Source organism: Cinclus cinclus, chromosome 4 (assembly GCF_963662255.1).
Source record: "Cinclus cinclus chromosome 4, bCinCin1.1, whole genome shotgun sequence".
Lineage (NCBI taxonomy): Eukaryota > Metazoa > Chordata > Aves > Passeriformes > Cinclidae > Cinclus > Cinclus cinclus.
Window position 1 is genome coordinate 20,004,643 of NC_085049.1, and position 72,089 is coordinate 20,076,731.

Genomic DNA, 72,089 nt, shown 5'->3' on the forward strand with positions numbered 1-72,089 from the left:
TACTGTTTATATCCTCCCAGTGGTACTGATACCACTGCAGTGCTCACCTGTTATTGCAGTAGCAGAGTGGTGTAGTCTAAAACATGTTAACCTATAGCAGTCACAGCTTTATTGTGAATTTCATATATTGTGAATTTCTTAATGTTTCCCATTACAAACATTACTTTTTGCTTCTTTTCCCTCGCTTGTCATGGTCAAAAAGAAACTTGTAAGTAGACAGTACAATTAAACTGTGAAAATTGACATAACATTAGGTAAATAAAATGTATGGGTTTTTTTGTGGTTTTTTTTTTCCAGCAAATCTCATCTTTTTGAAACCAAGTGTATGCTTGGGGAGGACTGCCTGGATTTTTTTTTCTAGGCACAGCCACGCAGTCTTTAAACCACAGGTCCCAGCAAGACTGTTGCAGACAACTGACGTATCAGGAGGTAACTGTGGAGTAACCCTTGTGATTTTGAAAGCAGTGTTTTATACGAGGTCCTGGATCTATATGTTAACATGGTTTTCTAGTGAAAGCATAAATCCTCTTGAACTTCCAGCCTGTATTTATCTAGCTACATAATGTTTTAGGCCTTGAAATAGAAATGAAGTCCAGGTAAGCAGAAATTCCCCTGTGACTCTGGCGGCTCTGGGACTTGCTGCGCAGTCACTTGAAGGATGTGGGCCCCACAGATCAAAGCTTTCTTTCTAGTAGAGACAGGCCTGTTTTTACAAGGAGAAATGTTGGAGGGGAAGAGAAGGAGCTAGGGCTGGCTGTGCCTTCCTCACTGAGGTGGTTGCATGGCTCTGATTAAACTACTTAACCTTTGAGCTGCAGGTTTTGTGTGAGCTAAGTAGTGCTGTTAGTACCATGTACAGCATACTGGATTTAAATGAATTAACCTACTGGTACTTTACAGTCTCAGCTCTGTGCTTGTGCTGAGTACAGTTGTTCTGTTTAAGAAGCTTGTAGTGGTCCTGACTGAGCCTTCGGGAGGTCTCCTCCCAGCCCCCAGTCCTCCCCTCCCTTCCAGTAAGTCCGACAGTGCTCTCATCCCTCTCCATGGCCAGTGGTGAGCAGTCTGTGCTGCTGAGCTGCTCTGGAAGCAGCTTCCATGGACAACTCTTCACCAGGGGCTGCAGAAGCACAGACACAGCACAAGCCCTTCTGAGTTCTGTCTCCTGCATTGCTCTCCGGCCACCTGGGCCCCAGAAGTCCCCAGCTACCTATCCCCTGCAGCATCCACTTGTTCCTCTGCTGGAATGGCAAACAGAGGTCCAGCATCTCCAGTGGTCCATCTCCAGTGTCTCTGCCACTTGCCTATGGGGTGGCCTGGGCAACTCACACCACCTCTCTCTTCTTCACTTGTAATGCTGTAATGCAGATTTTATCTTCTCCCTTCAAACCCAAGAGCTGCTTAGGTCAAGTTAATGAATGACATGAAGTCAAGCATGTCCATTGACTCACAACATGGCATAAATATGAAGTATTATTACTCTGCAATTAGGGGTAGATGTAGCCCTTCTTGAAAATTATTTCTTTTATCATAAATCAACGTTTGGTCAGGTGTAATCATAGAAAGGAAAAATGAGTGTAGAGAAAGCCTGTCTTCTGTTACAAATTTTTCAGGAGATTGGAATGCTGGCTCACCTGTGGTTTTGGTGCATGTGTTGACTCTGAGTCTAGTACTGGTTGCTGAAATTGATGGGGTGGCATATAAATAGAATGACTTCTACAGGTGTAGTATTTCACCATACAGATGGAATCAGAGTTAAAAAAATCCAAGGATTTAATCCAGTATAATAACATTTTGCAAAACCTATCAAATTCACAGCAAGTGAGAAGCAGAAAAGCAACTGAGCTAGGCAGAACATGAAATTAGAGGGAATTATATTGCCACTTATCTAGTTGTTTCACTGAACAAAGCAGACAAATATTTTATCTGAGCCCTTAGCAGAAGCTTAGGCTGAGTTGTGTTCCGCTGCTCCTTCCAGCCATATTGTCCACAGAAATGGAGTGCCCTTCATTTTATTTGGATAAAGTAGTGTGCTGCTGGAGCTGTGTTAGCTCCCTCATTGGTATGCTGTAGAAGACATTTAATTCCTTAAAACATGCATTTGTTGTATTTGTTTTCCTTTTGCTGCCATATACATAATGGATTGTTGTTTATTTGAAGGATTTAAACATCTGGAAGAGACTGAGGATAGTAATGTCTTTGCCCATAAGTTAAATGTGGGGCTGCAAGTCCCTTCCAAAGGAAAATGTTATATGCCATCTATTGTGATGTTCGTTTCTATACTTGAGAATTTTGGTGTGGGAAGAGCAATTAATACAATGCTAATTCAAGCAACTGGTTAAAACCACTATGGCTAAAACTGGCACAAGGTAAAAATAGATTTATTTCTCTAAGTAGTTTTCTGCAATTGGTTCCCATGGAGCTAACACCAAATACAAATTTTGGAAGTAAATATTTCTGTGGAATAATCTTATCTGACCTCAGTTGAATAGTGAGAGGAACTGTTTTTTTACTAAAACATGTCAGCATATGATGCACATAGGGCAGAGCTCTCTGTGACAAATTGAGTTTGCCTGTAATGTAAGTTTTGCCATGTTATTTGGACACCAACACATCTGGTTATAGCCTGAATCTAGGCACCAGACTATCAGAGATGAAAAGAGTAAGTATAAAACAGAAAGAAAAGAAAACAAAAACAAGAAATGGTAAGTTTTTCTATTGCAGCCTCTTTGCAGTGAGTGTGAGGTTACGCTGCGAGGAGCCTTTGTGGCTTTTGCCAGACTATTTGCAGATCAGTGCTGTAGCAACAGAAGAGCTGTTCTTACATTCTGGCTCAGTCTGGTGCAAACTATCCCAGAAGATTAGCCAGGCAGTCCCGGATTTAAAACAGAACTGCAAGTGAGTGACAGCGAACTAAGCATGGGGTGGAGCCTTGTAGCAGCATATCCTTCAGCTCCACCGCTGCAGTCAGAGTGGAAGATTTTTCCTTTGAAGATAAGACACCTGGAGCTTTTGTAGAAACTTGGTATGCCCCAAGTTTTGCAGCTGTTACTGCAATTTAAAGATAAAACTAATAAATGCAGAGAAAGGCAAAGCATCTGGCTTTTCTGTGTGCCACCAAAAATTCCTCCAAATGCTAAACCCCAGACCATCACTTTTCATTCCGCAGTTATATTGCTTGCCAATCCTTTGTGTGAGGCTTTGAGGCAGAGCAGCCTCTGAGGGTGTGGATGTGGATGTATGATTGAGAGTGTTCAGTGGCGTAAGGTGGCAGGGCACAGGCGATTACGAAACTTCCCAGTAAAGCCTCAGCGCGTCAGTATTGGTTACTTGGGTTTGGTTGTTTTTTTCCCCCTGTCTGTTGCCTTCCAGTTTCGTTTCCATTTATGAGTGCAGGAAGAGGGGGGAGAGGTTGGGAAATGCTTCAAGACCCCTCCAGGCTGCTGGAGGAGCCAAGCGGTTCCCATGACAGGTGGAGCACCGCAGTGCTGAGCGAGATTCCCGGGACGTGGTGCCTGGGGCCACGGGGAAGGGAAGCCTTCACACTTGGGGCAGCTGTGCTTACAAAGGGTCCCTTCAATGTGCTGTAGCAGCAGCCAGAAGTTCAACTTATTTTTTGAAAGGACTGGAGAAATTATTAACCACTGTTGATGACGTCAGAGTTGATCTGATTAAAGGTTTGTTTTCTTGCTGGCAGAGGTGTGCTCCGTAGAGACTGGTTCTCTCTTCTTTTTTTTTTAAGTTTCTTTTTTGAACAGCAAACGGAGGGAACTGCTCGCACTGCTGCTGCTGCCGCTGCTCCAGCTGCGTGTGTATGTGTGTAAACAGGATGGTGTATCTGTAGCTGCCACACGCAAACACACATTTGACCATGAGGACTCTTCGCAGGTTGAAGTTCATGAGTTCGCCCAGCCTCAGTGATCTGGGCAAGAGAGAGCAGGCAGCCTTGGATGAGCGGGGGACCCAGCAGCGCCGGGCCTGCTCCAACGCTACCTGGAACAGGTAAGGTCGCACGGCGTGCTGGCTCCTGGCAGTGTCCCCGTGCTTCTGCAGTGGGATTGACGGCTGCTCCGTGGGCTGCAGGCTGGGCTGCCTGGCTCCTGCCTCGGCAGGCTCACAGGCTGCCTTAGTACATGCGCTGGAGCTCCCACTCAGATAAACACAGGTGTGCCTTTTTTAACCTTGCTCTTAGTCTTTCTCTGAAGGCTGATAACAAAGGGACGTCCCTGCCTTCACTTCAGCCTTTGTGACAGACTACTTGTTTCACAAGGTCCAGCTACAAATATATCTTTGTGTTGATCTAGATATTCTCATTCAAAGTTTGTTTGGCTTAGGTTATTTTTTTCTTAAATTACATGTGCACAACTATTAAATATATACTATTATCTGCATATCTATGGCTTTTGCTGGTAGTTGACATAGTTATGATAAAGCCTACTAAGTTTACTCATGTTAGTACAAATAGATCTGTGCATGTGTGTATGTACACATGCAAGCACCTGTACTTTGGACAGGGAAAATATGTCCTGGTTGTTTTCTTTGTTGTGTTTATATATTTTGATTCTGTGGCTGTTTTACAAGAAAACCTGTGCAAACATTATGTTGTGACTGTATCAATTAGCTCAGCTATTCAGAAAGCATCTTAATGTCCATTTTAGTGACAATCTTAAAATATTAAACTAAGTCTCTAAACTGTTAGGAATTAAATTCTTTGGTCATTTTTGAAAATGAAATGTCACTTCCTGGATCACAGCTTGGAAAGTCATCTGTAGAATTTTATAATTGTGTGGTGGTACAACTGTACCATAAACTGTAAAACTGTACCATGAAAGAACTACAGACACATTTTCTAAAATTCTGCAAAAAATGAAAAATATAAAATACCTTATCTTCTGTCCTTCTCACTACTTGATATGTGGTTTCCTGTCTGTATGAAGAATTAGTTGTCGAATGCCAGCAATGCACTGAACTCTGAAACTGTGCTGATAACAAGAGAGACTGAGTTTCTTCTCAAATATCATTCTGTTTGCATGACCTTGAGTTGTACCTGATGCACGGATGGATGGTGATAGTAGTTTAAGGATAGACTGGGCTACCTTGAGTGCCAGTTGGGACTTAATTTGGCCAGTAGTCCTAAGGAAAGCAGCAGGGAGTAAGAGACATCCTGGGTGGGGATCAAGGTGACAGAATGGAGTCCCCAAAGCCTTTTTGTGATGGTGTGCTGAAGCTTTTGTTGGCAGGGGTTAACTTTTCCAGGTCTTGCATGTGGAGAGGGAGCTGTGGAGGCAGATGCAAATGGAGATCATCCACTCGGCTTGCTGGGAGGCAGAGAGTTCCAGGCTTGGAGCTGCTGATATTCAAACTAGAGGATTTTCCTAGTTGAGATGAAGCAAGTGTTTGTTACTTTTAATTTTGACAGGACAGGTACAGCTCTGACCAGAAGTGCTTGCCACTCAATGAGCTGGACATCTGCACATTCCATCCAATTACACAACTGTCCCTTTGCCTGTTCCTTGAATAGGTGTCCATGAGTTGTCCTATCACTACTTTGCATGAACTCAGACCTAATTGTGCTTTCCACCCCTGGGTTGCCTTTCCCCCGTGTGTGGATTGCCAGGCTGTCCTTTTTGGTGGCATGTTCCCCTGAAGTACCTGAGAGCACTAGTGGGGTTGTCATGTGGGTGCAATTCAAGTGGGCATCATGTGCCTGCATTAACAGCTTCTCAGAGCTGTGGCAGGTATTGCAGATAGGAGCTGGTTGCACTGCATGGACAAAGGGAAGGCTTTTATTTCTTACTTAACAGTGCAAGGCTTTCTCCTGAGTGAAAGAGTGAGTGGGGGTAATTCTTATTTCAGGCTCAGAAGAACTTGTATCATCTGTTGCTTTTAGGAAACTTAGATATTCTACTGTAAAATTGGGTCTTTATCCTGAGGAAGGTCAGGTCTTAAATGATACTGAATTGGATGGATTAAAAAATTATCCACTGTTGCTTCTGCCTGTCATCACTGCATGCCCATTTTGACATATATATCATGTCTTGAGGGAATCTGTTCATCTCTCCTGGGGAGACTGTAACGTTGCTGGACATCTGAAGTTTGACTCACCAGAAATCTGGTCTGGGTTTTTAAAATCTTGGGCAGTGGAATTTCTTTTATTTTTCTGCTGCGAAATTGAAGCAACCCGACAACGGACACTTTGCATACTTTAGTTTACAGGAATATTTTTCCTTCCAAATGAAATGATTGCTTGTTTTGTTTCATTCTGCGTAAGCGTAAGAGCTGGCTGATCAAGGAAGTCAAGATGCACCAGCAGAGCTCTCCTCTCTCACCAAGCCTGGCTGTTCTAAATTTAAATGTCTGCTGTTTTCTTGCTTAATGTTAGCAGCTGTGCCTGGGTGTGGCATGTGTGTATCTGCTTTTCAAAGAAGCTTTGAATCGGGTTCATGAGGGCTGAAGTGGGGAGAGTTGAAGCACAGCACACAGCAGGTTCAGCCCTGCACAAACTGGACAAAAGGCAGATCTTTGGGGCAGAACATGGCTGCTGGCCATACCAGGGATTGAAAAGCTGAAGTGTTGCTAGTGAGGTGTTTTGCAGGACAGCAGCTCCGTCACTGCAGGTGTTTTCAGAGGAGGGGCGGATGCATGGCTGCCCTTCTGCACTTGTTCTGTGCGTGGTCACCATGGTACAGTGATGTCCCCTCCACCATCTCTGCCCCCTTCACACCAGTCTCAGCTCAGGCTGTTCACACTTGAGAGTTTGCATTTTGACACCAGGGGAGGACAACCTGAAGGAGCCTAACTCAGCTAACTGGGGGAGCATCACTCTGGCAGCAAAGAAGGTCACTTCTTCCCTGATGACTTCCCTTCACGTCCGAACTAAAACGCAGTGAAACTTCGCAGCACTATTACATCAAAGGGAAATTGGTGCCAAGCTGCTGTTTGCTATTAGGCAAATGAGACTTTATATCATGGCTTTTTCAGAGCTTGCTTTCCCATGAACCCTAGATCTGTGCAGCAAAACACGGTGCAGTTCTAGCAACCAACAGCAGCACAACAGAACAATACACGTCATTGCAGCTCACAGAATTTGCATTGGATTAAAATAGTTGAGATTTTTTTCACCAGCAAGCACTGTCTTCAGTTCTTGTCATCGTCCCCCGTACTCCCCCCCCCAACCCCCATTTCTGCTTCAGGAAAAAAATGAGGGCTGAATGCTGACTAGACCAGTTGGACTGAGAAACCCGGGGGTTTTAATCTTGAGCTCACACACCAGGGGGCCCACTCAGGCCAAATAAAATCCATGGCAGAGTTTTCATGCTGAAAGAGCTAGCACTGACTGCCTAATCAGGAGCTGATACTGTCGGAGTTGTGCTCCGGGAAAGCCTCTAGTCAAAAGCTCTTGGATCCTCTTTGATGTAAGAAAATATGGAACGTTCACAGAGACGTGAAGGAGTAGGAGATAGCAAAGAAAAGGTGGAGAAAACAGCTTAGCTGCTTGTGACATTAGTGAGATCAGCAGTAAATTTGAGGAGACATACCAAATCTGAAAGGATTTTATGGTCTGGGCTGATTTTTTCTGGAGTTGTAATAAGCACAACAGCTTGCTGTAAAATAACTTTTGCATCCATGAAAACCATATTTCATCTCCTATTTTAAAATGAATGTTTATTCAGATCACAGGAAGGCTTTTCCAGTGGAGAAAATATTCCAGACCAGCATATTTTCCTCTTTCTTCTGTTATTCAGTTTTTATTTAGAAATATTTTTGAATACCCCTTTTTGAATCACCCTTTTTTCCCTGACCCCTTATTTGAAGCCTTCCGTGGAGTGTTTGGTGCTCTGTCTGCATGGGGGACAGACAGAATCTCACTGTCGGGTCAGAGGGAGAACAGGGCTGGTGAAGGAGACTTCCCACAGGCCCAGCCACCACTGCTCTCCATGGAGCATTTTCCAGCCATGACTACAGTAACAGAAAGTGGTGGTGGTGGTAGTGGGAAATTGCTGCTCCCCAGAGCCCTCCAGAATAACTTTACCTTGAATGCAGGAAACCAGTCTTCTTTGTCCCATAGTCCGCAGAGATATTAACCCTTAGTAACACCTCCAGAAGTCCCCTCAGCTCTCTGTCTCAATTTCTTGGTGTGTTAGAGCAGTGGTTATAGTTGGTGAAGTGAGTGAACTAATACTTCCCAAACTCTTTGAAGAGGGGAGTTTTCCAGACCAGCTTATTTTCACTTGTATGACCAAGTGCTTAATTGCAGCCTATCCCTCTTAAGATGTTGCTTTACCTTGGGTAAAAATTCCAGGAAGATAAGAGAACTAGCACCTGCAAGCTTATTTTGGAAGGGTCAAGGCCTCATGGGAAGCTGGTAGAGTTGCAGCTGGACTGAAACTGTGCTGAAAATGGGCTCTTCCCAATTGGATTAAGCTAATTCAGAAAAATCATGTTTTACTTTGCAGCAAGGGTGTCTTCAAGAAGGTTTTGATAGTACTATATCAGGTTAATTATTAATTAGCTGATCATGTAACTGTGCAGAGAAAATTTGCCTGAACTAATTTTGTCCCTTTTGAAATTAAAATGTTGTCTTTAACTGCCTGGTAGATAGTCAGAGTGTGATTATTCACACAGCATTGTTTTTTCTTCTGGACTTCACCTCGAGCTGTGAGCAGGGGAGAATTTGCAGACACTACATAGAAGTCACAGTGATATTTTCACCTGTGTTGTTTGCACACAAAGGCAGTGACTGCTTTAGAGGGCTAAAATTATCTGTGTGATGTTTGTGGAATGTCGACGTCCTGCTGCTTTGCCAGAAAAAAATTCTCTGCCAGAAATTGGCAGTAGCCAATAATAGATTGATACTATGCAAAAATCAGAATAATCCACCCCACCCTGCCCACCTTGACCATGTCCCTGTTGGGCTGGTTGGGAGTGCCATCAACAAGCATTCAGCTCTGTGCTGCAGGGATTTACACCTTCTATATCCCTTCATGGTGAAGCTAATGGTGGGGGAAGTCTATTCTGTGTGTGCTGGAGCTGCCATTCCCCATGTTTTGGTCAGCCGGAGTCACCTCCTCCTCTGGAGGCTCAGTCAAATGTGGAATGAGTTGTCTTTCGAAAGAGATGAAGTTTCTTAGGCTGCTGAGTTGATTTCTGTGGCTGTGAGTGCTGCCTTGGTTGTAGCCAGTTTTCTCTGGCAATCTGTAGCTCCCATGGGATAGATAAGTACAATACATTGCTGGAGCTATCTGACATTTTATTGTCATTCTAAAGCCAATCCCCCCAAAAACATGGTCTCTTCAGGTTTTATATCCTGATTTCCCCTCCTCCAGCAAGCCTGCTCAGTAGAGTTTTTTGGGGTCTGTTGGACTCTATTTTGTTTCCTGGAGTACCATGCTCCTGTGCACACACTTACACACAAAACAACTACAGAGAAGGTGTTCACAGTAATAAGTGCTCCCATTATTAACTTTCATGTTGTAAAAGAGGTACAGAAGGGAGCTTAAAAGGCATTTTCAGTTCAGGTTAACTGTTGCAATATAAGTTTAATTATGTACATTACTAACTTAAGCCTCAATGAAAGCTGGTTGCAGGCACAGGTGAAGTGATACACCCCACCTCAAGCATCTTGCAGGACTTCTGTGTGTAAGCAACAGCTCAGATTTTCTTTACACCAAAAGGCTGAACCATTCTGACCAAATCTTTTTAAACAATCACTTGTTATAAAAACCCATTGATTTAAGCAAGGACTCGGTTTGTTTTTTTCATTAGCTTAAGGTAACTTAGAAGATTTAAGCAAACTTTTCATTATCCTGATACCAACTGAGGCCACCAACAGCATGCCAGTTATTCTGACTCCTCTGTGTCTGCTCTTAAGCAAGTGTGGAGGACCAGTTCCAGTGCCATTCCCACATAACCTGCAGTCAGGGGCTGTATCCTGCACCCTCCATGCAAGCACTGCTGTCTGTGATGGGAAGGAAAGGCAGGTGGTCAACTTAATGAGGCCAAGACTTGTTTTCCAGACAAGGATATTTTCCCTCACTACAAGGGAGATTCCAGGCAGATTATAAGTTCTCTGCTATTTATGTAGACGCTGTTCGACTATACAAACAATAAGTTAAATGCTCACAAACTGTCCCCTTTAATTCTGGATAAAAAAGCTTGCTCTCCCTTATTTTTTTGAGGAATAATGATGAAGACCTGTTAATCTGGAGAGAGAAGACCTCTCCCGTATTTAGAAAAGGGTGCCAGAGAGAAAGAGAGCATGTTGTCTTTTAGGACAGATATTTAGTCATTCTTCTCTGCAGAAGTTTGGCAGGGAACATTGCAAAGTTCTTTTCTGAATCAGAAGAGCGTGAAAAGACTGCTTGTTTTATTCACTACATTAATCTTACTTCCCATATTACTCATAAGATTAAAATACCCAAGTCACTTCACTGTATACCAGAGACATTTATCTGCTGATTTTCAAATAATAATAAATGGAGTGTGTCTGTATGAGCCAGCCAAAATAATCTGGGTTGGATCGTGAATGTAAGTCTGTGCTTGCGGATGTAGGGGGGAAAGAGGGACTGCTGTGGAAGCAGTCGTGTGTAAGGCCTCAGAAACATCTTCAAAGGAACAAAAGAGAGAAGAGGATAATGGTTCTTATTTCTGTCTGCATCTATATTTCTCCACAGCAGGTCAGACCTTTCACCTGCCACTTCTAGTTTTCCTTAGATGAAGGTGGCTGAGCTTTTCTGGTAGTGCCTCTCTTTGCTATTGTGTGCCTGCATGAATCTCTCAGTGAAAAGTTTTGAGTTTACCTTCCAGCCAGTCCTCTGCTCCCAGCTGGCATTGAAAGGAGCTGTCTTATCATGGGCCTGGGAAAGTTTAACATGAACACTGGCATTCCCAAGGCACTTTGCTGCTGCCTGGCATGGCTCCTGCAGTGATATCCCCTTGCAGTGGGAGCAGCCCAATGCACCTGGATCTGGCCCTGGATCATGCCAGGGCTGACCAAGTCTTCCAGCACCTGAAGGGAGCCTACAGGAAAGAAGGAGAGAGACTTTTTACGGAGACATGTGCCTGACAGGGAAAGGCATGTCTTCAAACTGACAGAGAGTAGGTTTAGGTTGGATATTAGGAAGAAATTCCTCCCTGTGAACGTGGTGAGGCCCTGGCACAGGGTGCCCAGACAAGCTGTGGCTGCCCCTGGATCCCTGGAAGCCTTCAAAGCCACATTGGATGGGGCTTGGAGCAATCTGCTCTAATGGAAGGTGTCCCTGCCCATGGAAGGTGGTGGAACAGGATGATCTTTAGGTCCTTTCCAATCCAGGACATCCTGTGATTCCATGTTAAGCTCTTTCACCTGCAGGAATGACGCTTACTCACCCTGGAGACCTTATGAACAGATGCCAACCACCTTTAGCTCTTCTTGAAAAGACACAGCTACCCCACACCCTCATACCTCCAGGATGGGCAGAACTGGTCCTTGTCCTGCTTTCCAGAGTTCTAAACCTGATCTCTGCTGCCTTGCACAGACTCCAGTGCAGTGAAAGCTGTTAACTGTCTGTGCAGTGAGCCATAGAGATAAAAATGATACTTTCAAATAATACAAATATATTTAATATGTGAATGTATTAAAAGCTATAGTTGACATACTTAAAGCACTTAAAAATATTGGCCTAAGTTTTTGAAATTACTGATTTCAGGTGCGCAGTTGTTGAAATCACTGAGTTCAAACAGTGGACAAACTGATTTTGAACAAATCAAAAATAACTGATTTTCATTTTCTGTTTTCTAGGCAGCAATTTCCTTTTAGGCATCTGGGATGGGTGGAGTACTGAAAGTCATCTATGACTTTTAAAAAGTCCTGAAGTGTCTAGACAGAAATGCTAGGATAGTTGTGGAGGTGATACACTTCTCAAATCTTACTGGGCACTAATGACTCATCATGTCCTCTTTCAGTATCCACAATGGAGTGATAGCGGTATTCCAGCGTAAGGGTCTCCCAGACCATGAACTTTACAACCTCAATGAAGGAGTCAGGTAAGAGACTCGGCTGTGCAAGGTGTTCTCAGCCAGATGCTCAGTACTCTTTGCCAGCCCTCGCACTCCACAGCTTCTGCAGAGCATCAAGGTTTTCTCCCAGTGGCAGTTTTGACCAGCACAGTCCATTTTCTCTCAGTAATCACTGCTGCAGGTGTGTTTGCCAACATCACACTGCATGAGAGAGCTGATCCCTCCTTCTGTGGGAGGAATTCAGCCCTGAGCAGTAGGATTTATTTCAGAGTCTCTCTTGATGTGCTGGTTTAAAACTAAAGAAGGGAAAACTTGGACCCCTCTAATAATTCAGCCCTATTGCACGGCAGTGATACTGCCAGTTTCCAGAGGTGCCATTCTGGGGTGCTTCCCTTGCATCCATGGAGGAGCTAAAGCCTCCAAGCACTCAGTGAGATGTGGCAAGGAAAGATGTCCTGCTTGGTGGTCCCTTAGATCTACTGCTCCTTCCACACAGCATGAACGTATGGGAAGTGACAAAGCTGTCCTGTCAAACACCATAGTCTGAGTAAAACTGTTTATGCTTCCAACTTTTTTTCCCATATTCTGATGATACTGTCTGGAACAGCCTAACTGTAGGCCAGTGAGATGTATAATGGAAACTTTCTTCCCTTAAGAAAAAAGTCAAAATCCTACCATTTGAGTTAAATTACAGTTGAAAAGAAAATTTACAAGATATAAGCTGTGATACCTGGATTTTCCTTCATATTTTACTACTTTTTCAGCACTTATTATTTACCAAACCTTCTCACTGACAAGGGCAAGGTAGCAGAATTCCTTATAGAAATTGTCCAATGCTTTATAAAATAAATGGTGGAAAAGAATCTGCAGTTAAAAAAGGCAGACAGCTTATTACATTCCCTAGCTATATTCAGGTGTGATCCTTAGTTATTCCCTTTTCCCTGCTGCTTATTGCTCCTCTGGCTGGACACTAGAGTCTAACTCTCCAGTATATTCTGCAGAATACCTAGATATTCTGGGTTTATCTGCCCCTGTCTGATTGCCAGTCTGGGATAGTTGGCCCAGTCTGGTTCCTTTAATTGTGAAAATATCTTCAGAAAAGTCCAGCCAGATAATATTTGGCCTGTGTTTGCTCTTTTTGAAATTAAAATAAACTTACTCTTCAGTTATTTCTTCCTTTGCTAGTGACAAAATGACATACAAAGAATACCTTTTCTAGGATGTCTGTCAGTTAGCATGATCCATCAATCATGTTGAGTTACTTACTGGAATAATGGTTAATCATTATTATTGTAGGTGCCATTAGGATTCTTCAGCTTTATGTAAATGACAAAAAATGGTACTTCTGGACTAAGATTTCTTGGCCCAATGCATTTCTCTTAATGTGCTCGTTCATCTGCTGGTGAGGGACAGGAGAGGAAAAATTTTTCTGCTGATGTGTCAGACAAATATAATCTGGTATGAACCAACAAATAGATAGAAATGTGCCCAAATTTTGCTTTAATTTACTTGGCTATAAACCCTGCACCATGATGCTTGGTAACATAGTTGAGTTGAATTTATTGCAGCATTTCATGTGGCACAGGCAAGCTGACTAGAAATACACTGATTATTTTTAATTCTGTTTTATGAACAGCTTTGCTGACATTTGATAGGCTAATTCCTTTTTGTTCTGGTAGGGATAATGCTGCTTTGTTGGTATCTCAGCTGATAGCTCACTTCAGGGAGAATGCCTGGTGCCTCAAACCTGAGTTGATGATGAAATTACTGATTTCACACATGCCAAAAGTACCCGTCTTCCTGCTTTTGTTATTTATTTCAAAATAACTTTCTTTGGGTTAATGTTATTATTGAGTGCAAAAATATCTGATACATAAACATGACCTCAGAAGTGGAACAAATATACACTTGCCTTATGATTGTTTTAGATGCATTTTCCCATGAGTACAAATTGAGAAGCAAATCCATTATTTCCACAGGGCAAAATTCAAGTGTGGAAGCATTCAGGTAAATGGTTAATATTAGTTAGTTACTTTTTTGAATAGTTACAGGACAGTAAAGGAAGTTATCTTACTTTACCACTTGAATTAGAACAGATTCTGGAATATTTTTCATAATAAACCCTTGAATATCCAAGTTGACTCACAGATCAAGTGTAAATATTTGAACAGTATTTTCACACCATTGTTTTGAGTCAGGAATATCACATATATTCAACTACCGTGTGTCACATACCTGCAGTTAAATACATAAAACTTCTGAATACACATCTCAAGGTTTTGAACCCTGATTATTTAAGGAAACATCAGTGGGTACAAATCTGTACAGTACCATTTACTTTCCTTTTAAGTTTGGCTCATAAGAGCTTTTCACAATGACTTTTCACACCATTCCTGTGGCCTTAAACACAAAATTACAAACACAACCCTCAGAATCCCTATTGCAATAAAACCAGTGTGGGAGTCGAGTTTCTCTCACACTGCTGGGACTCCTGAATTATTCTGTTAAAGCTGATGAAGCACAGTAAACTCCCAGTATCTGGAATATCATCAGTGTGTGGCCTGTGCATTCCTTCTTCTGGGCCCTTACTGGGTGATTTATTAGGAGATTGAGTCAAAAGTCTAGTAATAAAAATCTTCATGCATATGTTTCATTTTCTCTTGGTCCACGTCTGCAATATTAATAATAAAATAGTATTTTCTCCTTTTTCATTTAACGTACCGTATGTAATTTAAAAGTGTTTATTTTGACCACTTTTAAAACAAAGAAGAAAAAGAAGCAAAGGGAAACACAGCGGAAGCTAAATGTCCTGTATTAAAGCTAATGCATATTTATAGCTGCCTCTTTTCTGAGTTTCAGGATACTGATGTGATGCAAGCAAAGTACATTTTAGTGGCATTTCCTCTTTTGCAGCCAGAGTTCAAACCCAGCAAAATCACTTGTTTGCTTCATTTAACTCTGTTTAATTGTGTAGTGTTACACTTTCCATTCTGAGTAATGTTGCAAGAGTTAATTTTAAAATGAACCAATGAAGCAGCATCAGGGAAGAGGAAAAGTCAGAAGCAATTTTAGCACATTTCAAGGGAATTTGTATTATCATCTTAATTTATTAAGTCATTAAACAGGCAATGAAGACCTGATATCTGTGATAGAGAGGCTTTAGGAGTGCAAAATACGTGCTTTAAAATTCTATGTTCTTGAAATAAGATCTGCTCTCTGGTCAGGGATCTCCTTTAGGTTTAGTCAGATTTTTACCTGGATTCCATCACATTGTCCATGTGTCTAGATAAGGTTGGTCAGTAATTGAAATTATCCAGGATCTGATGGCCTAACTGTTATTTGTTAAAGGAAATTAGGAATGATGAAAAAGAAGCTGCAAGCAATGTCTTGGATCCAGTTTTGTTGTGGATCTCATTTAAAAGAATATATACAAAGAATATCAAACACCAGTGTTCTGATTTGGCCTAAGGGCCTCATTGTTTCACCAGAAATTAATTAAGTGGCTTGAAGTATCTGTATTATTAGGAATTCAAAAAGCAAGATCCATGAATTGTGCTGTCAGTTCTGCCCTGTAAACAGAGATGTTAATGTAGGTATAGAGCTGCCTGGTGTGGTGCAGTCCAGTGCATATAGTTACCTACAAGCTGGTTGTTTGATTTCAATTGAAAAAATGGAAATGTGGTGGGATCTTGTTTGATCAGAGAGCTGACTATTGGATAAGTAGAACATACATTTTTATTTCCTGACCTAACTACCAAAATTTATCAGTAGAACCTAAAATACTGAAAGAGAAGGTAGTTGCACATCACCTCTTCAAGACTATGAGGAGTCCATCTGGAGCTGCTAGCTTGAGATGAGGGTAGAAAATTAAGCAAAATCTGTAAGCATAAAGTATACCAGTATTTTCTTGAAACAGTGGCACGAAGAGATACATGAGAATAAATAGCCGCTCTCCTAGGAGAATTCAAATCTGCAGCTTTCATGTTAGTTCTACCTAAAAATAATCTGTCTATCCATGGTCAAAGTAAGATGAACCTTTGGTGTCATCACTTGTGATCTAGAAAAAGATCACCTCACTGGACAGTAAATCTCCACTTGGAGTGAACGTGCTACACTTTGGCTGTCACAACCTTGTTTTCCTTGACTTCTCTTAAGCCATTGGAACTTGAGCAGTGTTTGAGTGAGGTGGGTTTTAACCCTTGCCAAGGGCTTGTCAGTGCTGCTGTTGAGGGCAGGGTCTTAGGGCACTGCCAGAGCTGTCCCCTCCCACCCATTACAGCCACATGCTGAGGGGGCTGGTGACTTAGCAGCTCTTTGACAATGGGAGACCTATGGATAATGCCTTTCAGAACTTTTGTCCGTGAATAGTTTGTCCCAATTAATCAAGTTTCTAGCTAAAAAGGACTTTGATGCTTAGGAGCATCTTCCTTCTGTTTATTTTTTGTTTAATTTCTGCCTAGACCTTCCAGAGCTGTGAGGTGAGTGTGGACATGTGCTTAAGAATAAATAAACTAAGATACCATATTTCAGCCTCCTCAAGTCTAGCATGCTTCTCTCTTTCACGAACTTTCAGAAGGTCTCAAAAGGCTGTCCTGAAGCAGGTGTTGTAAGAACATCAGAATCAAGCCCTGTAGACTTTCACAGAATATAGAGATATGCTGGATTTAGTTTGATGTCTCATTGTTTACTAGTTAAATAATTTGATTAATCAGTTGTCAGTTAAAGATATTACACAGAGAGATAGATGACATGCAATTGAATATATAATTCACATAATTACCCTAATTGAAGCGAGTGTTTGGATTTTAAGTCACATTTGACATCACTCCTTCATGGGACCTGACATGGTCACACAGACAGGTTTTCATAAGAGATTTAGATGTGTACAGAAAACCCAGCTGGGGCTACATTTCTATAAGGTCCAAGCTGTTGTTTATGCATCTAAATAGTGACCTGACAGAAGAGAAGTATTATCTAGCATCCAGCGTGTGAGATTTAAATAACAAAGCTTTTTAGCCATGTGGCAAATTTTACCTGGATACAAACAGGCTTATATAGACTGAGTTCTCAAATTCAGTTTCTGAATTGGAGAGTTTGTGGGATTTTGTTTTGGATGGAAGTTTCAATTGCTCTCTGAGGTTGATTTGTAGGTTTTAGTGTAGAGGAATCATGAAAGGCAGAGCTGAACTGTTAAATCCCTACCTGCCTTTTCACTGAAACTATATGAAACTTGAGCTGTCTTCAGTCTCCTGAGTGGATGTAGGATGGAAAGCATCCTCTTTTCATCAAATCTTAATTTCCTTCCAGATGTGCAATGGAGGCATCTAAAATGACAGCAAATATTTTTCAACACACAAAAATGCTGGTTTGAGTCTTGGTACTGTTGATCCTGTTTGTTCTCTTTGTAGTTAGTCATTAATGGCAGTCTCTGCTCATACACAAAAAGTGTATTTGCTACAAAATTTGCTTCAAAAGTAATTTGCTATTAGTGACTTCCCCTCATTCATGCAGTGCACAGCCAGTGTGATTTGCTGATTACACAGATTCTTTTGTTGTTCTTTTTGATACAGGCAATTACTGAAAACAGAACTGGGATCATTTTTCACTGAGTATCTGCAGGTAGGCCTGTGTTTTCTTTATTTAAATCCAATTCTGTTTTATGTTACTAAGAAAAATAATTTTTGCCCACTCTAAATTATGACTTGGAGACCCTTGTAACCATTCAGAGATGTCCACTGACTTCTCTGTGTTTTTGAAATTAATGGATTAATGAGATTTGGATTTTATGTACATTCATATACTTAGATAGTGAAAGCCTAACCTGTCACAGTGTTTCTGTGGGTCATTGCTGTCTTTCTTGAGGTTTGAGATGCTTTTTTTAGCTTAAAATTGAAGTCCTTGAGTAAACCAGTGAAGTTCATTGCAGCAGAGTTACTAGAAAAGACTTTTAGAAGTAAGTACCACTGTCTGCTGAACCAATATTCTTCCTGCTTGTCAAAGTACATGTTTTGTAGGTGAGTCATTTGAAGTTTGAGAAGTACTTTGTACTGCACAAAATACATCCAAAAACCAGCAGGTGATTACAGCATCATTTCACACGTGTCCCAAGTGATTTAAATAAGATGGACACAGCAAGAGTCCTTTAATGATTAATTTTTAAAATAAAAAAATTTCACTGTTTAAAATTAAGAATTAACAAAATGTGAAATATGGTAGCTGTAGGGAAGTACAGAATGGAGTAAATGTAGTCTATATTTTATTTACAGAATCAGCTGCTCACAAAAGGCATGGTGATCCTAAGGGACAAGATCCGGTTTTATGAAGGTAACTTGGATTTTAGCATGGCTATGTATGTGACAGGTGTTTTAACAAATGCACTCTGGAGGCACTGGCATGCTTTCCACTATCTTCCTGGGACTGTGAATTAGCATGTCTCAATCCATTCCCACAGTCTGTTCTTGGGTCATTAACCTTCATTAAGGGGAGGTGATTTCCTTAGAGCAACATTGGGGAAGTCAGGGAAGAATTGCCTCCAGCAAGGACACCTCCTTCAGCTATACACTGCTCAGGAAATGTGAAAATAGATTGAGATATGTAATAAACCAAAAACTAAGCACAAAGATCTCAGTTAGTTCAACTATCTGAGTCCAAAATAATGTTGTAGCTTGTTTTAACAGGTATTCTGGAGTCATGATGACATAAATGAGGTCAGGCATTGTCTCTCTGGTTTTAAAGGCAAGGCTTCATTTAAATGTCTACACCTTCTGGAGATGCCACCTCTGGAAGTAAAATCAAGGATAAACTTCCGCCTCGTGCGTTGGTTTATAGTCACCAATAATTTTGTCTTATGCTATTATGTGGCATTTAGATGTGTTGTTAAATATGCTGTCTTGTCCTAGATTTGGCATCCAGGTTGTGCCAGGCAAGGTTTACATTGCATGTTAGAAAACAATTTCTTTACCAAAAGAGTTTTTTCAGGCATTGGAACAGGCTGCCCAGTGCAGTGGTGGAGTCCCTAACCCTGGAGGTATTTAAAAGCCATGTAGGTGTGGCACTTGGGTTAGAGGTGGCCTTAGCAGTGCTGGGTTCATGGTCGGATTTTATGATCTTGGAGGTCTTCTCCAACCCAAACAATTCTGTGATTCTATACATCAGATGGTGGAATGGTTTCATAATAACTTCAAGAATTATTGCCCATGTAAACATTCTAAAGATCTTTGGGTAGGAAAGGCAGTTTTAAAGAAATGCGTCTTTCCTTTTCCAAAGCTGTAGTCATTGTGTCACTTAGTCTAAATATGCTACTTAAGCAGGACCTTGGAGACAGCTGCTTCCATTAGTCTCATCTCTCTGTAAATCCTGGATGTGACCTTTCATTACTGACAGTACAGCTGATCAAGTTAAGGTAGTGTTATGAAATCAGGCTTTTCTGATGAACAGACAATAGCCCTGAACATCGCAAAAAGAGAACCAATATCACATTAAAGACCCCAAAGCCCACAAAAAAAAAGTACTGAAAGTCCTTAAGTTGGACACCAAATTCCAGGGTTATATAAAATAACAGCTTGGAGAGCACAAGGGGAGCTGTAGGGATTGCAAGGCCTTCATAGCTGCTCTGTAAATCACAAAGGAAGTTGTTTGATAAGTGTCAAATCAGCAAATGGGATACAGACCTATCAAAGTCCAACCCTTTTTTTTCTTCTGGTATTACCAGCTTGAAAATCAAAAATACTGTATCTGACGTTTGAGATCAAAGCTTAGATGAAAACCTAAAATGTGAGACCACTATAAGGGCTTTCAAATATAGGACCATGCTTGGGAAATACCAAATATCAGCAAGCTGTTGATTTTGACGTTATTTTGGTTTTTTTTATTTAATCTATCATTTTGTGGTTACCCCTTAAGATATGGTCAGAAATTTTGGTAAGGTGAGAATTAAACTGGTCATGTTTTTTCCAAGTCTATGATCAGAAATGTTTTCTCTCTAAAACTGTCAAGTTACAAGAGGGTAGCAGTAATTCAGGCATCTGATTCAGAGGCAGAGGTGTTTCTGACACACAGATTTCCTGGGGAGTTGCTGGTGGACTTGACTTTCCAAGGCCGGAATTGACGTTTATTGGCAGCAAATGCAGCCCTTCCTCAGCATCCATCCTGTAGTCAGTGGCCCCATGGCTCTCAAAACACCCAAGATGGAAGCATGGAAATCTTGGAGCTTCCATTCTGAGCAGGGCTTGCTTCCTGGGTCTGCAGAAGCAGCAGTCCTGCCCTCAGATCTCAGGTTGTCCCCATCCTGTGGTTTGAGTTTCTCTCTCTACCTGGTGTTGAAGTTTTTGTAAGAGAAAAAACTCCACACTTTGGAGAGGGGTTTTGTCCTGCAGAAGATTTTGAAAATCACAAAATCACAGAACAGTTTGGATTAGAAGGAACCTTAAAGACCTCATCCTGATCTACCCCCTGACATCGGCAGGGACACCTTCCACTAGACCAGGTTGCTCCAAGACCTGTCCAACCCATCCTTGGAGACTTCCAAGAGTGGGGCAGCCACAGCTGCTCTGAGGCAGGGCCTCACCACCCTCAAAGGGAAGAATTTTCTTCTTATGTTTCTTTTATGGGTTTCAATTAAATTTCAGAAGCCCTATGAAAAGTACCAATTGCATTTTATGCCATACAAAATTGACTATATTGTGCTTTATAAAAATGAGCTTTTAGAGTAACCCAGTGTCTAGAATCCAGCAAATGCTTATGGTAAACATTTTGCCTGACAGTAGGAAAAGGATCTATCCTTGGTAACATATGTAAGGCACATTCTGTCATGTGAAATATGCTCATCATCAACAAACCATAGGAATTCTTCCACAGCCCTCAGTAAAAGGCCTTCCCACCTAAGTCATTCAACCCTGCAGCCTTTCTGAGTTGCTGTGCAGAAATCTATTACAACTCAAAATAAGTTGCCCATAAGATGGAATAAGTGCATGTTTTTGGAATAAGGCATGTTTACCTCAACAGAGTAATTTACTTCATACTACTCTAGCAGCAAGATTTGAAAAGGACCAAATTTATAAGGGCTTTTAACCTCACCTTGTGGAAACTAGAACTAAATTTAGCTCAAACTAAATTTAACTCTTTAAAACTCTGCCTTCAGCATGTAGTGGTTGGGCTTCTCCTTCATGATCCAGTATGTATCTTGGAAGCACTTAGGTATTTCAGGTGCTAGTACTGGATATTAAAATGCAAGGTTATTTTTAACTCCAGCCACCAGCTCTTCCCCTTGGAGCCATTCACTTCCCTCCGTGGAATGGTGGGGAGAGTTGGAAGGGTAAAAGTGAATAAACTGGTGTGTTGAAATAATGACAAGTTAATAGGTCAAGCAAAAATTATGCACACAAGCAAAATAAAATAGCATTCATTCCCCATTTTTCATGGGCAGGCAGGTGTTCAGCCATCCCAGGAACATCCCATGATGTACCATGGTGATTTCAGAAGACAAACACAATCACTCCAAATGTCCCGCCTTCCTCCATCTCCCCCCAGCTCTGTGTGCTGACCATGATACTGTATTGGTCTGGGATGTCCCTGTGGCCAGCTGGGAAAAGCTGTCCCACCCATGTCCACTCCCAGCTCCTTGTGCCCCCTAGACCCTCCCAGGTGGGGTGGGAGAGGAGCAGAGAAGTCCCTGGCTCTGTGCATGCCCTGCTCAGCAGTAACTAAAACATCCCTGTGTTATCAGCACTGTTCCAGCAAATACCAGCTACTAGGAAGAAAATTAAACTTATCCCAGCCAAAACCAACACATGTTTACTATTACTATTACTGCCATCATTGTTATTGTTGTGTTGTTGTTGTTATTATTATTATTATTATTTTTTTTTTTTTTTTTCTACTACTACTGCTACAGCTGCTAGAAATTTTTGGACTTGGTTCCCAGCTGCATTTATTAGAACTAATGAAAAACAGATTTTTAAAAAGGTTTTAAAAATGGAAACAGAGAACACCCTTTTCAGTCTTCTGCATGAGTGTACAGGACAGAGAGAAGTCCTGCTGCAAGTAAGACCTTGGTGTGTTCCACAGGCCAGCAGCTGCAGTATAGCATAGTGATCCACATCTGTGATTGAAAGCACTTAAAGTCATCAGCCTGAAAATAATTCAGGAGTTGCAGGTTCATCAGAACTGATGCTATTCATCACGTGCTTAAAAAGGCAAGGGGATCGAGTATCCCATAGTAAAGATTGGCAGTTGGTTAACTTTGAGTGTGGTTAGCGGTGCTGATGCTTTTGTGCATAATTGCTTTGTGATGTGTGTGTAATTCTGGGCAAAATATTCCTTGGCTGTGGCTCAAAGTAATCCTCTAATTAAAAAATTAAGAATAGTATCACATTCTGACACCAGTAGTAATACTGATTGATTGATTGCTACTGAATTTGCCTCCTGGTAAGTCATATTGTCTTGTCTGAATAGGCCAGAATCTCTGATGTCTTTATTTCCATAACACTTCCTGGTGGAGGTGCAGGGGCATTGCTTTCCTCTCATGGTTAGGGGCATAAGGATAGTAAAGAGCTTGTCCAAGGTCACATGGGCCATTTTGGGGAACAGGGATCTGAAGCCAGAACCCACTTATTGGACCAGATTTCCTCTGTGAATCTTGGCTCCTGCATTTGCCTCTGTGTTGTGTTAAATGGTCTGTGAGGAACTCAGTGTCCAGCTTGGTTGTACAACCTGGCCAGAACTTCTCCAAATACCACTGGGGAGCATTCCAGGGGGCTGCAGCTTGGGAAGGAGTGGACATGAAGGTGGCCTTGTTGTGAGGACCACAGGGAAATTAAGTTCGAGTAAAAATTAGAGCCCTAGCATGATTGTTCTTTTCCATGGCTCTTGGGTGAGTTTGTCTGTGTAAGTGGAAAAGGGAAGAGTGAAAAAGCTGAAAGGGATCAGTTTGAGGGGATGCTTTACAGAGCGTCTCCACAGAGTGTGGTTTGCTCTGCTGCCCTGCAGCTTGAAAGGCAGGAGGGAACACAGTGGGGTGAATTCCTCTGCAGGAATGCTTCCACATTTAACCGGCTGTGTCCTTCCCTGCTCTCCTCCACAGTCCTGTCCAGCAAATATTACTGCAAGAGGAGGATGTAACCTGGGCTATTACTCTTCATTCTTCACATGGTTTTCCTGAGTAACCTCAGACTCTCTGAGTTTATTAAGAACATTAGATGAGTCACCTGAAAAGACATAAATAAGGAAGGACCTGATACACCACTATGGAAAACTAATTCCATATTATTAATAGTAGCTGCTACATGATTCATCTTAGCATATAGTAGCAGATTCACGTTGTTTCCTGCATGTTTTAATTTTTGCAGCTAGCTGATTACAACCAAAACTCTTCACTAGTTTGTTTTGTGTTTTTGCAGGGCAGAAACTACTGGATACCTTAGCTGAAACCTGGGATTTTTTCTTCAGTGATGTCCTGCCCATGCTGCAGGCTATTTTCTATCCTGTGCAGGTGAAAAAAATTACTCTATTATCATAGAATCTTGAAAAACTGGAAAAAGCTACTTTACAGGTTCATCAGCAGATTGATACAATCCATAATTCTCTCTCCTTGGGCCAACCTCCCAGTGCAGTTGTTCTGTTTAGTCATGTCATGCAAATAAGTTACTTATGCAAATGGTTTGAAGTGCTTGGATGGAAAAGATGAAGGGGAACTTTGAAAACAAAAGTGGCGTGCAGGGAGGCCGATTAGTCCGTCTGTCAATCACACTAAAAGTCAAAAAAGGTTATGAATGATAAACAGAAATGTTGCACAGTGAAATAGGTGGAGTTGTGTTGATTTAAATATATGCATTTCCTTCTCTGCAATGTGAATTTTGTTTTTGAAGTATCTCCACTTTTGGAAGGGAATTGTATTTCTGAGATCAAATTCTATGCTATGGTAAATGGACAGCAAAAGGCAATGGAGTTTGACCAGTGCAGATGAGAACAGATTTTGACTACAGTAATTTTAGATATGCAATAGATATTTGATTTTCTAATGTTGTGATAGCCAGAGAGTATTGTTTATCACTGAAGTCTCAAGGAAATCTGTACCAGACAGGTGCAAGTGATCTTTGCAATTGCTCACAGATGCCTCCAGATTTTAGTGGGAACTTGGTGCCTGAATATATTTGGAGAAACTTCAGAAACCTTCTCCCATTTTTTTGAATGGACTTTATACCAAATGTTAACAGTGTTACCATTTGCATTTTCAGACAGTTACAGGTATGAATTTAGAGGAAAAGCTGCTATTTCATGCTGAATTTAATACTGAAAGGGAAGAACTCAGAAAACATACTGGGCTGCTTCAGCCAATTACTTGTGCCGCCAGTAGAAACTCTAAAGCAATAGAAATAAGATGTTATTAAAAACATATTAGAACACAATGGGAGATTTTTCTAAGTGTCTTGTAATTTAAATCCAAGATATTTGGACACAGAGCTATAGGTAGAGGCTCTAAGCCTTTTTTTGTGAAGCGCCTGACTACATTAAAACTCATTAAGTTGTTTTTGAAAATTGCACCAAACAGCCCTGTTCTCTGCTGTGTTTTTGAGGCCTTTGAAAATATTTTAGTAACACAAGTCTTGTCTACTATTAGATGGAAATAATTGCTTGAATTTCCAAAGGACCTTGGGGGTTTAAGAGTTCTAAATCCCATGTAAATTCATATAGATCTAGTTGCTCATGTTCTGAGGTTTCTTCCAAAAACCCAATTGGTGCTTATGTGCTCCGGTAAATTCCATTAATTAGCAACTGAAGCAGATTTGGGGCCTTCTTTACTTCAGTTTAAATAATTTAGAATGTGAAAAGGAATTGGTTGGATCAGGCTTCTTTATTCTAGACTTAAGTCAACACCAGTTGAATACCAAACCTTCCTTATGTACAGCCATGTATACCCAAGGAAAAATCCCTAATGCCAGAAAGAAAAACAGTTTCACAGATCTACATAAGGCAGGTGCCATTGATCTCTGCAGACAGAGCTGCAGTTGTATTCTTCAGCTGGGAGTTTTCATCAGTGAAAAGCTATTGTTGAACTGAAAACAGATGGCTTTGAAAATGCAATATGAAACTTCAGCTCTGCTCCTGCCTTATTGTGAAGTCTCTCAAACTGTACAGAGAGGAGGATCCACAAGTGGGGTGAGTCAGAATTCCTGCCAAAATTGAAGACAGTAAACAGGGAGTACTCAAAATATTACAAAATAATGGAAATTCAACCGATTTGCAGCTCTGCTTTTTTTTTAAACTTATGATACATCTAATTTGTGATGTACTGTTAAAATATAGGATATTCATATATCATCCAGCTCTCATCCCAGCCCAGCCCTTCATCCTCTCCACATGCAGTCAGATGCAGTCACCATCTGTAGAGTTAATTACCACCAAATCAAATTTACTGGGCAGACTTAGGGGGCTGCTCTCTGTCCTCTGTTATGTTTCCTTCGTGTTTCATTTAGGTTTAACATCCTTGCAATCCCTCAGGAGTGGAGGAAGGAATTTGAACAGAGGATTTTGAAACTCATTTTCACACTGCTCATAATCTGTCTTGCTTTCTTTGTGTTTCCAAGGGGAAGGAGCCCTCAGTTCGGCAATTGGCTCTTCTGCATTTTAGGAATATAATTACCCTCAATATAAAATTGGAAGATGCATTATCCCGTTCCAGAGCCAGGGTTCCACCATCTATTATTCAGATGCTGTTAATACTTCAGGTAAATCGGTTATTTTTCTCAGCCTTTCTGTATTGTGTTGCTGAAGTCTTCTTAAACGGTCTCTGATTGTGCTCATTCATTGAAAACTTCTTACCCAGAATGCCAGAGCTTCTGTGCTCCTGTGGTCATAATATCTAAATCCTAATATTCTATTATCTAAATATTCTAACGTCTAGTGTCTAAATTATCCAATAATAATATACTTACGTCATATAGTATAGAATATCTAATAATGTAATATAGTAATAAATAATGTGACATGTAATGGTATTATAAAATAATAATGGTAATGTAATAGTTAAACTATCTAATTATCTAATATCTAAACATCCTAATACCTAAAAGCAGGGACTGTAGAGATGCCATAAGATCCAGAGGGTGTGGGAGTACAGACTTGTTTTGCAACTAGGACTTGAAACACGAAATTTTGCAAGCAGACAAGTGTGTGGTGATGACGTGATTTCCTTTAGCTGCTGTGTATTGCTGCATTAGCAGTTCAGGATATGAAGCTTCACATCTGGAACAGGCATCAAAGTCAATATACAATTCATACAACAATCATGGTCATATTTGGTCACTGGAACCAAATTCTACCAAAATAGGTGATATAAAAACATTAGGACCAGATACTGGTATTTGCCTTCAGTGTTAGACATTTTCTGTGTGTGTCGTAGGAGGAGAAACAAAATTAACAATTCCAGGCAAAAGGCAATTTTAAGATATTTTTATTTGCTTAATTAAAGAAAAGCATGAGGCATGATGTGGAGGAAAAAAATGAGGCACAAGGGAAAGAGAGAACCAGGAGTGGATTTTTAAAGTGTGAGGAAATTGAGATTTTCATGGCTTCTGATTTGTTTTTTAAAATGTTTCTTCGCTCTTCTTCACAGTATGAATTAGTTCTGTGTCTGAAATTGTTTGAAGAACATCTAGATTATTAGATTGTTATTAGATTTTTAGATTATTATTAGATTATTATATTATAGAACATATAGATTATTAGATGATAATCTAATGAGGCCAGTTTTGAAAATGGAGGAAGGGAGTAAGATTCTGTCTGCTGGGTCAAGAAATGGGATTTCATTTCTCACTGAAATCAGTGATATCTCAGTCTCCCTTTTTTGGAGTGTTTAATTGTATGTTTAATCTGATTGTCTCAGAAAAAGTTCCTTATCATATAGGAATGTCTACTTGGTCTTGTCTCCCTTCTCATAGCCCCCACCTTCCCAAAGCTTCTTGAAACTGCTGGCTGATTGTGACACAATGACAGCAGTATGGGAGTCTCATGTAAACTAGTGTCTGAGGAGAGGGAGAGGGAGAGGGAGAGGGAGAGGAGAGGGAGAGAAGAGGGAGAGGAGAGGAGAGGGAGAGGAGAGGGAGAGGAGAGGGAGAGGAGAGGGAGAGGAGAGGGAGAGGAGAGGGAGAGGAGAGGGAGAGGAGAGGGAGAGGAGAGGGAGAGGAGAGGGAGAGGAGAGGGAGAGGAGAGGAGAGGAGAGGAGAGGAGAGGAGAGGAGAGGAGAGGAGAGGAGAGGAGAGGAGAGGAGAGGAGAGGAGAGGAGAGGAGAGGAGAGGAGAGGAGAGGAGAGGAGAGGAGAGGAGAGGAGAGGAGAGGAGAGGAGAGGAGAGGAGAGGAGAGGAGAGGAGAGGAGAGGAGAGGAGAGGAGAGGAGAGGAGAGGAGAGGAGAGGAGAGGAGAGGAGAGGAGCCTCAGGGAAAAGCTGGAGCATGAAATGTGTAATGAGGTATCAAGGCATTCACAGTGATCAAACCATGACCCCAGCTGCCTTAGCAGAAGCCAGACTCCACATGAGACAGTACCATTGCAAAAACCTTCTTCACAGGAATGTTCTTAGGCCTCAGCCCTTCCCAGGTGTGAGGTCAACTGCCCATTCTAAATCAGGCTTCAGCAGCATTGTTACTAACAGGTCTGCCAGCTTTTGTGATTACTTTAGTGAGTCTGTGTTGCCTGTGGGCAGGATCTGGCTTTGAATAGATTCAGTGGTGAGCTGGCAACTGAGCTCCATCCTGATTTTTTCTTGCAAATCTGCTTTCCTCAGCAACCCAATGTGTTAGCATCCTGGATGCCCTGTACAGGGCAAAGGGTCAAATCTATTCTTGTTGCAAAGCTGTTCATGGAAATCAATAACCAAGTGAGAGGGAATTTGCCCCTGGGTGTTTATTTCTGCATACTTTGCCTATGGTTGTGTGGTGGGGATGGTGAAAGTCTTTTCTCGGCAATAGCTCTGCTAATCTTGTGGTTTAAAATCTAATGGGAATTGTGGGAAAAGGTCAGAAGAAAATCTGGGATTTAGCTATTTACATACTTAGCGGTGTTAGTCAGTAGTTGGAATTCAGAGCAAAGACTTTTTTCTGAACTCAAATGTCATGTTAAACAAAAGCAAATTTTATACATTAGTGACATAATGGAATTTTTTCAATTTAGTTGAACTCCATTTGTCAATAGGGCTGGAAGAGAGCAATTCAGCTGTCCAATGAGCACTTGGTGGTCTTGCAGGCTTTGATTTCCTGGACTGATAGATGATGTCTTGATGGGGATGTTGTCTAATCCTGATTTGTGTCCACTGTGAATACCTCTACCATAAGCAACTTGGTGACTGGAGCAGACTCCCATGGGTAGAAGGTGATGCCAGTGATGTTGGCTCTGGACCAAGTGTTGAACTTAGTGGTGAGATTTCCTGTTTCTGTCCTTGATAGCCTCATGCAACTGTGTGATGTAGTTAAGGAATAGCTCATGTTCTTCAAGACAGCAGTTGTAATGTCAGGGGTTGAAATGCACCACTCTGTTAGACTGGATTAAAGTGACAGAGCTTTGGGAACTAATGCTGGGTGCATCTGGTATTATATTTTAACTTCTCATGGTGTAAAGGAAAAGTTCTGATACTTTGTCAGGAGAACACACTTTCCTTATTGGACAGAAAAGAAAATTTTTTTAAAGAGGAAATAGAACTGCTCCACTGAAAGGAGCAGAGATCAGTCTTCAGGTTAATTATTAGACTTGGGTTCATCAGTTCAATAGAGCTACTTCTCACCAGTGCTATAACCTGGTATAATTGCAAGCCAGCAATCTTGGAGGAAAGAGAAGACTCTGTGAGGAATGATATTGTTCTGTCAGTCAGTGGTAGGTTCATCACAGCTTGGAAGAAGGGCCTTGTATCACTCAAACTGTGAGTTGCCAGCATAGCCTGACTCAGTTACAAAGCACAAACTGAAATGTTAATCCTTTGTGACTGCTCACAGGCAGAACAAGCTGAAGTGCCTCTAGGATGCTCCTGTTTAAGTTGCAAGGATTTCAAGAGCAGAGTTCTGGGTGAAGGAGGTAAAAGAACTAAAACTGCTTTTCAGCACAGAATGATGCGCAGGAACTCAGTTTGGGTAAAATGACGGTACTGGAGGGAGAGGGGTAAACAAAGGAAAAGTTTAGAAATGAACTTTCTGAACCAAAGAGCAAAACTACCACTATCTGACTTGCTTCCCAAAGTATATTGTCAAATATTACCCTGGCTGCTGAAACTGGAACATCTTATTTCCAGGTGTCTCTCCTGAGGTCTGAGAATTAAAGAATTAAAGATTGTTCATCTGCATCTTTCTGTTAATGTCAGGATTTTTTGAATTCACAGAATCTCTCAGGGTGACCTGACATATTTGAAAAAAATGAGAAGGGCACAACACAGTATCTCTTGTGCTGAGGGACCAGGCCTCACAAAGCATAATACAGTATCTCTCATGCTGGGGGATGAGGCCTCACTAAATATAAGCTCTGAAGAAAAAAATAAAACCTGTGGTTTCCTCTTTGGCTCTCTGTGCCTCGTTTGAACTCCCTTGCCCGTTGTCTCTCTCTGTTAAGGAAGACAAAATAAATACATAAAAGCTGCCCAGTATGACATTTTTGTTATTTCTGCAGAGTTCCTTCCATTTTAAATGAGAGGAAAAGTACACTGCAAGATTTGAAAGTGAAATGCAGAGAGTTGTTTTTCCATCTCAGCAGTCACACATCAAACTAAGGACAGCATAGTAGTTAAAAACAAAATGCCCTTTGCTATCAGAAAGCTGCTGCTATAGAGGTGCTGTAACACTGTGATACCAGTTGTAGTCAATTCTTTATGGCCACAGGTATTCATTCACAAGTGGTGGTTGCTTTTGAGAGGTTTCCGTACTAAGTCTCTTAGACCTGAAGCATAGGTTGAACAAAGTGGTGTGGATGTGAGGTTTCCACGTGCTTTTAATTTTTCTTAACCTTTGTCTGAGTTCCTGGTTTAGAAGACACAAAAAGAGGAAACCAATAAATAAATGTATTATATACCTTATTTAAATATAAATCATAATGTCAAAAACCTATGCTTTCTCTGGGTTGTACATAAATTTGGATGTTTTCTTCTTTCCTAGTGAAAGGGTGGTTTGGTCCCTGCATTTTGAACACTGGTACTTGCTGATAGCACACCTTCCTCTCCCATCATCTTGCTGGCTGCATTGTCACTTTTACCTTCCCATATGTTGCCTTCTGACTCTTTTCCTCCCTAACTGAATTTTATTTTCCCATGGGAGTGATTCCTGGGGTTTTGGTGCTTGCCTGTTGCTCTATGTATGCTATAGAATTTTATTATTATGGGAAGACTTGCTTCCACTTAAGCTAACAGGGTGATCAAAACAAATTATATAAAATGCCTGAGCTTTGGCCTTCTCTGCAGAAGATGCACTGAGAAGGGAAAGAATTGTGAAAGGTATGGAACTGCCTTCTCTGGCATATCTCCAAGCCCCTATCCCTAAGCTTTTCCTATCCTGGTGTGTGGATGCCAGTGCCAGAATCAGCAGCCCATGCAAACAGCATGGTGACATAGGGACTTCTGCAAAGGGTAACTGCTTTGTGGTGTATTTTTTCCAAAAATATAAAGGCTAATTTGTTGCAATTTGATAAAGATAGGGGAATGATGGACTGAGTCTCTTGGAGGCATCTTGTCTCCCATGGTGAGTAGACACTGTTAATTGCCTTTTATCAGTAATTTCACAGTCTTATCCTTAGTTTTGTTGCAGCTGCAGAAGAAACAACTGTGTGATAGGATGATATGTGACACGTACTGTGAAATTTATTAACTTGCCACTACCTAATTATTACAAGCAATTAAAAGGTAAACAGATAATCATGTAAGAGAGCAGGACTCAGATTACATTATTAGGTTTAAACTGTTATCTGTTGTGAATCTTCTTCTGATACCAGTGAGCTACACGGCAGTGGCAGCAAAACTTCTGTAGCACAAGGTTATAGTGATGTGACAGATCATGCCTGTTAAGTGGACAGCTCTGCCCAGTGCCCCCAGTTATGTCTTTGGCATGAGCGAAGTGGCTGGCCATGGCTATGGTTTGGCTGAGGATGACCATCCATCAGGCAGAGGGTGGGAGCTGTGGTGGGACAAGGCAGGTACACACAGAGGGAACGTGCTCACGAGAGTGGATCCAGAGGCCTCTGGTTTGAAGTCATTAGGAAGCGCCTTTTGCTTTAGTGTTTTCTGATCCAAATACAAAGCAAAAACCAAGGATACTTCCTCTGGCAATAAATCTGGCTGAAATCTGTCTGAAAAGTGCTTTGCAAAGTACAGTTGTACTTGGAGTGGCTGTTGCATAAAACCAATTAAATTTCTTCTGAGGAAGCTAAGAGCTGTCATCTGCTTCTGTTACTGGACCCCAGGTTATTTCCAAGCCACCTTTTTTGCTAGACAAGAGTCTTCATTCACTGGGCACTGTATAAACACAAGGAAAACATGGTCTCTGCACAGCAGATTGTGGAGCCTGATACATGAGAGATAGGTGTATATGGATGGACAAAAAGGGAATGGAAGGAAACAAGGAGACAAGTATCATAAAAGTGATTTTATGACTGTTATCACTGACCTCAGTGGTCAGAAGTCCCCTAGAGGCCTCTTTGTCCTCTTGTTGTAGGTTGATTGTTGGGCTCCAAGAAAAAAATACATCTCTCATTCCTCCCGTATCACTCATGAGCCTTGTTTAGTTGAGGAGAACAAAACCTTGGAACAAGCAGTGGGATATTTCTATTGTTTCTCCTCTGAACACGTGAGAACATATGTCTAGGCAGTATGAAGTTAATGCAGCTCTGCTAAAGCCCTGTAGTAGAGGTGGAATTGGGCAATAGTTGCCTAAAAAGCTCTAGAATGTGGTTGTATATATAGCCATGTTGATAATATTTAAAACAGGAGCAAGGAGAAGACTTACTCCCTGGAGGTGGCTATGTGATATTATGTGGGTTAAATTAAAGAACTAGTCAGCACTGAGGGGAAAAAAACAAATTTTGTTTCAGTAGTAGTCATTTTGCCAAGATGTAGGTCAGGGCATCTGTTGGTTTCCATTGTATGTAGCTCTCTATGGTTGTTGTAAGAATTCGGAATATTGCTGAATTTTGCCAGAGTGTGGAGTTGCATGTCTTTGGCAGGTGATGGACGAGGGAAACTGCACTTCAGAGCCAGTCCTGATGGCTAATCCTAATCTACATTCTGTTTGTGTTTGGGGAGTGCACTGGCTGTGAACTCAGATTTTGTATGCTGGTATTTCTTTGCTTTCTCCACACATTGGGTTGCTCAGAAAGCGTATTGGCTCTAGATCCATTCAGTTACTTTCCAGGTATTTTGTATTGGCAAAGACTTTTTAATTTAATTTAAACTGATATGTAGGAATGTGTTGCTTTCAGCAAAGCTTTTGCTACAAGCCCAGAAGGCTGCCTCAGGCCCAGGCTTCCAGGCTCCTGGACTCCTGAATTTATGTGTTCTGGGATTAATGGAATCTCAGTCTTCTCAAGAGGAATTGCAAAGTGTCAATATAGAGAAGTGATCTGCTGCTTTCTGGCTCACATGGATGAGTAGTGGTGATGAAAACTGTGTTGCTACCAGAAATAGCAAAAAATGTTTAAAATCCAGAAGGCACAGCTGACATGTCTGCTGAGTCCATTCAAGTGTATTTCAGAAAATAAGAAAGTTCTTGGAGTAGATTCAGTCACCTTGGAAGGGCAAAGCACCTTGGAGGATGCTCATTAATGATTTAAAATGGGAGTGTGACTGAAGGGCAATGTCAGAAATCCTCGCAAGTGGGTAACAGCAGTCAAGTTAATGTTTGTGGCTCTTCAAAACCTTTACTTGAATGGCTCTTCAAAACAACCTGGATCCACTGAGGGAGGGCTATGCCATCCTTTTTTCTCTATGAGTAGCTGCGTGAAAATAAATGTAAGACAGATGTTCTTAAAATAAATGAGAAACACCCAAGGCTGGGTAAAATCTTGAATGCTCAGACTTAAAAGTCATTAATTCCCCAGCAATGTTAAATGAGCCTAAAGTGTACAGTTCAACAAAAACTTAAGGAGGGAGCCTAAAAAATGAGAAGATTTATTCTCTTGGGCATTAAACATCACATCTTGTTATTTGGCAACTCATAGGTGATCTCTGCATGAGGCTGCACATGCATTTCCATGCGTGTGTGTATTTGCCCGTGAGTGTAATGTGACAGTCCTAAAGCATTTGTTAATGCAGATAAACTAAGTCCAGCTCAAATGTGTTCCATAAACAGCTCTTCAGATACACTCATGTTTGTGTTGATTTATTTGTTCAGTTGTTGGAAAGTCACAGGAGCTTATTTGACTGCTCTGGCCTGTGCCCAGGGGAGTCACTTAGGTGGGAATCAGACAATCTCTAGCCCTAAACCTAGGGCTAAAAAGGAAAGGAAGAAATAAAAGGAAGAAATGCATACCATTATTTTTGTTGGGTCTTATTTAATGAACTGGCTGTTCAGCTTCTGCAGAATTCCAAGCACTGTATTTAAAGCCTCAAAATGACTTCCTTACTTTCAATAATTTAGTATCTTTTACTGGTCCTTATCTTCTGCTTTTTCTTTTGCAGTCCCATATAAAATGTTTAATGACAGTTTAAAGAAACATAAGACATTGGATATCTGTAGGTCAGGCAAAGACTAGCCTGCTTTTAGTGTTTGGTTCTTTCTGGAAAGAAAAATCCTATTGCTGCCTATCCTTGTGCAGCCAAGCCACTTGAAAAACTCACCAGCTGAACACAAACCATGGCTGGGTGTTTTGTCTTCCTTATCTTTTGTCTGTGCCTCAGTGTCACCAGTGAAAGAAAGGAAAAGACAGAGCAACTTCTCACACTGACATTGACAAAATTTGACACTTGCTGGAGATTAAAGTGAATATGACAAGATCTTTCTTTCTGAGGCAGTAACAGGGATCTGAAGTGCTGACTTCTGTCAATATGGCAATGGCAGGCTCCTCTGCCTCTCCCTCCTGTGACTGCTGTTGCTATGAGAAAAGCAAGAGGTACAGGCTTTTACAAATATGCCAGTGCTTTAGGATAAAATGGAGAGGAAAGAATAATGTGAGGCAATGCTATCGAGGGCTCATAACAGTAGAACCATGAATTATGCAGTTGTATCTGTCCAGCATGTGCAAAAAGGATGCCAATGCCTAGGAGTGAACATAAGGCACAGCTTCCCATGGTTGAAAACTGGTATAAAATTATTGACCTAATAGGGGTTATTCTGACTTCGAGCATGTAAGAATGTGTGATGTACAAGTCCTGCTTTTCCCACTTTGTTCTGCCATGAAGTAATACCTGTTTGCAAACACACATAATAATATAGTCTGAGAGGTTTACTGCAAGTTAATCCATTGTGAATTCTCAACTCCCTCCACTGAGCTCAAAGAGCCCTCTCAGGGGGAAAACTACATTATTCCAGTCTGCAAAAGTGTGATTTCTCTTTCTTCCTAGCCCAGGCATATTTTCTTGTTTTGCCTTTAGGCTGTGGCAGAGGGACCCCTGTGGGGAAGGGGGCACACAGACTTCCAGCAGATCAGGTCAGCTTAGTCAACACATACTTCAACAAAGCAAAATTTAGTCCCCATTTGAAGCAGTTTTGATTCTGTTTTGAATCTGTTTTCTAAAGGGTAAAAAATATCAGAGTTGTTTGCTTGGGATGAAAATAGCATAAGTCATCAGGGAAACCCAGGAGGAAGTACCCGAAGTTTTCTAGCCTGGCAAACATGGACAAGTAGGCTAGAAACAGGAGCAGGTACAGTAAACTCTCAGTCCTTGTCCCTTGCTCTCAGTTACTTGGATGCGGGGCGTTTCATTACCAAGATGTCTTTCCAAAATGGATCAGTTAATCTTGTAATCCCTCACAGTGAGTTTACTCAGCACTTCTAAGGGACTTGAAGCTCTCAGATGTAGAGTCCTCCAGAAATGCTGAGCCCTGTTGGAACCAGTAGAACATGTGCCAGCAGTGTGCCCTGGTTGCAAGGAAGGCCAGTGATATCCTGGGCTGTGTTAGATAAAACACTGTCAGCAGGTCAGGGAAGTGATCTTGCCCCTCTGCTCTGCACTTGTGAGGCCACACCTGGAGTGCTGTGTGCAGTCTGGGCTCCTCAGGACAGGAGAGACATGGACCTCCTTGAGAGAGTCCAACAAAGCACTGCAAAGGTGGTGAAGGGACAGGAGGAAAGATTGTGAGGAAAGACTGAGAGATCTGGGGCTGTTCAGCCAGGAGAAGAGATGTCTTGGGCATCTTATCAATTGTTACAAATACCTGAAAAGAGAATGTAAAGAAGATGAAACCAAGCTCTTCTCAGTGGTTCTCAGTGTCAGTGTGCACAGACTGAGGCACAGGGAGGTCCTCTGAACATCAGGAAACATTGTCTTTGAGGGTGACTGAGCAGAAGGATTCAGCATTGCATTCACCTACCTCCTAAATAGGAAAGTTGCAACCACACAAGAAAAACACTTTGCAAATGCACCAAAGAGATCTATCCTCTCCTCTGTTCAGAGGACTCAGTAGCTAAGCTGTTTTTTTTTAATTTCTGGAAACTAGTTACTCCATCAGTTATTGACAATCTTCATCTTGACTGTTAAATAATTTCTAGCACAGAATGTTTATGCTTAAGGGCTGCTGCAAAGTCCCATGCAACAAATTTTTACATCCCTGTTTGCTAGAAGCACCAGCATATTCTCCAAGAAAGTGTGCACTGAGCATGCCCTATTTCCTTTCTTTGCCTGTGCATTTCTCCTGTTATCACTGTTAGTAAGAAAATGTTGCATTTAGTTAACTTTTGGGCCTGAAACTGCATGGCTGATTCTATGCATTGCATTACCCTTGGTGTCAAGTTTGCAAAAGCTGAGAAGAATCCATTATCACATCTAATACTTCCATGAGTTTACTCACCAGTTCACATTGACTGCATGTGTAAATGGAGGCCAGATGTTGCTACGCAGATGTTGTACAATACTACTATATAGATTTGTATAATACTGCAGGATTTGCTCTGAAAGACTGGCATCCTGGGAACAGGGTAGGCCTTGGAGGTGAGAGACCCCAGTATGACCTCCTATTTGTGAGTTCCTGCAGAGGGTATAAGAACGAGATCTTTGAGTTTTTCCTTGGAGTGCTGTGCATGGCCACTGAAGATGGAGGGCATGTGAGCAGGAGACTTCCAGGATGATGCTGTATGGTGCAGTAAGGGCTGCAGTTCCTGAACAGTTCCTGAACAGTGCACTAGAGGAAGGCTTCAGCTGTTGGGCAGGATTTAGACAATGAAACAGTGCTGTAGAGCAAACAAAAGCTGTACATATCTGGCGACACCTCCTGAGGCCTCTTCTCAAGCAAGTAAACCATAACGTAAATATGCTGCCATAGGTTTGTCTGTGAGTAGTCTCTGATTTTCTCTGGAAGATGAATGCAAATTGGATGATTGGCTGTAAAGTATGTGTGTCTGTCTCTTCTTAGGAACATGGAAGACTGCATATCTCCATCCAGAATGTGACCCACAATATAACTGGGAGCATGTGGTGTGCCATTGGTGATGCATGTGGCAAGGACTAGTGACCCATTTGTCTCCAGCTCCTCCCCATGCTGATTTCTTGCCTGCCCTGAGGCAGAGTTGGTCTGTTACTCAAGTTCCAGAAGGCTGTGATGCAGTGAAAGTGGGATAACAAGTAGTTCTGACCTGTAGGGTCACTGGTTTCCAAATGCATCACAAGCAAAGGCTGCTGCTCTCCCTTTGACTATGCCAAGCTGCACATCTTGCTGTTTATGTGGTCACCAGAGTGTGCAGTGCAGTCTGCACATTCTCCACCAGCAGTGTTGGCTGAATAATGTGCTTTCACAACAGATAGTATTCTGTCTGCCTTGTGACTTTTAATTTCAGTGTTCCCTGGGAGTGACTGGGCAACGATTCTTACCCAGTATGTGTCAGATTATCACCATGCCTATCACCATTGTCTTTCTGTCATACTGAATTTTCCTTTTCTCCAAAGAATCTCCTGCTTTTAAGCAGAAATAGTTACATTTTTTAGCTGTTTGCCTTTGTGGTTAAGACAGGGCAGTACATGAGACCAGGACCTCATTTTGCTTTCAGAACTGACCCTATAAATGCTTCTGGCACTATTTCCTTTCACACAGCATCAGGTCAGGACTGTTTCAGCATTTTGTTTGGAGACAAAAAGGTGTGAGTTCAGCCATCAGGGGTGCCCCTCATGTGCCCATTATGGAGGATGCTCGAGCAGACTGAGGTCCAGAGTGTGTTATGTGCCCATGAGCTGAGCCATACAATCAGTTCTTATCTGTGGGCAGAGAACTTTGCTGTTCTGTTCCATTACGTGACTAAGAGTGATCATTGCTGAAATTACATTGTTAGATAATCCAGAAGTTTGCCTTTTTCTCCTTTCTTTCCTGAGTTCAGAAGTTGGTAACCTAAGCACCAAGACATGCCATGCATCTCTTAGTGCTGTGTCTGTTACTAGCAGGGCCTGGGGCTTGGGTCCAGAAGGTCTAGTTTGTTTGTTCCCCTTGGTCTGGAGGAACATAGATTTTATTTATGTTTTGTTTTATTCTTTTATTTTTCATTTAAAAGCTATCCAGCAGTTTGTCAGTTGAAGCAGAAGACAATCCTTTGCACCAATACTTACTCATGTACACATGCTGATCAGCTGAAGTGTTAAAGTTCAAGGTGAGTGCTCTAGCCTTTAATCAATGACCAGTCATTGATTTAGTACATCTACAAGTTTCAGGTGGGCATGTAGTTCTTCCATTGTATCCAGTTTTTAGGGTACCTTTAGACACTAGAGATACTTCTCAATGTATAATTTTTTAGGTAAATGGTCTTGTAATAGTCTGTGCTATAGAGGGAAGTGAAAAGCAATTGGCATTTATTTTTAGGTGTTACAGGTGGTGGGTACTGTTAGTCAGAACTGGAAAATACAGAACCTGTGACATTTTATAAGTACTCAGTGAAACACTGAGTTACTGCTGGTGAATTAAAAGCAGTTTGGGTGTTTAATAGTTTTTTAGGATGATTTTCATACACAGTTGAGTGAGGAGTTACTTGAGGCAATGTATGTGCAACTGTCCAGCTACAACTGAAGCAGCCTCTGGTAAAGGTGAATGCAGAGAGACTTATGAAGCAGAGGAGCTCAGCAGTTGACAGGGAGCTTGCCCATGGACTGAGAGAGGAGCTCGGGATGGAGGTGGGGTAGCACAAAACAGCAGTGCCAAAGGGATGAAGCAAAGGGTTAAAAGGGAATGAATCAGGCATGAGAGAGTGATGGGCAGATGGGGATCCAGCTAAGGCCCTGAAGTGGAATTAGGTAAGCCAAACATCAATGAAAAGCAGCTGGGTAGCAAGAATAGCCACCAACCAGGCTTGTTTCTGGTCTCTTGCCATATAGGAGACATCCCTTTAAGGTATCCCTGATGGCCAGAGGATGTGATAGCTTTAGCTGTAGCTCTTTTGTCTCCAGCTGTTGTGAGTTCTGTGCTTAGTTCTCTGGTCTGGCGCATTGCAGGATTTTTAGGCTAAATAGTTTTTCTATCAGTGTAACCCATCCATTGCCAAGATTTCAAGGCAATTGAATGGAGTGGTGAATATATCATTCTTCTGCTGGTGGCCACCAGAAATACTTAAAAAGAAAATTTCATCTTTGTTCTTCACATCTTTGTGCTAGCAAGTACTTGGGAACAGGCTGTAATTCCCAGGGCAGTGGGGCAGAAGCTGCTCCATGATCCAGGAGCAGGCTCCCATGTATTGGGTTGGATGCCAGACAGCCACCAAGGCCTCTCTTATCACTCACCTCCACAGCTGGACAGGGGAGAGAAAACATATAAAAGGGTTGAGATAAGCACCAGGAGTGATGACTCATGAAATAATGTCACAGGCAAAAGAGGGTCTAATTAGAGATATTAACTGAATTTATGGCTAACAAAATCAGAGCGGGGTAATGAGAAATAACATAAAACTTTAAAATCACCTTCCTCCCACCCAGCCCCTTCCTTCCCAGCTCTACCTCCTACCCCAGTGGCACAAGGAGACAGGGAATGGGGGCTATGGTCAGTGCATCACCCACTGTTTCTCCTGCTGCTCAGGAAAAGGAGTCATTACCCTGCTGCACCTTGGGGTCCCTCCCATGGGAGACAGTTCTCCATGAACTTCTCCCACCTGAGTCCATCTCACAGGCAACAGATCACTGCAAATTGCTGAGTCCCTCTGCTGCAGCATGGGTCACCCTACCATGGCTACAGTCTTCCAGGGACAGGTGTTCCAGCATGGGCTCCTCCTTCCACAGTCTCCCATGGGGTCACAGTCTCCTCTCAGGCATCCCACTGCTCTGGCATGGGTCTCCTCCACAGGCTGCAGGTGGATCTCTGCATCCCCCATGGATCTCCATGGGCTGCAGGGGCACAGCTGCCTCACCATGGTCTGTGCCACAGGCTGCAGAGGAATCGCAGCTCCCGTGCCTGGAACACCTCCTACCCCTCCTTCACTGACCTTGGTGTCTGCACAGCTGTTCCTCTCACACATTCTCACCCTGCTCTTCTCTGGCTGCAATGACAATTGTGCAAAAACTTCTTTTTTCCTTTTTTCTGATATATGTTATCACAGAAGCCTTACCACCATTTCTAATTGGCCCAGCCTTGTCCTGAAGCACATCTGTCTTTGGAGCTGCCAGGGATTGGCTCTGCCAGACATAGAGGGAGCTTCCAGCAGCTTCTTGCAGAAGCTAGCTCTGTACCCCCCACCCTGGAACTAAAGCTTTGCCATGCAAACCAATACAGCTGTATTTCATTATTGTGCTGTCTGCATAGGCTGTTAACGATGCAGATTTGCCACCTCTTTGCTCTCTAATACAGGTAAAAAGGAGATCTGCAGCTTTACATCCAGATTTTAGGGTAAGAAGAGAGAGGAATAAGCAGCAAAGGATGCATAAACACCCTACCTCTGTTCACAAAAGTGTGGGAAGTCTAAAATTTTGTATCCTAATTTAGTCTGGCTGACTAATGATATATGCCAAACAGCAGCCTAAATTGTTTTTCATGGCTGTCATTGTCTTTAGGGATTGCTTCATGTCTGGGTTTCTTACTAGAGCCTGAGGAAAGGAAGTAGCCAAGACCAGGTGAGGAATGGTATAAGGCAGGTGATTCATTTCTGGATTCCTTTACAATTCATAGTCAGAGCACCTCCCCAATGGGCTGGGCTTGGGCAGCCTGGTTTGCAGTCACTTGGAAGAGCTAATGCTATCTGGTGATACGTTAGGTGTCTTTTTTAAAACAAAAAAAGTCAAAGTAATTCTGTTACGATAATTAATAAAGACCCCGGGTGCAGCAGTGACCACCTAGTTGCAGAGGGACAGAGGCTGCAGGCAGCCTTGTATCCTCCACCGAGGTGGAGTGATGACAGGATTGCTTGCCTGCATGTTCACTGCTTTGAGAGAACAGGGTGGGAAAAATTGTAATGGAATAGGAAATAGAAGTACAGACTTGTGATTGTGCTTATTTTGTTGCTGTTGTAAAATAAAGCAAGGACATTTGATGATTTTTAAAAATGTATTTATTTAAAGAAAAATTGTGGCAAATGTTATCAAAATGGAGTTTTTGGTTTTGGCTGCTTTACAAGTCAGGTAGCCTGTGCCTAGATACAATGTTAATAATGGCTTAGCAGTATTTTTTGTTAAAATTTATGTTCATTAAAAAAATCTTCAGAGTACTCTCTGTTTGGTGAAGAGCATATAAAACGTTAAAGAAATGAACACTGAACATGTTTTAAGGTTAGCTTTGAGAACAACTTTTTACATCCTTAAATGCCTGCCTGAGGTGGCCTCCACTTTAGGTCTTTAAAGCTTAAAGAAAACCTGTATACAGAAGAAATTCTTCCTGTGGCCGTGGTGATGCCCTGGCACAGATTGCCCAAAGAAACTGTGGCTGCCCCACCCCTGGAATTGTCCAAGGCCAGACTGGATGGGGTTTGTAACAACGTGGTCTAGTGGAAGGTGTCCCTACAGGGTATGGCATGAGATAAACTTTAAGGTCCCTTCCTACCCAAGCCATTCTCTGAGTCTATGATTTTACATATTGAAAAAGGAGTCTGTGGCCTTATGTGCTTAGGTACAAATCCCCCATCTATTCTTCTGAACATACCTGTTTACTCATTTAGTCCTTCCTTCGTGCTTTCACAAGAAGCTCTTGTACCCTTCAAAAGCTCAGTATCATGGTTAGTTTACAGAATTAACAGGGATGCAAACCTGAGCAGTTTGGTGCATGGAATGATTGTGGATTTGACTTATGGGGTTTTGTTTCTAAATACAAGCAAAGTTTTATTCCAGTGCCACACTCAAGTGTAGCAGTGGGGCCCATGCATGTGGCTGGTTCAGCAGTTGGGGCAGTGTCTTCATAAAGTAGATACATAAATAACCTGGAGTCTTTAAGGATGTGGCCCTTCTGGGAGTGTTTGCATGTTTACATATCAAAAACAGTCATGCATAGAGCTCTTTTAATGCATTTGAACTACTGTAGAAAATTTTTGGTTTCAAAACCATTTAATTAAGGTTAATGAAATTTGGGATTTGGGTACTGTATTTAATGCAGTAATACATGTCTCTGTTCTTGATAGATGTCTTCCATTTGAAACAGTAGTTATGTATTCTGGACTCAAATCCCCACTATCCCCATGCCTTCAGAGTAGGGCAGACTCTTGTCATAATATTGCAATATAATCCTTTCCAAATGGAGACATAATGAGGTGACTCTTGTTGCATTTTGAAACAGTGTGACCAACGTGAAGATTTGATCCAGCAGTTCCACTCTTCCAAAAGTACTAAGGTGCCTGCATATATTTGATATTGAGCTATTTTGGCCCTCAATTGTGAAATAAGTAGGTCAGGCAAGGCCTTTGAAAGGAATTTAATAGATACATCTCACACTCGAAGAAATGCATGAAACTCTCCTACTAAAATGAGATTGGGTTCATGAAAGGTCGCAGTTATCTTTTAAAGTAAGTTTTTGTAGGTCTGCAGAGCAAATATTGCATTAAAGATATGGGTAGAATCTCCGTTTTACTAATAATGCTCCAGATTCTGCTAGAGCTTCTTGTAAACTAAGCAGCCAGCCATACGACTTTTTGCTTTATTGCTTCATAGTGACTGAACTAGTAAGGCATAGAGCAGTAAGTACAATAAGAAGCATAAACCGCCAAAATAACAGGAAATTATTATTATTATTATTATTATTATTATTATTATTATTATTATCATTATTATCATTATTATCATTATTACTAGTAGTAGTAGTAGTAGTAGTGACTTTTAAGTCCTATAACCATTCAAGTTGGCTTAACTTTAAAGCTCATTTTGTTTGCCTTTATAAGCACAAATCACTTACAAATTTGGGCAAGGGTCTAAAAAGGACTTCATATACATAATGATGTAGGTCGGTGTACAGATGTCTATGCATACTTATCTGTCTTCACATACAGTTATATGAAACATGTATAGTAACTATACTTTCCTCCATTCCTAAACTTCTACCAGAAGTGTTACACAAACAGTACATGTTTTAGGTCATTGTACATGTGGCAGAGGGGATGGGTTAGGAACAACTGGTGGGGAGACAGGAGTTTAAATGCACCCTTGGGCCTGGCATCTAAACCAAAACAAGCTTCTTCCACGCTCCTGAAGCTTGCTCTGAGCCTGCAGACACTTCTCTAGGCTACCTGGGCTGGGGTGATTCATAAATAAGTGACAGTGTGACATTAGACCATATGGAAAGTTTAGACTGGGAACGCTGAAATTGTCCTTGTTGAACTTTGGGATGTACTCATATTTGGTAAAATAGAGGCCCAGAGGATGCTTGTCATTGAGAAGCACAGCAGAAAGGAATGCAGGAAATCCACTGATTTGCAGGGTCAGGACAGGATCTGCACCCTGTTACGCTCCTGCTCTGACAGAAACTCCACAGCAAGTAAAAGGTTTAAGGGGATTGCTCCATCAGGCCCCTGCAGGAAAGCTTTGAGCAAGGATCAATGCAGGAAGGATGTCATAGGTGATAGAGCATGTTTATGCCAAGGCAAACAGCAGAAGTCAGCATTGACTCCAGAGAACACTACATATTTTATGAGTTTTCAGTATGTTTTAAAAAGAATCCCTTGGAATGCAGAGCTAAGGATTAAAACTAATAGCAGGCTGTGTCAATACTGAGTGGTTTACAATGAACCAACCCCCAACAAATGTAATGGTAGAATTCAGTGGCCTTTCCACTTCAAAGGTGGCAACTAAAAGATGCTGAAATGAAAAAGAGGTGGAGATTAAAACTGCTTTGAAGAAGCAGAAATGAAAGTTGAGGGCAAGGCTAAAGAAGAAGCTGACTGCAGGACAGCAGTGGTGGGGATGAGGTGGGTCTGCCCTGCACAGCTCTCTGCCCCCATGATGGAGAGTTATTCCAGCGGATATACCTTGGAGTTCGAGACTCCATCCTCTCAGCTTACCACAGGAACCTATCCCAGCCCAGCAGAGCTGCTGGAAGTCTCCTTGTATCCCTGCAAGAGCAGCAGTCCATGCAGAATATATAGCTCTGGCTTTTGAGGAGTTCATCAGAACATATGATTCAGGAACTCTTCAGACCTGAAGGCTGGTAGAAAATCAGACACTGTTAAGGTGCCACTAGGCAAGGACACTTCTGTTACTCATACAGTTCTGGTGGTAGGAGTAGTTTTGTGGGCAGTGTGGCACTAGTGAGTTACTGAGGTTTGTGAGGAGCAAATTTAGTTTCAATTAGTCTCAACACTGATTATCACAGGGTATGTGGGTGAGGGGTTGCACACATGCCATGTGCAGGAGACAACTAGAAGATGGGAGAAGGTCTTGTCTTGGGGGAGACTTTGCCTGGCAACCATTTCACAGCTTACATGGGACAGCAGGAGTCACTGTACCCCCAGAGAGGCTTCTTCAGTCTTATGGCAAAAGGTCTTCACTCAGGGGCTGCCGTGGAGGGTTGGACTGGGCCAATGGTCTCCTGCCAGCAGGCAGACTTGGGGAGGGGCCAGGGATATAAAAGTAATGCATCACAAACTCTGGGGGCTTTTTCAGACTTCCTTTCTTGGGGCTTGGTGACTCTGGGGGCTTTTTGAGTCTGGGGACCTTTTGAGTCTGGGGGCCTTATGAAGCTTGTGTTTTTGCTTTGGCTCCAGCCTGCTGGGGGCTTCTTCATCCTGGCCCAGCCTGCCTTTTGTTCTTTTTGCCCTAGCTCCAGCCTGCCTTCTGGCTCCTGCCCCTGCTGACACTTGCTCACTCTTACATACTCGCCTTCCCTCCATCTGGGGGACACCAGCTGACCTCTGGGCTTCGTGTGTGGCCTGTGTCCTGCCCTGCTTACTCGCCCATCCCAGTTCCTGCCTGTCCTGCCTCTCCGTGTCCCAGACTGCCACCCTGCCCCTTCATCCCTGCCTGAACCACCTGTGTCCAAGCCCTCCTGCCTCTGATCCAGCCCACTGCCGTGATCCCCGCCATGACCCTGCCCAGGGTTCTGGAGCTCCTGCCCGAGTGCCCACTCCCTGGCCTGGTGTGCGGCCACCCGTGGCTATGGGAGCCATGCCTGTGGGGCCATGCCTCTCCCAGAGCTGCCAGGCTCCTCAGCAGGCAGCATGTGGCACATCCCCATCATGGGGACACCAACAGCACTCCCATCCTGCTGCTGCTAATGCCCACTCTTCATTCTCCCCCAATTCCTTCTGCGTTTTCCTTCCTCCTCCTCTGTCTTTTCTAGCCCTCCTCAGTAGGGCAACTTCTTTCTTCTTGTTGTTGTTTTTGGCTAGTTCTTGGATACAAGGCTGTCTCAGGTGACAGCTACAGCTGCTCTGTAAGCTGCACAGATGGACTGGCCCTAACACACCCCAGCTTGACCAGCCTGGCTCCTTAGAGAATAGAAATAACAAGTCCCCGGCTGAGGCAATGATAGGCTGGATTCAAACTCCAACAGGGGACCCCAGCCAATCCCAGTCAACCAAGGATGCAGACATCTAATTGGTCAGTGAGGTGGGCGGTGCTAAGACCCCAACCAATCAGGTGTGGAAGCACAGGAAATTTGAAGCCTATAAAAGGAGGCTCCATTAATAAATGTGGGCTGTTGTCTCATGAACTTTGGTTTGTTCAGTGGTGTGCCTGGCTCTGACATCTGCAGCAGTCTTGGTTGAGTAAATTTCCTTCTAGACCATCTATTTTTAAAAGAACTTGCAGTTCCCCACAGTGGAACGCTACTGGCTTCTTTCTCCACAGCTGGTATTTAGCTACTTGTCTTTCACAAGTATAAAAAATACTAAAAAGGTAGAAAAGTAAATAAAGTTCTACAGCAAAGCCTGGGCATGAGTGATGCTAAATATCACTGGCTTCTGCCACTCATATATGTCAGGTTTAAGAGACCAGTTCCAGAGGTATTTAGTGTTGGAGCGTGATGTGGGATGTCCTAAGACCTGGCCTTTGCTTGATGTAATCATGATGGGATTGTGAATATGTAGTAAGGTCGCAGGCATGTTGCCTTTCTGAGGGCTTGACTAAATTCCAGAAAGAAAGCCTGGAACAGATCTCAATAGGCCAGTAATGATTTCGAAATAATATGTGCACCTTCATTAAGTTCTCTGAATTATTCCAATGTTATTTTTGCCTGGCAGTATAGCTGTGGGCTCATTCTGCTGTTCCTTTGACATTTGCAGGCTTTCAGATCCACTGGATATGCCTTTGTGTTCAAACTGTGGATGATCCCAAAGTTTCTCAGGACATAGCATATCACTGAAGATTGTTATTTGTAATTTAAAAGCTGCTTAACTGGAATTTAGATTCTGTCCAAATTTAAATTCTGTCCAAATTTGAATTCTCTGTTGGCCGTTATTAATTTTCCATTCATAAACTTTTATCAAGTGACAGTGCAGTACTGAGGCAGCACAGCAACCAGAGGGTGGATTGGCCATTCAGAAACACATCTGAGAATCACCCTAGACTCTGGTTGGTGAGTCGTACTGAGCTGTGAACACATCCTGAACGTCAGGATCCTTTCACATGCTGAAGTGTTGCAGTTTTACTCATCTGATCTTTATATTGCTTTCTGGAGGCTTTCATCCCAATGAGGCTTTTTTACAATAACTCAGGAACACATCATGAAATCTCCTAAATTCTGGCAGAGTTCTTGCTGAGTATGGCATTTAGGATCTTAATTCTGCAACGTGATGTGTCGAGCATGTGGAAAACGTGAATTTGCCCCATATTGCAAGAGGTATCCTACTTATTGGTGTACAGGGCTCTGCTCAGACAATGCAGGAGCACACTCTCTGCTGCTGTAAACTGAAGGGAGAATACAACTCTGCAAGGTTTTTCTGTCACCCCTGCAGCCCAGCAAGTGTGCTTGTGGGTGGAAGTGCAGAGTTAACAGCTAAAGGCTAAACATTTTGCCTATGGATGGCTCTTACCATGCTAATTATAATGTTACTTTTGCCTGGAAAATTATAGGTGCCAGGGAGGGATGAGGAAAGAGAACAAACTTCTTTACTGTAAATATTGGTTGTTGAAAATAACCTGGAAGAAATATTTCTGAGGGTCTCAGTTTCACCTTTTTTCTTAATGCTGTCAGTATTGCCAAGATAGCAGTGACACCGTGTGGTATCAGATGTTGTCACTCAGGAAGTCACTGTAAGATTTCAATAGCAGAAAGTCCAGGGACGTTTTTTAATTCCTCTTCACAGATCATGTCCTCTGTCCTTCCCTGAGTGCTGTGCACGAAGTAAGATGTATTTTCCTGGATTTAAATGTCCTGGAAGTAGCTCTGTTCTGATTCACATCTCTTGGCTTTACAGAAGAGGAATCAGCTGTACCAGCAAACCAGAATCACATTGCAGGGCACCTTTGCTTTCACTCAGTGAAAATGCTTGTTCTTCTGTGATTGCCCTGGTGAGCCAGGAGAGCTTGTGATTGGAGGGGGCAGTGCTCATCTTGGGTATTTCATCTTTTTCAGGGGGTTCATGAGTCGAAAGGTGTGACTGAAGATTATTTGAAACTGGAATCCCTGATCCAGAAAGTTGTTTCTCCTTACTTGGGCACGTACGGTCTGTATTCAAGTGATGGACCCTTCACGCACTCTGCCTGTATCTTGGGTAAGGACCACACAGACTCCATTTGGCACAGACACAGGCTTCCCAAAACCTTGCTCCATCAGGCTTCTTTTCTAAAACCATGATCTTTGCAAGGTGCAGAGTCACAATGAAACTTGCAATGGCAAAAGATGAAAACAGATCATCATAGGAGTGCTCAGTAATAAAAATCAGTAAAATTAATCTAGAGTGTGTTTAACATTTCCATTCTACTTTTTAACAAGAGAGCTTTAACACAGGATGCTTTATGGACTGTGAGAGGAAGAAGCAAGAAGCCACTTCTAAAGTACTCAGTAGTCCATTTTCATTAGTGTTCATTAGAACACAAAGATCGCACAAGGCTGTTAACATTAGGGAAGAGAGTAGGAATTTGTCTTAGAGAAGACTAACACATAACTCCCTTCAAGCATGTAAAAGCTTCTGCAGAGTAGAAGATAATAAGCTGTTCTCCATCCCAATGGAGATAAGAAATACAGAGTGGGTCTCACATAGCAGGGAGAATTCATATTACAGGAAGGAAAAATCTCTTATTTCACATGAATTTCCTCTGGAGGTTATTGAATCTTCACTGCTGAGACATTTTTTACCCATCATGTCCATAAGGAGCAAAGGGGAAATGTGGGCTGGCCTGGTGGCAGCTTGAGTTCCCTTCAGCTTAATTTCTAATTCTTGGAGCTGTGAAGCCTTCGGTGACTTCTGTGATAGCAAGATTTAGCCAGGATAAAGGTGGAATATCCTACATAGCAATGCAATCTGTTGAAAATACAGGGGGGATACTACCAGCATAAATGAAAAAAGAAATGTGGTAGTACCTGAATATTTTATTGTATATACTGGGATGGCCTGATTGAATAGAGCAGACAGAAGGAAAAATAAGTTCAATTGTGAATTTTTTTTTTTTTGCAGTCAATTAAATCTGTTTGCTTATCAGAAATGGTCAATAAAGTAGTTGAGTCTCCCTTGAAGCTGAATGGCAAAATGGTTGTATTGCAGCAGGTATTTAAGAAACAAGTGAATTCTACGTAAATAAATACAGGCTGGTTATTTATGGAAAATGGTTCAGGATTGCTACTTTGTATTCATTGCTTGCCATTAAAAGGCCAGAAGCATTTAAATGGAGCCCCAAATTGACATTTTCTATTTATGTCAATAGCTTGACATACAAGCTAATGTATGTCAAGATAGAAAAAATGCGCCCAAAGAGAATAAAACACCAGTGAAATGAATTGTTAGTAAATAAATGTTGTATTACATGACTGCAGAAGACAGCAACTTCCTCTCGCTGCGGTCTGGGTTGTAGATGCAGCAGTACTCCTGACATGGGTCTCGCTGTAATCACTGAACTTGGATCCAAGTGAGCTGACTCTATAAGTGGCTGTTGCTTTTAAACTAATGCATCTAATTCTCTTCAACTATTTTGCTAGCATGTTCTGACCAGAGTTCATAGCCCCAGGAACCTTTTCTGTTTGCCAGTTCAAACTCCCAACAAAGAAATAATCCAAAAAATGAACTTGGATCCGATGATTTCACTGCTGAGGCAGACACAACTGCAAAATACAATCTTAAATACAGAAATTGGCTTTTTTTAGTAGTACAGCTTATGATTGGAATTTGTGTCCAGGTAAGTACATAATTACACAATAGCATAATTTGAAGGGAACATATACCAGCACCCTGATTTAAAGCAGACAGTATTTGCAGTGGGTGTCGTTGACTTCCAGAGGGTAATTTGATCCCCTGCTCCAGTTGTGTTTCTTTCATGGGATGGCAAAGTGAGGGTAGCAGAAAGAAAGCTTTAAAAGCGAGACCTATTATTCACACCACTTTTTCTTCTTATAGCATGAGTGAATCTAAACACTGAGACCTGCGCAGAGTTTGAGTGGTGGTCGTTTCACTCATGATGGTCATTTTACTCACACTGCCAGGGCACTCCAGCGCTGAACTACTGCCAGAGAGGGAGCTCCGTGGTCTCTTGGTGCCATCTGCTGCTTATTTTTTGGGAAAATCCCACTTGGTTAACAGCATTCAGGCAATCACTGCTGGATTGAATGCAGATTTTCTCCCCCAAAAAGAGGCTTCTGTGGGCACTACCCTCTAGTCACCATTTTCAAACACTATTGGTTCTCTCCCCTGTGTGGTCTCTGAATAATACTTTGAAAGTTTTTCCAAAGTTAGTAGAAAAACTACCTGTTTTAATCCTCATGCTCCAAATTTGAAGAGACTTTATTTTCCCAGGATAGGGGAAAAAGTTAAATTTCAGCTACTAGAAATGAGTAATTGCTTTTATAGCCTGAAGAAGAACAGAATTGCACTTTCTGTTCTTGTCTAAAGGAAATATTTACAACTGTATATCACCTCTCCCACTGTATTTACTGTTTTACTTCAGCTGCTGAAGTTGTGTGAATATAAGGGAATCTCAGTTATTATTTGTAAAGATAGATTTGGGGACTTCAGTATGCTAAAGAAATCTAGAAAATCTGAAGCCTGTGAATCTACAAAGCCAGCAGAATGTCTTCTAGAAAATTTCATTCAAGAAAAGCTTATGAATATTCAGGACTTCACATTTCTTTTGAACACTCATAATTACTAGTAGCATAATAGGAGGCTTTGCAGATATTACTCTGGATCTTTGTTTGCAGAGAAGCGGTTCTTCAGACGTTCGAAGTCAGGTGACATCCTTGCCAAGAACCCTGTGGTGCGATCAAAGAGCTACAACAATCCACTGCTGACACCAGTGGCCGAGTATGAAACTGAGAGCATAGCTGCCAACGGAACCGGCATCCGAAGGCACTCCGTCTCAGAAATGACCTCCTGCCTGGAGCTCCAGGGGTACTCCAACCTCACCACCATCATGGACAACGGTTCCAAGAGCTCCATGACAACCATGAAAAACTCACTGCCAGGAGACCAGGAGAGGCCCAGCACTGGGTCAGTGCAGTGCTCTAGCAAGCTCAGCACAGCTGAGCAACAGAAAGGACTCTTCCATTCAATTGGTGACCCACACAGGTCTTTTGAGCTAGACAGAGACACTTCCTTACTTCCAGTTCCCTCTTCCAGTCCTGAGAACGTAGTGGATCAGATTTTGGAGTCAATCGACTCTGATTCTGAAGGCATTTTCATTGATTTTGGCCGAGGCTGTTCCAATTCATCAGCATACAATGTGGATGTGAACAGACAGAGCATTGTGTGAAGGATGTTAGGAGACAAACTGTGGGGTTTAATGTTATGTATGAAAGTTACTAAGGAAGTGAGTTGGACTATGGGCAAGCTGTCTATGCCTGGGCAGAACCTTGGCCAGGTCATCATAACTGTACTGAACAAATACAAGTTTATATCAGGTGGGAATCTGCTGAGGGGGAAGCAACTGCAACAACTTTTCCCCATTCCTGTCACCCTGCAGATGGATTTCCTATTTCTTTATAAACTTTGGGGTTCACAAACTCACAAGTGTCTCATAAGATACTATTAGTGCAGCTGGCAGTGTTTGTTCAGGAAAACAGCTCAGCAAATAGCTGTGCTCACTTTTAATTTTATAAAGAGATTTCCTGCAGATGATAGGTTGTCCTCTGAGCTGTAACACCTCAGCCAGAGTGGAAACATATGCTTTTAAAAAGAAACAAACAAACGAACAAGTAGAAAAGGCTGTGGGCTTCCATGCCACAGAATACAATAATAAAGAAGTTTCTTTTAATCTTTTTCTTGTACATCCTGTATGCACTCCTTTGCCTAATGGTGAGTTAGAGTTCTTGAAGAAAGGCAAATAAACAGAAAAATGCTTCCTGATGTCACACAATGCCTGGTGTCTCATTTTCTGTTTCACTGTTTCCTCAGCCATACCTTGTCTCTGGGAGAGTTGTCCTGAAGTTGCCTTTCAAGGATGTATTAATTTGCTCTGAATGTGGCACTTCTGAGAAATCTATCAACTCCTGAAGCATCTGTTGTATGGATAGATTCCATCATAATTCAACTTACTTGTTTCCTGAATAAATGAAATATGGCCTCTCAGGGGAAATCCTTATGTATTTATATTCTTACAGAAATTCCATAATGCTTCTACTGTCAGTTGTTTTTGGGTAGTGTGAACCTTGCAGCTCTTCTTATCTTGAGCACACTCAGCTCTTTGGTTCTCCCTTGCAGTAACATGGTGGTGTGAGTTGGGTCAGTAGTTTTGCAGAGGATTGTTGCATGTAATACTAAGGTGAAGAAAAAATCCTGCTGCACAATACGGTTTTGATCAGGGGGTTTTGCAGTGAAGGCCATTCCATTTTGTGTCGGTGCTTTGGTGGAAGGAGTCAGTTGATATCTCCTGAGCTGCTCAGCAGACACTGGTTTTTGGTTTGGGCAGTGCCTGGTGCTTTGCTCAGGGACTGTCCAGCTTTGCTCTGTACTTGCACAGCTGACCCCAGCATTTGCCACACTCTTCCCCATGCTTTGATTATGTTTCTGGACTTGAAGCTGTGCTTCTGACACTCAGTTTCTTTTGGCCTTACTATGTGTTAGTTCAGTCTTTTTCTACCACCCTGCTCAGGATTTCAGGTGCTGGAGAGATGTGCAGGCTCCCTGTAATGCAGAGATTTGAGAAGCTCAGAAGCCATCTGAGGGCCTTCCCCAGAAATGAGGCAGGGGTTTGATGCCTGTTTTGCTTCTCCATATTTGGGAAGTTCAGCTGTGCAGCTTGCCCTAGAGGTAGGCATTTAGGTTAGATCATACTTAAAAGTATCTGTTAGGTGAAGATAAATAATTGCTTCTACACTCAAAAGTCTCCCACTTCAGCCAAGGGAATACAGGATGTGGGGCAGAATTAGTGAGAAGGGTCTAAACACCAACTGCCTGAAATGCAGTTGTGGCACAATATACCCTCAGAGAAAGCAATTCCAGTGCCTGGGGTGATCTTTGAGGTCCAGTAAATGAAATGGCTTAGGAAGCAGGCTATCAGACTATCCATTTGGAATTGCTACAGGGCAGCGTGACTTGAGCTTTGCCCTAAAGTGGCATTCTGTGTATACCAATTATTCCTCTTTACCCTTCCACTGTTAGATAAACTGTGGCGTATCTTAATCCAAGAATCCAAAGCTGTGCTTTCCCTGTCTGGGACAGGTTCCAAAGTCCTATGAGGGGTAATACAGAGCAACAGATAGCACTTATAGTTCCTGTCATCTGGTACTGTAGAGTGAACACTATGCGGGCAAAAGGAGCTGGAAAACTAAAAGAATTTAGCCTAATGGACAGCTCCTGAGCTCTGTGGAGAAGTAATACAGCTCTCTGGTGCACTGCTGGAAGTAGCAGAATAATTGGCTGCAAATAATACTGTCCAAATAGAGGGCTTTTCTGTCATAGAAATGGAGAAAATTACTTTCATTATTCAGTTAGCTCCTGGCACACTGATTCCAATGGTGCTTTTGATTAAATCTGAACCTCTGAGGTGTGGTAACAGAAGAGCTGTGTGCCAGCTTCTCCTAAGGCCATTATACAGAAACGTGAGATGTGAAAGTAACTGATACCTCTACAGTTCTGGTTAGAGATGTATAGATTGACACTTTACTAGGATAATATGCTGCAAGAACATCTTGAAAATTGAAGTGTCAGAAATTCCTTAGTGTTATTTTTGAGCTGTGGTCTGCAGAGGTGTAACTGTCATTCCAGAACTTGGAGAAAAGTACCAAAATTTGGAGGGAGGGAGCAGAAACTCAGATATCAATCAAGCCAGCAGTGCTGCTAAGAACATATGTAGCCATTTTAATAATACATAAATCCTTGCCATCATGCTCTTCAGGAGAACAGAATGCTTGGTTTGCAGGCATAGTCTCGTTCACACCTTTCCACAAAGTCAAAAGTACACTTTTCAAAGGAAAAGAAATATATTTTGTGCTGGAGAGCACTGGAGGTATCCAAGGTGGATCCCAATCACTTCACATTGCCTGAAGGACCTCAGGCTCTGCCTGTTCTCTGACACTACCTCTGGGACCTCTGGTGGATTGAGATTATACCAAGAGGTTGAACTGCCCTAGCTTTTGAGAGAAGTCCCAGAAAGTGGTTCAAATGTTTCATGTGGTTCCCAGAATACCACAAAAAAGTGGATGCGAGCTCCCCCAGGTGCTGTACTGTTGGCCTAGTTGCTCCATAAAAAACAAATGGTTAAACTTGGCTTCATCAATTATGCTAATGAGTAATCTCTCTGGACCTCCCCTATATTGCTTAAAGGTTCTGCTTATTCCTCTGTATTGCCCTCAGAAGGCAGCTCTTGAAGTGATGAGCAGAAAAGAGATGGCTTTGATGTGCTATCTCAATGTCATAATGTTGGGGTTTTAGGACTTCTTTTGGTTTTTTGGGGTTGTTTTCCCCTCTTAAGTAATTTTCCCCCATACATGTTGCTAGGAGACAATAATGACTAGATACTTAGCAGAAAAAAGAAGTTGTTGGCTCAGGGAGGGGGGTACAGCTGGCTACTCTCTCTCTCTTTACCTGTGGTTTCCTGTGTAAGGCAGAGATATAACGACATTTGGGACTCACTCTGTCTTGGCCTTGGAAGAGGATGGTTGGAGCTGTTGCTTGGGGGAAGGAATTCACTACTGCCACCATAACCCAGCCCGGAGCTGCTTCTACTGCTGTGGGGTGAGCCTCTGCTCATGAGAGCAACCACTGACCCGGGACCTTATTATCACCTACCTACCTCACTAAAGGAGGGACCTACCACCACCTGCTCATGTGCCCAGGCAGAATCCAGAGCTCACCTCTCCCTGCCCTGCTCGGAGCCGGCCATCGCTGCCCCACCCCTGCCCTTCGGCACTGCTCTGGGTTTCTCTGCGCTGTAGCCCTGCACCCCCTGCCCTGCCAAGACATCCAGCAGTTCCAGCTACAGCCGCAGTTTAATACATCTCCTCCAACACCTCGGGATTTCTGCTCGTTCCCGTCGTTCCGGCTTGGTGCTTCCGAGAGTCCTGCAGGGGCACAGGGATCAGCTGTCCCGGGGCTTTGTGAAGCAAAGCCTCTCCTCCATCCCTTCCCATCTGGGCTGAGCTGCCATTCGGCTGTGGTGCCCGAGCCCGCGCCACAGCGCCCCCTGCAGGAGTGGAGGACTCATCACACCGGCCCTGCCCGGCCCGGAGCCAGCAGCGCCCCTGCTGGCTGTGCCCGGAACTGCACCCAGGGGAAAGAGAGAGGCTGGGACTGGGGTTCGGTTCTGTTTGTTGTTAATGCTGTAGTTGTTGTTGGTGGTGGTTTGCCTTATTATACATACTAGTAAAGAACTGTTACTCCTATTCTCATATCGTTGTCTGAATGCCCCTTGATTTCAAAATTATAATAATTTGGAGGGAGGGAAAGAAAGTCCTGCCTTCCTTGGCAGACACCTCTCTTTCAAACCAAGACATGTAATTATACTGACATTTTAATATTCTCTAAGCAGGTACGTTGACTACTAATTAAATAATGAGAACATCATATTCTTTTCAAAATTTTGCCCTTTCATGTGTTGTGTTGCATCATTGGAGTAGCAAGATGGCTGCTTGCCTGCCCATAGCAGCATTGCCTACCTGAGAGAGGAGCTGCCAGGATGCTTTGCCAAAGCCACAGCAGAGGGGGAAGAGAAAACTGGATGTTTGAACAGCCATGGAGCTGCTGTGCAAATAAACCTGCCAGAAGTCAGTTGTTACTTGCTTGCCTTTGTAAGATGAGGCATTGGAGGTTTAGTGTGTATTTCTCTTACTGAGGGTCTCTGTCAGCATTTTCAGCTTAAGGTTGTAAACTCTTCCTGAATATATTTATTTCTTAATTATTTTAGGTTTATGTCATTTTTTCACTTGCTAAAGTGAATTGTCTTAGGCAGAGTTTTAGCTATATTTCAAAATGCATTCCTTTAAAAATCCTAACCCTCTGAACTTCAGGTTTGGAGATGAGGATTTGAAGAAAATTCTTAGGCCACTCTTGTCATTGCAGTGAAGATTATTCAGGATCAGATTGCTGGGCTGGAGCTCAGAGACAGAGATGACTTAATTCCATGTCCTCTGTGGACTTTTTGCATAAATTTAAGTAACTTCATAGCTCCATACCTCTTCAGAACACAGGGATAATGTTATTACCTGTCTTTCTTACATTTTGAATCACTGAGTGGATTGTCTGTTGGTTGAAGGTTTGATGTGCACAGCAAGAGGCGAGGAGGCAGTGTGTTGGAGGATGATTGATTGAATGCAAATTGACAGTGCATCTCTAGCACTTGTTTATTTAATTGTGGGGTCATCACATTCTTTTAATGTAGCTGCACCACTGATTTAGGTCTATACATGCTAATTGATTCTAATGTATCATCTGTTCCTTATCTATCTACATGCCTTGTTTGGCTTTCCTCCTCCAGAGCAATCATCACTGAGTGGTTTACAGTGTCACTAGGCTTGCTTTCTTGTGATGATGTTACCTCTTTAATACTCTATGAGCTCTGAGCACTTCTGATTTTGTTTTCCTCCAGTCCATGTGCTTTTCTTACCAGCTTTGAGCTTTTTATTGCCCATTACTGTGGATAGTTTAGATCCCTCTGAAATCTGTGATGTTCAGTTAGGCCTGAATATGCTCAGTAACCCCCAAGAGCAAGTATCTCTGCTTCATGCTTCATTCATCTCTTCCAATAGAAAACTTGGAAGACATTAAGCTTGATTTCCTAAGAGGAAAATTTATCTTCTCACTTTCAGTCGTTCTGTGGAAATCTGAGTTTATAATGTTCTGGTTTGTATGATCAAGAACTGGGGTTTTTCCAGATACAGATGTACGGGTTGCTAGTTTGTGAGCATCTGGATCTTGCCCTCAGTCATATGTTAAAATACAGATACGATATTTGTGCTCTCTAGTTCTTTACAGCAATGTCTGTCACAAAAACTGCACTGGCTGTGAATTATTAAGCCACTGCATTCTTAATCCTTATGGATACAGTCATGTGGGAGGTAACACACAACAGGAAGCTGGAGAAGTTGGTAACTCTTGGGGTGTCTGCAGGCAATCCCTTTTCACAGCAAAATACAGTAGAAGTAGAGATAGAAATGCTGAACCTAAAAATTGGAAGTAGGATGGCATGCTAGAGCAGACAGAAGATGCAAACCATTTAAGGGCAAAACTTAAATAGCTTCAAATGCACTTTAGATTAGATATTAGTAAAACATCTTCCCTGTGATGGTGGTGAGGCCCTGGAACAGGTTACCCAGAGAATCTGTGGCTGCCCCATTCCTGGAAGTGTTCAAGGCCAGGTTGGATGTGGGTTGGAGCAACCTGGTCTAGTGGAAGGTGTGTCCATGCCAATGGCAGAGGGTTGGAACTGGATGATCTTTAATATCCCTCCCAACCTAGGCTATTCTTTGATTCTAAGGTCCTACTCCACATCTGTACCAGCAGCTTTGTAATTGACCTTATTCTTAAATCTTGTTCAAACCTCATTGGGGAAGGAGGGTGAACAGAAATTATTCTGAAGAAAAAATTGTTTACAGCTCTTGAGTGGAGAATTTTATAAGACTTGTGAGAGGAGGAATATGTCAAGGTAAGGGAGGAAAACATTTTCAGTTTCACTGGTTCCATTTAAAACCTAATTTATCATGCAAATGCTCTCAATCTTTGGTAAAATTGGCATTTAAAATTCTTTTTAACAGCTTTTTGTGTCATCCACACCAGAAGTGAGGAGTGTTGGCAGCCAAGTACACATTACAGCTAACAAACCAGGCAGTGGTCAAGTGGATAAAAGCTTTCTGAAGAAAATTCCAAATCCCCAGGGCATGTTCATGACTGAAAGGATTAAGAAAGGCCTTTGTTGCACAAACATTCCTGAAGCTCCCCAGCTTCTGCTGTGCATATTGAGGGGAAAGGAGATCAGCTGCACTCTCTGGGATATGATGAACATTGATTAGAAAAGCAGGCTTGGGGTGTTGATTATTTTCCAGATTAATTTCTCCCAAACTTTGGTCAAGCACTAAAGACTCTGTTCCTGCCCAAAATGGCATTTGGGTGTCAGGTTTTACTGTCAGATGCACCCAAACATATCTGTGGTGGCACTAGTCCCTCTTTGGCTTCCTATAAACAAGGGATTGCTGATTATTGACAGAAAGCTCTATTATTTTGAAATTGGTCTTGCATGGATTAAGCCCTAGAAGGTACTATAGATGCATCCACAATGTATGAATATATCCAGATCATTTCACTACGCTCATCCATGGAACATCAGAGAGCCTTCTGCAATCAGAGACTGCAGCATCTGGCACAGCTCAGGATCTGGCCCTGTCAGTCTGGGATTGGCAAATCACATTGAAACAGAATAAAACCAGTGCCCCAGTTATCAGAAGAAACTGCACTTTTATGCCTCCTTTTACATACACATGAAGTTTCAAAAGACCTTGCACATGGTTACTGTGCAGACTTGAGCAAACCCAACTTTTCATCAGCAAGAATCACTTAATGGCTTGCTTGCACTGAAAGTAGAATTTGATAATACATCTTTTGCATCTTCCAAAAGTTGTTTCTTAACTTTTGTGTGTGGGCAGGGGTTCTCGGGTGGTAATGCTGCAATTTCAGTGCATTGTTTCAAATGCAGCGGATGTGTCAGTCTTAGTTTGGGTTGTAGGAGTATTCAGATATAGCCCCAAGTCACTGCTGAACAGTTGCGTAAGCAGGAAGGTAAGGGTTTTTTTTTTTCCTTATCCTTGAAACTGTCATATATTTTCCTCCTATTTTTAAGTGGAGTTCAGGAATTTATGTGTGGTGGGTGGGTTTTTTATTCCTTGTTTATTTTTTTCACAGATGATACTTTAAATCAAACCTGTAGTCTTTCTTCTCTTCCCTTGGCATGCACCTGGGTGCGTTCCTCTGTCTTCTGTAATACAGATGACTATATTGTTTTTATTTCTTCTGCTGTACAGTAACCCTGCTAGCCAGATCAATAGGACACTGACTGGCTTTATGTAAGGAAATGCTCCTTCAGAAGTGTGCCATGTTAGGCTGCATGCTTAAGAAGTGAGATGCAGGGCTGACTCAAAAGGGCTACGTGGTTTGGTCTTTCCACTGGAATTTCTTTTTTCCCTCATTAATCTAGCTGCTGTTGCCTTTTTGACCAAGTTTGTTATCGCTGTCAGTGCTTGGCATCTCTGGACAGTGGTCTCAAACTGACTGGCACCATCAGTTCTTTATCCTATGGTAAAAACCCGCATACCTATTCTCTGTAAACTTCGCACAGGCAGTGTCATACAACACTGACTTCTTCCTCCTGCTCTGTTGCTTCTTCTACTTCCTTCTTCCTTCTGCGTGAGTGGCTAACTCCTTCTTGTCCCTTACACGATAGCCTGACCCTTCCTCCTTGCAGCACAGCCACCAAACATAACCTTCTCTCACCTCCTAACTCTTCATGCCTTTCTTTCTCACATGCATAACACCTGTGTGCTCTTTTACTCTTTTGTGATGGGTCAATACACGGCATTCCATGCTTCTTCTCCTTCAATGCTGTTCACCTGTCTTATACAGCTGCACCCCGCTATGGGTGAGGCTTGGCCACAGCCCTATTCCTAACTTCTCACAATCTATTCTCCTACAGGTTGTTGACTCTACAAGCTACAAGGAAAGACCCCCACCATAATCTCAGGGTTTGGGATCTGTTACTTGAGCTCCTTATTGCATGGCCAAGAATTATGGGAGGTGAAGATAGGAAGGAGGTGATCCCAGAGTGATCATCTCCTTGGATATGCTTCTCAGAGCATTTCCTTGGATATATTCATGTTGCAGCCTGGTTTGCAGAAGACAATTTCCTATCTCATGCAGTCAAAGTGGTGATCAACTTCCTTTAGCAACACCTTGTCTCCCTTTTCTCTAGACTGAACTACATGTAAAAACTCTAAAGAGTAAGGTAGACTCCTAAATGCTTCCCCTCCCAGCAGAGGTTTTCAGGAGCACCATGTAAGGTTTGCTTACGAGATGATGCTTTCCCAGAGTGGGACCCCAAAGATAAATCTCAAGGTTATGAGATCCTTCTTCATCCTTCACTGGGTAAGCCAGGCTTCAGAATAGGATTTTCAACATTCTATTTCTCTGAGATTTCTATGGCCTCACCTCTGTGATTCCTTGTATGAGCAGTGGTAGCAAGCCTACACCATTTCCTAGTGGGATGAGAATCCTGCAGGTCCACTTTGCATCTCTCCATGTGCTGTCCAAACCAAAATGCCTATAGTAGCAGATTTAATACATCCACATTCCAGTCTCTGGAAGCTAGCCCTCAGAAAATCAACATATTTAAAATATTGATTTATTACTGATAGTGGCAGTGCTAATGCCTTTCAGATGGTGGGACCCTTCCTCACTGGAGGGCTGATGTGGAAATAGTGTGCTCCCTGGTCTTGGGTGGTTCTCTTCTGGGACATGTTTTCTGCTCCAAAGCAATGTGGTCTTGGTGCCAGTGTGCTCAGCACCACAGAGAAATCACACTCAGAAAAATATTGGTGCGGGTTGTACAGTTCTATGAGGAGCGATTGCACATAAAAAATTGGTTGATTCCAATAACCCTATCCTGGGCCTCTCTAATAAAAAAAACCTAAGGATCTTCTATGCATCTCTTTAAGATCACTCACTGATAAATGTCACTGCTTCTCTGCAGACTCTGGTATTGCAGCTCCTTTTAGGTGCTTCCTGGTCTTGCAGTGGATTAGTTTGTACAGTGTCACTGTGTTACTATCCAAAACAGCCACTGGATTGCACCATTGCTCCAAATAATGCATCTGGAAGCAATGCAGTGCCTGAGAGCAGATGAACTAGCTCTTTATGTAAAACGCCTTTGTATTCTTGCTTTCCAAAGTCCCTCTGATGAACTGTAGCAACATGCTGAGCCTGCTGCAAGAAGGTCAGTCCCCAGTCAAGCTTTGTGGGCTGATGGAGACAAGAAACACAGCCACCTTAGCACTGTTATAAACTTACTCCCCACAATCGGTAGGCGAATTGATAAGGCAGTTCATTAATTCATTGATAAAGGACAGGCAAGCAGCGCTGGGGACATGAAGAGTCCACGCTCCACCAACACGTCCATCCTACCCCTGGTCGTTGCCCTTTTTACAGGCAGTTTCTTGTTAGGCTGTGTCATGCCTACTGTGCTGGGGTACAAGTCCAAGCAAGCCTGAACATGTTGGCTAGCTCCCAAGCAGCAGTGGCTACAAGCCCCTACCAGGTCTGGGCAAGACTCAAACATGTTGTCAGGTTACACTCCTAGCAAGCAGGTAACAATAATAACAAGCCTTTTCATGTTTGCACAAGCTCGTGCTTCCCTTATACATAAAAACTGGATAAAATTCATAATTATAGTGGCAAAAAGAAAAAAAAAAGGAAAAAAACCACATAACAGCAAAAGCTAGCAATTCTCAGCAAAGTGATTTCAACAAATATAATGAAATCATTATATTTTCATTTGTTTCATGTCTATGCTTTACTTTTAAATTCAGTATTCTTGTTTATACATGGTGTGTTTCCATAATGACACAAATCACTATGTAACATCCCACAGCACCCTTTGATTTCATTGGGTCCTGGTTCCTGTGGCATTCCTGTGGTCTTTTGAAAGCTCCTGGTGAGAGGAAGAAACACAGAGGGGCAGTACTGAAAGGCAGAGTCCTGGCTGCCCAACATATTTATCACAGGCTCAGTGACTGCCCATCCTCTGCTGTGCAGAAGAGCCCAGCTGTGGGACCCTTCACCCGAGGAAGCTTCTCCACAGCAGAAGGGGAGACACAGCCCATCAAAGGCCCCCCACCCCAAAGGGGGGTGCAGACCCTACACCGAGCACTGCAGCATGATGCAGCAGACCCTCAGTGTTGCGAGGGACAGTGTCAAACTGGCCCCTGCAAGGGAGGCACGTGGGCGTTCCCACCTGGCCCAAATGTGTATTAATTCACAGAATTCTGTCATCTTCGGTGTGTGGCAGCAGCAGCAGCAGCAGCAGCAGGAGACCCTCACTACCAGGACCAGATGGAGGGGAACAACGAGACATTGCTGGGACCCTTGGATGTGTGATGTGTTCCACCCTAACTCCTGTCCCTGTGCCCCATCTGCCCATTCTCCATGCACACTTATTTTTCTTTCTTTTTTTTTTTTCTTTTCTCTTTCTTTTTCTTTGTCTCTTTTACTATTAAATAAAATATATACAATTTTTGGCACCAACATCTAGCCTCATGTGGTTTTAATCATCTTTTTTGGCATATTTTGAACCTTCAAAGTTCTTTCTGTTTTATACACAGAGACTTAGTTTTCCTTGCTCTTCTGGGTTTAAATCAGATTGTAACACGGTCTTTGGGAGAACTTCCTGCCACAGTTTGTGCTTATATTGGAGGTCTCTGCTTATTCAGTCCAATTCTTTGTGTTACCTTGGTGCTATTAGGCTGTCAGACATCTCCATCTGCCCTGAATCACTGTTGTAACTTCTGATTGTGCCTGGCAGCTATTGTTCAAACCTAACCCATCACCTTAGACACACAGTTTAGGTATTTCTGGCACACAGAGGTGTCCAGGGAAGGCCCTGCAGGCTCCTTCATGGTGCCCAAGCAGAGAAAAGAGGCATGTTATGGACATGTAGGGGCTGGCATGAGGCCAAGATCTGGGGCCAGGGTGTTTCCCATAAGGCAGTCTCTTGCTCTTTCCCATGTGTGATTTTCATGTAAAATACTTTTAATAAGATGACAGGCATCTCCCCAGTGAGAGGAAGCCTCCCCTGGTCTCTCCAGGTTCAGATGGCATGTTTTTCCTCTAAGTGGTGAAGGAAAAGGTTAAGTTTGCCTTTCAGCCATGAGGTGGTTGAGTTCTCCATTTCAGCAGCATCTTTACTTGAAACACATAGTTCTGTATCTGTTTATTGTCTGTATGAGACTAGTGGCCTTGTGCTTTCTGTCTGGTACAGCATTTCAGCCAATGCCTTAATCCTTCTCTTCCTTTCTCGTGCCTGTGCCAGCACTGTGACCTCTGTGCTTCTGGGTGCTGAGGGTGGGATTTTTTCATCTTCCCATCTCACCTCAGCCCTGTTTATACCCCAGGGCTCAGCACAGAATATTACCTGTTTTCATCTGCTGATACTGCTCCTGTCATGGATATTAAGTTGTTACTAATGTCTAAAACTTATGATATTAACTTTGTGGACCTTTTTGACAATGAAATGACCATCAAAGATTCTCATTATTCTGAGCAAAACCATAATGATGAGGAAAAATTCCTTAACAGAAAAGGTAGTCAAGCACTGGAAAAGGCTGCCCAGGGAGGTTATTAGGTTACCGTACCTGGAGGTATTTAAGGGACGTGTAGATGTAGCACTTGGGCACATGGTTTTAGTGGTGGACTTGGCAGTGCTGGGTTAATGGTTGGATGATCTTAAAGGTCTTTTCCAACCTTAACAACTGTGCAGGACCAGTACAGCTGTGAGAGTAGCAAAAGAGGTGGCCCTGAAAACACCAGATTTACTTTGCTTCAGGTGATGCAATCATTCAGCACAGCTAAGGGACACCATTCCCAGTGCATGCAAAGGGAAGTGATTTGTATTACATCCAGTTGTTTATCTCATGTAGAGCTGGTCTTAAGGCAAGGCAGACTTCAAAACAAGTTCAGACTAAGGTGCCTAACTCATGTCTAGCAAGACAGTAATTGCTTTGTCACTGTGCCCTGTGACTTTTGCTAAATCAAAAAAACTTCACTGAACTGGAAGTGAGTGGATTATTTGTACACAGAGAGAGACTCCAAGAGTCTGTACAGGGTCCTCCAGCATTGTTATCTTAAGAAATAATGTTAGAATGTGTATTTATTATGTGCAGGCATAAAAATAAAGCTTTACAGCCATTGTTCAGTTGTAGTTTAATGTGCCCTTGGGAAAGGCTGAGTTCAAAAACAACCTGTATCTTAAAAATATAACCTCAATGTAGTCAACAAGTAACCTAGCTTTGCAAGTTGCCAAATCTGTGATTGTTTGAGACTACCTAATATAACTGTGTTTGCATAGAAGTTTGGGATGATTCAGTTAGACTTACAGGAATGTTTAACAATTTGTTGTTGATAGAAGTTCCATGCTGCTATTCCTGGCTATGGTACAAGGCAAAGCCTACAGTATTTGTCTCAGGAATGAGTGAATTTAATATCTATCTTAAAGCATGAGAAATTGGAGTTTGTGCTTTTATCTATGTGTAAGATAACTTGTAAGTTGTAAAACTTGCAAAAAACCACTGTAGTCCTTTTTATCAGTTTATCCTGGTTCCAGTCATGTTGATCATCCTGTGTTCATACCTTTACATCCTTTTATCTTTTTTGCTATTTAGTCTTTAATTCCTATTCAGCAACTTTGAGAGAACTGAAAATTTCTGTTCTCTATGTTATTTATCAGGTGCTGTGCCTCATGCTCTATGTGGTGAGCAGTGCAAAGCATCCATGCACACCATGCTTACTGGACAGAGAGCTTCCCATTGTTCCTGAGCTCTGGCTGCACAGATGCTCACTGCCACAGCTCTGAGCTGACTACCTGGTTTCAGCTGCAGAGCAATGTCGCAGTGTTTCTAACTTGGATGATGATACCTTGTGCCGACCACACTGAGCATCCTGGTGCTTGTCCATGTCAGTTTGCCTGTGCATAAGTGTGTAGAGATAATACAGCACTGTCCAGGAGGACAGTGTTGTAGACAGATGGCGCAGAGGGGGAGAGATCAGTCCTTGATGCCCTTTTAGATTCTCTCCTGTGATATGCTACACAGCCCTTCCTCCAGCCCTTTAAATCTTTGGCTGCAAAGTACTGTGTGTTGGGATTATCCTTCTGTAAGGCCATTTCTTCTGAACAGGATTTTTTAATTGGTACAAGACGTAGTAAAAATGTTTTAGTGCTTTTTGACAAAGACAGGGAAGTGGAAATTACTTTCTGTCAGTGTTACAGTGTATGTCACGTAACAACCTCAAAAAACTTGCTGACAACTCATCACTTAGAGGATTTGTGTTGGGTTTTTTTCTCAGTAAGAACTTGGAGGAAGGAGCAAATAAAATTCCTATCCAGAGAAGAAGAGCAGAACAGCAATTACCCAAATCATAATTGGTCTAACACGATACAAGGGACCTGTATTTCCTTTGGCCTTCCTACTGATGAGGCTCCTGTTGCTGTTGGTTGTCATTCTTCTGGTAGAAATTACAGTCTTATAGAACTGGATTGATGCAAAAGAGATTGTATTAAATCTTTTTTAATTATTGAGTTGATATTGTACTGTTTCCTTACGTAGCCCATTAGCCAAAGGTGTTGGATGCTACAGCTGACTTGACTTTTGGAGGCGAGGCAAGTGACTCTTGCTTATGGAAACAACAAATTGATTTACCATTGTATCCAGCTCTGTTCAGAATTTTATTGGCTGATCTGTGCCCTTAGTAATTTCTCTGTCTCATGAAAGGAAATGGGTAAACCCTCTAAATTGAAAGAGATGTGGTAAAATATCTGTGCTCAGTTTATGGGAAGCACAAAGATGAATATATACTTTGCAGTATATGTCACTGCAGTATTGGGACCTGAATACAGACAGGAAAGCTAAAAATGCAACAGCAAAAAAATGGGAAGAAAAATAAGACAGAAGGATCTGGGGTTACATATTTATGAACTAACTACTATTAGTTTAATTTAAATGTTTTTACCACTTGAGAGAGTTTCCTATATGTTCTTGTCTTACAAGTAAATGATGCTTCCTTCCCACTTCTGCAAGTTTTTTTCCTCCTCCAAAGCCACAGTCCCAGGGACCTTGCATTCAGGAAATACCAGCTGAGCCTATTTTAGCCCAGTGTATATAGCCGAATTCAGTGCTCTTAATTTTTTTTCAGCTTTGTTGTACAAGATTTACAGACATCGAAATGCTATGGCATATTTAAACACCGAGATCAGTTCAATTGTCCTTATCTTTTTGTTTAATACAGTGTAAATTCTGCTTTGTCAGGTTGGGGTATGTGAATGTCTGTGCGTGAGAGGAAATTCAATGAGCTTCAGTGCTGAGAGCAGCAGATTATTTTTTGCTCTTCTCAAAGCAAGCAGCTGTGATTACAGTTCATCCATACACACAAAAAAACCCCCAAAAGAGTACAGGCCCTTAATATGTGTCAGGCTCCTGATTTCCAGATTGCTGCTTGGACATCTAACATGGACAGAATTGTGTGGTGTTTTTTAATTTGTATCTTGGATTTTTGTGTGACATTTGCAGCCACAAAGAAGGTCTCTGTGTGGTACTGCTTGCTAGTGGTTCACTTTGCATTCACCAAGTGGATCTTGCACAGAAGCATTTTTACTGAAGATAAAAAAAAATCTGTCTCAAAATACTATAGCAAAATTTTGTGTATTGAAACCATCACAAAGCAAATATAATTTGATATATATTAACTGACAAAAAGAATCTTGAATTAATGTACAAATTTTGATTCTGAAATAGATAGTAATGACACGAAACAAACTGCACTTTTGGGACATTATAATTTTAGGATTCTAAACGGTCATTTTTAAATCTTGCAATGTAAGGTGCAGTACAAATGTTATTGCATCTTTAATTTTTACTGACACTATGATGTTTTATGGGAAATGTAGTTAGAAAATGGAGATCTGGTTGAATTCTAGGGCTTACCTAGAAGTTCAGGACCTTTTTATTTCCCTTCCTGGAAATGCATGCATTGGCTTCCTAATTCAGTTTTGGACATTTCTTCCTCATATATTACCCTAGCAGCTGATTGACACTTGTTTTCACTGGGCCATTGTAGCATGAGTCATGTGCACTCCATTTTATTTGATTATCCTGGAGGCTAAGGTCTGCTTGACTTTTTACTCTCATCTGGCTTTGTTTGGTATAAAGCAAAATTGAGCTCAGTCCAGTGAGATGCCAATGAAGGCCGTTCCATTTTGGCCATCCCCTGCTAGGGAAGGCTGTTTAATTTTGTGTGATGCTGAGGTTTTGTGTAACCCTGAGGCTGCCATCTTCCTGCTGAAAGGAACATAGATAGTCTCGGTGATGTGCAGAACCTGTTTTCAGAGCTTGTCTCACCAGTATTGGCACAGGACTTCAGCAGCATTACAGCACTCCCACTGTTCCTGTGCTCTGCAGAAGAAGAGGGGTAAACTTGCCACAAGGGTACCAGCTCTCCCCATCTGGCAGTGGAGAAAGGGGATTCCCCTGCAGTACTCAGTGGCAATTTAGAGTCAAGAGTCTCTCCGTCAATCATGTGGCAATGATGAAATGCTGGAGGGGAGAGCCAAGCAGTGCCTGCACTCAACAGAAATAGGGAAAGAACGACAGAATCAGAATCACAGACTGTTGTGTGTTAGAAGGGACCTTAAAGATCATCCTGTGTCACCCCCTGCCATGGGCAGAGACTTTTTCCATTAGAGCAGGTTGCTCCAAACTCCATCCAACCTGCCCTTGAACACTTTCAGGGGTGGGGCAGCCACAGCTTCTCTGGCAACCTGTGCCAGGGTCTCAAGACTCTCACAGGAAAGAAATTCTTCCTAATATACAATCTAAACCTACTCTCTGTCTGTTTGAAGCCATTCCCCCTCATCCTGTCACTTCAGGTCCTGATGCAGACTACCTCTCTGGCTTCTTCATAGGCCTTTAGATACTGGAAGGTTCTGTGAGATCTCCACACAACCTTCTATTCTCCAGACAAAAAGCAGTAGTCTACAGTTCTTGCTCAATATTCTGTCTTTCTGGTTGATGCTCAAACTGTATCTCCTAGTCTCTTCAGATTTATTTCTCCAGAGATCCCTTTTTTTCCCCCCTTTTTTTCTGCTTTGACTTCCATAGACCACTTCACATCCTGAGTAAATCCATGAGAGAAAGAGAAATCATATTGTTGATATTTACCATCACTTGTCATGCCTGTTTAGCCCAAAGGTTATTTAGGTTATAAATGTGCTCTGCCAAGTACTTTGCATGGCAAGGATCTGTCCCTGAGTGTTGTTAGGCATTGCTATCCTAATGTTCATTGAAAACTTTATGTCAGCTGAGGATGTAGTCATTAGCACTAATTGGTGTAACTGGTCTTACTTCACTTGATGCAATCAACAGTCCCCAGTGTTTAAGAATCACTTTATTTGTGTAACAACACTTTGTGCAACATCTTTGTACAACCTCTCACATCTGCTTGAGGCATTTGCAATGTCATCAAAAAGCTACCTCTAACTTTTTATCACCCTGATGATGCACTATAAGTTCCAGCAAAGAAATTTAGTTTTCTTAAACAGGTTTCAGAATAATCCTACTTTTCATGGCATTAAAATTATTTTGCAGCAACAAATATTCCTAGAACAGCAATGTGTGAACAGAGATTAATGTTTTGCATAGTGGGACAAGTAATTTCAAGTCTGCCTGTGTCTTGCCAGAAAATAGCAAAGCTAAATTAAATTGATAGTATGGAAATCACAGCACTCTCTCTTCACTTGCTAAATGCTCTTTCCTAGCTCCAAATGCCCTCTCCCACAAGCTATGGAGTCCTCAATAAGTCACATTTCATGTTAAGCAAGGAAAAAGAGATTCAGAGACGTGCAGGCTGGTCTTTTTAAGCGATTAATGGGAGACAAAGTGTTAGCATAAATGAATGGGACAAACCCAGTATTTCACAAGGACCTATGAAGAATAGATACACTTCAGGTTTAAACAATTACAGACCTTTTTCTGCTCATAGTTACTTAAATTACTTGAAAGATGGGTGAATTCAGTACAAGGGGCTCTGTCTAAATATAATTGATGATGATGACTTAAATAGGGTTTAGGTCTGTTCTTCAACTTTCAGTGTTTTTCTCAAGGTGACTGATGGTAATTTACAGGAGTAGCAGCAATTCCTCTAAAGCTGGAAGCACCATTGATTTTGACCTAAGTTTTCAAGTATGGAATTGCCAATCACTTCTCTGAAGGTTTCAGCTGCTGAGTGAAAGCACAAAGAGCACTGGCTCTTCACTTAGAGATGGCAAGATAACCAATGTATCTATGCTCTCCTTTTGATAAAGCTCGTGGGCAGGAGCTGCTGTAGCACTGTTTCTAGAAGTGGGGATTTTTGGACATCTCAGATATAATTATTTTCCCAAGCAGAGAACTTAATGTGCATGTATTATTTAACAGCATTACCTACTTGGTAGCAGGCAAAATAAATACCAATAGATGGTCTTGGCAAGGATGGAACAAGTCTAAAGTCACACAAGGAAAAAATATCAAAGCCTACAAGGCAAATCTTGAATGAAAAGCTGATTGAAATTCACCACTGATTAGCTATATAGGCTTAGGCATTTTGATGCCAAGTGAAAGGTTTATTTGCACAAGTTTGGAGACTTGATTTCTGTTTTGGTCTTTATTTCTGAGTGCTGAGGAATTTATATAATTTACAGTTTGTAAGGACATTTTATAAGGGTGTGGGAAATAAGAAAAGTTTTACAGAATAAGGACCTTTTTCACTTTTGCTAAATCCTCTTCACTTCTGTTCATTTCTGTTCACTTTTGTTCACGGAGAAGTGCTCTGGGAAGGGTTCAGCTCCAGGCTGGATGGCTGGAGAGTTGGGTTGATGGTCACCTCCTGTGTGATTGGTAGGGAAAACACATGGACAGTTCATGATGAGAGAGCAGATTGGGTAAAGAGATGCATGAACAGTGATGTTGCAGTGGCAGGCAGCCAATGTGTGCTTATTTTGGTTAAGTTCCAGTTAAGTTTTGCTCAGGCTTAGAGTATAAAAAGGCTTGGTTCGGTACAGTAGATGATCTTCTTTGGAGCAAGCAAGGAGGTCTGTGTGTTTGTCTGTCCCCCATTGCTACCTAAGGCATTCTGAAACTACCCCTAATTGCAGCAAGCAGATTTGCAAAATCCTTGCTCTTCTGTGCAAACGTTTATCACTTGTACTATTCAACTACTTTATAGTATGTTTTTGTTGTTATCTGCTATCACTGTCAATTCCAGCTATCTTTATTGGAAACTCCAGGTATCTTTATTGCTGGAATCAACCTTAGGAATAAAAAATTGCTATCATACAGAAACATGTAGGCATACATATAGGATAAGGAATATTAATGACACACTGATGAACCTTCCTTTAAGCCAAAAATCTTTTTATAAGTTACTTGATCATAACTGTATTGAATTGGAGATTTTTTGTAGGACAAGCTAGAAAATAGTACTTGACCTGCCCTCTCTGGAAGACTCTCTAGTAAGGTAACCTAACTTATTGCTACCCCCGCCACACTGCTTTATTTCTGCATGTTTCTTGGATTGTGCTTTCTTGGGCTCCTGGTTTCCTTCTCTTCTGCATTTGTGAAGATCCCAGCAGAGAAAAGCTGAAGGCTTGAGTTCCTCCAATGCATATAAAGAAATAAAAAGCTATAGCCCAGAGACTGAGTAATACCATCTACAGAATATGTAGAATTTCCTCTTGTAGTTTTGGGACTTTCTGAAGAAAGTTTCTGCATAAGTACAGAGATTTTCAAAGGATTCCTAAGCACTATGCACCTTTCTTTTAATTCTTCCAGCTTTATTTCCAATGGCTTTTGGGTTTTTCATATGTGGTGTTTGCTCATAGTAATAACCCCTAAGAGAAAAGGCAGCTTAAAGCTTCTCAAAGTATAACAGATGCTTGTAATATCATTGCCCTCTCTACAGGGACTTCTGTAAACTGATTCCTTGCTACACTCAGCATGTTAACATCCAGGAGCACAATGCTGTTTGTGGAATTTATAATGGAACCAGGGATTTCAAAAATTGATCCACGGGGTCTCCTAACTACAGGAGCTCCAAACTGTACATTATCCATCTGCCTTTACTTTGCTGGTTTTCAATCACGACTCTGCATTTACAACCTATTTTGAATAATTTTCACTTGGTACTTCCTTACTAAGAGACTGGAGAAGAATTATTATCTGCCAAGTACTGATGTGCTTGGGAATGTTCAGCACAAGTTTTTGTGTGTTATTTAAATTAATTACTTCTTTTGTCACCCTTGAAATATTCATCATCACTTTGGCAACCTCTGTGTGGTGGAAGGTGTGCAGTGCAATGAGATGCACAAACAAAAAAGAGGCAGGCAGCAGGGCATACATGATGAATGAGAAAAGTAAGTCATTAGAAAAGCCTGGAGTAAAATTCAAGAGGGGCCAAAAAAATCTCTCTCATGTGGCTGAGGTGAGAAAATGGGATTGTTTTCGTTTTCTTCTCTCTTGGCAGATGTCTGGGACTGCTTGCAAAGGCTTAGAGGGAAAATGTGAGTGCAAAACGCAAAAGTTCATGAAAAAGCATAAATTCCTCGTTTCCAGTGTTCAGTTCCTTTACGACATTATCTTCCCTGATTCCCTGTTATTTTCCACTGATTTATCAATCCTTCGTAAGAATAAAATGTACCAACTCCATACTCACACCACCCCTCTGCCAGGCTCTGTAGCTGCAATTATTTTGCTGCTCCAAGAGCTCCATTTTACCCATGAGCTCTTCAGTTATAAAAGACGATTTTCAGCCATAGAATCTCTATCCCTATATTCCTGCCATCTCTGTACCCCACCTGCCCACATCAATGAGCACTTGCCATCAGGCTTATTTCCAGAATGTCAGCTCCAACACCCAGCTCTGGTCTTAGTCCCAACATTTTCTTGACCTCTACCTATTTGAGGAGGTACATCACAAATGTATTTCTCTTAGCAATGGAATAGCATTTTTTATCTTCCTGATCAAAAATATTATTATTTCAGTTAAAAAAAAAAAAGCCCCTCAAACCTATATTCTTGCATTTGGGTTTTACTTACTCTTTTTTTTTTCCAGAGTGCAACCTTCATATCATGATTAAATAGATGAAATGAAATGCTTTTCAAATTAATTTTTTGTTAAAATGATCTTATTGAAAAGTAGAATATGCCTGTAATAGTGTGCAACTCAGAATTAATGTTTTTAAGAATAACACAAAACTCTAGTTTGCTTTTCAATGAATTATGATTGAATTATGATTATGACTTGTGTTGTCCTGTAACTGTGGAATTCCAACACCAGTGCATATCTGTGCAAGACCTTCCTTTTGTTTTATTATTCCTCTTTCAATTTTTTTTACTTGCCTAGCTTAAATCTGCATATTCTCCTTTTGATACATGTGAAGAGTAGAAGAACCAGAAGTGTTCTTGAATATGTACAATACATAAATCATCAAATTATAGAATCACAAAATGGTTTGAATTGGAAGAGTCTTTAAAGATCACCCAGTTCCACCCCCTGCCTGCCTGTCCTTGGACACTTCCAGGGATGGGGCAGCCACAGCTTCTCTGGGCAACTGTGCCAGGGCCTCACCAGCCTCATGGGGAAGAGTTTCTTCCTAATAGCTAAGCTAAACTTTCAAGGAAATCCTGACCTTTGATGAAAATGGACAGAACACCTTATTCCTATTTCTATCAGCATCCCTTTTTATAGGTAGCTGTCCTGCAAATACTATATCAATACAGATTAAGCAGTTCCATTTTTTAGCATTATGTGTCATTTTCTTGGAATAAATTATATATACATAAAGCATCAAACCACATAAATTTTTGAAGCTGGGGCATCTACTGTGTACTTGCTCTTGTTAATATAAAGAGAAGTAGTGGTGCTACCATCTTCTATATTCACTTGTTAATTGGCTGTTTATCTCATTCCCATGAGAAGTCTTAACTCCATTCATCATGAGTTCTTTAACCACTCTGAACACATTAAATCAACTTGCAAATACCTGGACTTCCTCTGCTGTACCTCCTCATCCTACAAAACCACAGTATCCAGCATAACTTTTTTTTGGCCCTTTTTTTCTTTCCTGGTGGATTTCAGGTATTGTCCATACTAGTTTAGCTGCTTATCAGGCACATTCTAAGGTTCTCCATTGTCTCAGTTACACAGTTACAGAATCACTAGGCTGTCTCACATTGCTCTAACCAACTC

General features: G+C 42.0%; 1 protein-coding gene across 1 annotated transcript; it reads left to right on the forward strand.

Annotated features, from left to right (window-relative positions):
• Positions 1-3,868: 3,868 nt before the first annotated feature.
• PRR5 (proline rich 5) lies at positions 3,869-50,379 on the forward strand. The gene is made up of 8 exons (XM_062490880.1): positions 3,869-3,999; positions 11,941-12,021; positions 17,565-17,613; positions 18,261-18,318; positions 23,391-23,482; positions 25,578-25,718; positions 47,054-47,192; positions 49,829-50,379. Exons 1-8 carry the CDS (start codon positions 3,869-3,871, stop codon positions 50,377-50,379), a joined length of 1,242 nt encoding a protein of 413 aa, XP_062346864.1.
• The last annotated feature ends 21,710 nt before the right edge of the window (positions 50,380-72,089 follow it).

What these genes read in the sequence shown, in the direction of transcription:
- PRR5 (XM_062490880.1), top strand. Translation starts at nt 3,869, where the DNA reads ATGAGGACTCTTCGCAGGTTGAAGTTCATGAGTTCGCCCAGCCTCAGT. An exon ending in AACCTCAATGAAGGAGTCAG is followed by an intron (nt 12,022 to 17,564) that starts GTAAGAGACTCG and finishes TTTTTGATACAG; the next exon opens with GCAATTACTGAAAACAGAAC. An exon ending in GCACTCTGCCTGTATCTTGG is followed by an intron (nt 47,193 to 49,828) that starts GTAAGGACCACA and finishes CTTTGTTTGCAG; the next exon opens with AGAAGCGGTTCTTCAGACGT.